At 32.6% G+C, this 72,089-nt stretch overlaps 6 protein-coding genes across 6 annotated transcripts; 4 read left to right on the top strand and 2 right to left on the bottom strand.

The window, feature by feature from the left end:
* Positions 1 to 7,569: 7,569 nt before the first annotated feature.
* On the top strand, positions 7,570 to 8,304 carry LOC112097311. The gene is made up of 2 exons (XM_024182495.1): positions 7,570 to 7,839; positions 8,251 to 8,304. The coding sequence occupies exons 1-2, from the start codon at positions 7,570 to 7,572 to the stop codon at positions 8,302 to 8,304; spliced, it is 324 nt and encodes a 107-aa protein (XP_024038263.1).
* Positions 8,305 to 21,967: 13,663 nt separating this feature from the next.
* On the top strand, positions 21,968 to 22,938 carry LOC112097310. The gene is made up of 3 exons (XM_024182494.1): positions 21,968 to 22,438; positions 22,520 to 22,778; positions 22,838 to 22,938. Exons 1-3 carry the CDS (start codon positions 21,968 to 21,970, stop codon positions 22,936 to 22,938), a joined length of 831 nt encoding a protein of 276 aa, XP_024038262.1.
* Positions 22,939 to 27,750: 4,812 nt separating this feature from the next.
* On the top strand, positions 27,751 to 33,161 carry LOC18038036 (carotene epsilon-monooxygenase, chloroplastic). The gene is made up of 9 exons (XM_006428462.2): positions 27,751 to 28,462; positions 29,010 to 29,306; positions 29,385 to 29,582; positions 30,009 to 30,110; positions 31,237 to 31,377; positions 31,521 to 31,628; positions 32,149 to 32,231; positions 32,399 to 32,561; positions 32,907 to 33,161. Exons 1-9 carry the CDS (start codon positions 27,980 to 27,982, stop codon positions 32,967 to 32,969), a joined length of 1,638 nt encoding a protein of 545 aa, XP_006428525.1. The 5' UTR covers positions 27,751 to 27,979; the 3' UTR covers positions 32,970 to 33,161.
* Positions 33,162 to 44,090: 10,929 nt separating this feature from the next.
* Positions 44,091 to 48,645, top strand: LOC18038758 (caffeic acid 3-O-methyltransferase). Its single transcript, XM_006428461.2, has 3 exons — positions 44,091 to 44,885; positions 45,233 to 45,297; positions 48,095 to 48,645. Exons 1-3 carry the CDS (start codon positions 44,180 to 44,182, stop codon positions 48,392 to 48,394), a joined length of 1,071 nt encoding a protein of 356 aa, XP_006428524.2. The 5' UTR covers positions 44,091 to 44,179; the 3' UTR covers positions 48,395 to 48,645.
* Positions 48,380 to 51,319, bottom strand: LOC18039625 (probable pectinesterase 15). Its single transcript, XM_006428459.2, has 5 exons — positions 50,942 to 51,319; positions 50,619 to 50,790; positions 50,108 to 50,314; positions 49,367 to 49,620; positions 48,380 to 49,105 (listed from the first exon to the last, which is right to left on the bottom strand). Exons 1-5 carry the CDS (start codon positions 51,208 to 51,210, stop codon positions 48,898 to 48,900), a joined length of 1,110 nt encoding a protein of 369 aa, XP_006428522.2. The 5' UTR covers positions 51,211 to 51,319; the 3' UTR covers positions 48,380 to 48,897.
* Positions 51,320 to 54,729: 3,410 nt separating this feature from the next.
* Positions 54,730 to 65,598, bottom strand: LOC18039521. The gene is given in 24 exon segments (XM_024181867.1): positions 54,730 to 55,140; positions 55,225 to 55,365; positions 55,914 to 56,007; positions 56,088 to 56,144; positions 56,236 to 56,300; positions 57,082 to 57,324; positions 57,445 to 57,501; positions 57,610 to 57,667; positions 57,863 to 58,073; positions 60,347 to 60,513; positions 60,617 to 60,669; positions 60,751 to 60,810; positions 60,887 to 60,968; positions 61,063 to 61,155; positions 61,344 to 61,436; positions 61,675 to 61,770; positions 61,918 to 62,013; positions 63,654 to 63,768; positions 63,866 to 63,956; positions 63,958 to 64,003; positions 64,005 to 64,069; positions 64,175 to 64,252; positions 64,382 to 65,154; positions 65,249 to 65,598. Coding segments are annotated over 23 exon segments (2,949 nt in total). The 5' UTR covers positions 65,129 to 65,154; positions 65,249 to 65,598; the 3' UTR covers positions 54,730 to 54,999.
* Positions 65,599 to 72,089: the final 6,491 nt, after the last annotated feature.

Genomic DNA, 72,089 nt, shown 5'->3' with positions numbered 1-72,089 from the left:
ACCTTCAACCCAAGCTTGAAAGAAAATTAGCTACTCATAATTGAACTAGGGGCAAAATTGAAATTTATTAAAATACGTAGAAAATATAAGATGGAGAAGGAATTACAGAAAATGAAGCCCAAAAATGGATTCAGGGATGCCAAATTAGGGGGAAGGTCCCCTTTTTATAGATACATTGAGTAAATCATGGCCATCAGATTAAAAACAGTTTAGACGCTCAGGATTGCGCCACGTCATCAGTCAACAGTACACGGTTTGACCACGCGGTTTGAACAGTGACACGGTTTAACCACGCGGTTTGAACAGTCAACTGGCTTGAATAGTGACGTGGTTTGAACAGTGAATAATCCCGTGTATATGCATGTACCGTACGCGCGATTTTTAGTCTATTAACATGCTGCCACATCACCGATCAATAGTACATAAGAATTTTAGTCCACCAGGATCGTGACACCTCATCAGTCAATGCCACATCATCGGTCAATGTCACATCATCGATTCGTCTATATGAACAGTGTCGTGAACAGTATCATTCACAGTACCGTATATGTGAATTGTACTGTACATGTGAACAGTACTGTACATGTGAACAGTGTCTTTTTTCATTTTATACTCCTCCTAAGGTTTTTTACTGTCCTGAGTTCAAAAGTGATATCTGTTTTGCCGTCTGATCTCTCGTTCATTGTGAAATGACCATGATGCCCCTAAAATACATAAAATACTTAATTAAAATAAAACACACATAATTAAATCACAAGAACCTTAAATACATAAAAGTAAGAATGTTAGTAAGATTTGAAATATAAAATGATAATTTTCTCCATTATAAATACACATTTTCTAACACTCAACACAACAAACTGGGCACTTGGGGTACCTTAACTATACCAATAAGCGCGGTACTTGAGGTACCCAACATGCACCAGAAAGTCTAGAGATTAAAATACGAGGGGTACCACAAATCAGATGAGAAGCGGTCAAGGAAAAGTATCTAAAAAGTCAATCACGAGAAACGTCTCCATTGCCTAAAAGATAATATTTGATTTTTTGAAAATCAAATATTAGAATATCATGCTGAAAAAGCGGCGACAGCCGATTGTCCCTTCTTCCAAAAAGTAAAGGACGCTGCACGAAGGACAGTGGTCCTCAGCTGCCCTGCCAGACAACCTCTGCTAAGGTATCTTGGACCACTTTCCAGCATACACGACGTGTCTAAAAAGATAAATTAGGCCATGAACTCCTTTTTGCTCCCCAAGCATGCGCTTAAAAGCCCAAAAATTCATAAAAAGGTAAAATGACATAAAAAGCCTAAAAAAAGGACAGCCAATAACCATTAAAAATACACCACGTGGCAGCAGGGGTACTCCTGATATAAAGGCGTCCAGGTTCTATTTTGATCATTCATTATCACACACACACTCCACACAAAAAAAGTACTAAGGTTCTCTTCAACCTTAAGCCACTATTTTCATAGGCCTGACAAGTTCTCATCTTTATAAAAAAGCTTAAATAGCTAATTTGAGCGTTGAAATGTGGACGCCAAGCCACCCAACTCCACCTCTAACCTTTTTTATATCGTTTTGCAGGTTAGAAACTCATATTAAAAAAGACCTCATTTTTAGATTTGACCGTTATTGTAATCACCATCCTCTCACTCTACTTACCTCATTCGGACCTTAAAAATATCGCACGCAACGACCTAGTGTGGTACCTTGGTTACCCAAAAAAAAAATTTAATGTTCTAGATATGTTTCTCTTTTTTCCTTTGCTCTAAAATCTGTCTAAAACAATTGATGCCGTCTGGGTGGGAAGCATACAAAAAGTCTCCACAACGGTTATCAAACAAGTTGTTGTGTGTGGTCTAAACCATGGCACCTAATGTACCTTTCGAAGCTTTAATGGCAGACCCTATAAGGATGGGAGATGACAATAGTGATGAAGGTAGTGATCCCACAAGAGAAATCGCACGGCTCAGCAAGGGCAAGTCCATCAAACAATCGATTGGTATTCATCAAGATGAAGAACCTATTTCTCATAACCATTTCAAGGATCTCACTCATGTAATTCTTAAGCAGTGGGATCTCGAGTACCCGAAAAGTCACTTCTACCAGCGACTACAGACGCTCCATCACAGTAAATAGACCAACAAATCATGCTAAGAGCTGAGGTACCTAAGATCAGTAAGCCAAAACATGGGCAATTGGGTGCCCGCGAGGATCTCCGTGACAAGTTAAATGCTAAAAGGGCTTCTTAAATGGCAGGGACATCATCAGGTGCCCTTAGGGTACCCCTCGAGTTCGTGGAAACAATGGAGCACCTGGAAGTCCAAGTGAAGCTCCTTTGGAAAAGGCAAAACGTTACAAGTACTCCAACACCAATGACCTACCATTCAACATTCACCATGGAGATTCAGACAACAGCTCTCCTGGAGGCTTTCACCATGCCTCAAATACCCTAACATTTGGGTACCACTGATCTCCCGGAGCATGCTGAGCTATACCGTGACCAAATGCTTATTAAAGGTGTTGATGAGATTGCCAAGTGTAGGATGTTTACACACACACTCACGGGCCCCACAAAATCGTGGTTTCAATCGTTGAAGGCATGTAGTATATTCTCCCTACATCAGCTATTATCTGAATTCACTAAAGAGTTTTCCTATGCTTCCACTCAAGATAGAGCAGCCTCCAAACTTGCCTTCATCAAGCAAGGGGAATCTGAGCCTTTCGTAAAGTGTGTAAGTTGTTTCCACCAAGAGGTGTTGCGAACCAGAGCGTTTAGACACAACACATGTTGACGCACTTTAAGAAAAATTTGCAGTTGGGCAAGTTATTGCATTCTTTTTAAAAGAAACGTCCATTTTCTTATGGGGAAGGTCATTCCCAAGCCTTACAGTAGGTGGAGATAGATGAGAAATGATATTTGAAGCAACAAGAAGATAAAGCTGAAGTCATGAAACCTTGATACGAATCTTACTATCCATTGAATTGTTCCCTGGAGCAAATCTTTTGCCAGATTCGAGATAATGGCCTACCCCGACCACCCAAGCCAATGAAGAGTACCCTAACATAAATCACAATCCAAAGTATTGTGAGTTCCACGAGAATTTCGGTCATAGCATAGCCGAGTGTTTCAGTTTGCACGAGGAAATTATATTCAGTTTTAATGAGAGTTCTTGATTTTAAATCCTCTTATAATATAGACATTTTACTATTATTTTGATTTATAGATATTTCAAGTTATTTTTTGCAAAAATAAAGTTTTAGTTTATTCACACGCTGATTTTAGTATGCTTTGATCTCACTAAGGTCTAAGGTGGACTAGTTAAAAATAAGTATGTTAAGATCATATTACATGAAATTTTTATACTACACATTCACATTATGATCTATGGCATTCAGTTGTATTGGTATAATGATCATTGATGGGTAGAGTTACAACAGTTGTAATAAAGACCATTTTGATCCTATGTTGGTATAATTGATAGACCGAATGAATTATAGATACATTTCAGCAATGATAGTAAGGTTAAGCTCATATGGTTATTTTTGCGAAGTATAATTATAAAGTTACACATATGACCTAAGTGGGAGATTGTTGGATCTTTAATCCAATATTATTGGATCTTTAATCCAATATTATTGGATCCTTAATCTAACGTTGGGCATATATGTAAATAACTATGTGTTGCGAACTACTATATACAGTTAAACTCAAGTAAAAGAGATCTATTAAGGTTTACGGTAATATGGACTTCAAATGTATCTAATAGGGTGTGGGGCCTTTAAGGGTAAATTTTATTGCTATGATAGGTTAAAATAGGAATACCTAAAGACAACAGGAAAAGTTGTGTATAAAAGTGGTTATGGCCCTTAGGTCATATGTATCATTCTATTCTTTCTGACATTCCATCATTAGAGAGAGAGTATAGAGAAACTTAAAATATTATCTAGGAGAACATGTTGATTTGAAAAGCCAACCACACAACTGTTGGGAAAATATGCTCATTAAAAGCATATATGTTTATATAATTGTAATAAACAATTTTTCTGATTAATAAAATAAATGAGGTATTTTATTCAAATATCTTAATTGCATTAATATTTGTATTAAAGTCCATTTAATCATATTATATGTATTTATGTGATCACCATGTGGATTCACAGAAGACATAAATACAAGTTATCTTATGATTAAATAAATTTAGTTCGCAGTTGATAAATAAAGTTGGGTACTTTATTTAGGTATAGACTGTAATAAATTCATTGAATGATTTGTCTTAATCATGTATGAATTTATTGATGTAGTACGACTACATTGAACAGGATCACATATGAGATTTAATTAACTTTGTAATAACTGTCAGACTTATTAACTCTCATAGGCGTTGATTTTACTGTAATCTTAATCTTGAGTTAATTATGATTTCATGATTGTGATTGTTATTTCATTTGAGTTACCAGTGGGCACGACACATCCTTGTGGTCAAGATTATCCGGTATCTTGGTGGGAGCAATTATGAGTATTGGAGTTATGGATTAACAATATAGAATTTGTACAACACATCTCTTGATAGGTTTTCGGTACTTGATCATAGAATTCTCTGGCCAGAGTGTGTCAACATATTTAGTATGTTGAAAATGATCATTAGAGAAAACCAGTAAGGATCAAGGAATAAGATGTTATTAAATTGATTAGACAGTTGAGATATCAATTTAATTAACGATGTGGTACAAAGGATTGTGCAGTAAAGAAATCAATGTGGCTTGGGACGAATTATTATTCGAGCATACAATTATGGAAGTCAGTTCCAATCTTTTAATGGAGTAGATTTGGAATTAAATAATTGGGCTAGTTTAATTACAGCCCTAATTATTGTAGCCACTATTGTATGTTCCCAAATGATCCCCGGGTTAGCTCATTTAATTGACTGCACCACTACTGGACTAATAAGTAAGATAACTAGCTATTTGGGTCAAAAGCCTAAATATATCATTTAGTGGGAGGCTCCATTTAATTAGCTTTTGTGCAAGGGGCCTTATGTTATTTTACAAGGTGGGTCCCTTATTGAAAAAGTAAATAACGTGGGTTTTGTTTTTTGAATTATTTGGAGCCTAGGGTTCTCACTAAAGGATGATATAAAAGGCTTATTTTCTCTAAAGAAAAGAAGGGAGAAGCCACTTTATACAGATCAGAGAATAAGATTTTTCTCTCCATTGTTGAGAGAAAAATTTTCTCATGCTAGTTGCTTTGGTAGTGATAAAGACGCTCACACGTCAAGTGCAGATCGAACCTGAGTCATAACCTGGAAGATCATTGGTGACAGTTCGTGATCTAACAAGCGTAGTAGTGACGGATCGTGATCTAACAGGAGTGTTGGTAGCAGATCGTGATCTAGGAGCCTAAATCACTTCAGTGGAAAAGCCAGCTCGGATTTTCAAGGTACAATTTCTAGAATACGAATTCTTATATATTATATGAGAGCGATCTTCAAAAGGTTTTATAAAAATTTTAAGAACCTAATTTTTCTCCAACAATTGGTATCAGAGCCATCTCATATTAATATATATGAATTTCGTATGAAATTAATCTTGAAATTTATGTATTAGAGTGGCATATTTTATTCAGATATATATTATTTGTTTAATATATGAATAAAGCATGTTGTGGTTTGTCTTGATTCATGGTTAGATTTTTCGATGTATTTTTTCGTTTGGATCTGTAACAAGAGGGGTGGCTTTTCATCACCACGTTTCCCTCTTGATTTAATTAACTGTTATAGAATTTTTGTAAGCAAAATATTGGCATTGGAAATTTGTAAAACGCTGGAAATTTCACCCGCTGCAATCGCATAACAGTAGCACGCACTGCAGACAGCAACGAGGCCGGTAGAGAACGCGCACACGAAGCCAGCTGATTGCGCGTGCGAGTCCAGCAGCTAGCGTGCGCGCACGGCCAGCAATGGCTAGCAGTGCACGCTGCGTTGCACACCGCAAAGCAGCGCGCGCTGCCAGCAATGGCCAGCAGCGCGCGCTGCACGCGCAGCTAGCTTCCCGCGCGGCTTTGGTGCGTTTCCAGCAAAGTGGCAGCTGTTGGTTCGGCGTCGGACATGGATAAACAGTGACTGGTTTTTGGAGATGGTGGCTGGGGAAGAAGAAAGAAAGAAAAATATGATTTTAGGGTTTTATGGTTTTTATCATGGAAGGTCCTATGGTTTCATAATTTTTTCTTTGGGCAGATACGTTTTAATTTTTTACATTTAAGTCCAAAAACACTTTTGGACTTAAAGAATCCTAGTTTTAGGCCCAATTGTAATTTGGGCTTAATGGATTAAAAAAATGCATAGACAAAATTAAATACATTAAATTTATTTTTGGTCCAAAAGTTTTATTTTAATAAAAAAATTAATTATTTGTTTATTTCTTTTCAAAATTAAAATTGGACCAATTATAAATTTAAAAGCCCAATTTTTCCTAGTCCATTAACAAAAACAAGCTTATGGAAGATGGACATTAACAAGAAGCCCAATGAAGGTTAGGCATAGGGTTAATGTATTTTTCATTATTAGGAAAGCCATGAATTAAGATTATTTAATTATTTTTATATATGTTATGTTTTGGATGATAACATGCCATGATAACATGTCATATAGAATAGGTAGTGCCACTCTATGCATAATGATACATGTCATTCATTAATTATGAATTTCATTATATTGTTTGAAATTTGCATATGCTTAATAATATTTGATATCATCTAGATAATATTATAGGAAGCATGCAATTAACAATATGTATGTTTTAAAAAGGAAAAACCAATTTTAAAATATTGAGTGGGAGAGGAAAAATTTAAGATAATTTTCCCACGGGCTCCATTGTTAGTTCAATAATAAAATTATATATATACCTCGACTTCATGATACGGTGATGCTCCCTTCGGAGGGTATATATATTAGATATTTTATTTAATGAACTTCTTCAAAGATAAAATTGAAATATTTTTCAATCGATTGTTCACCCCAATGGTGACTATTGATATGAAAAATACGTAGATTGAAACAATGGTTATACACTCAACTAAAGTTTGTTATTAACCTTCCCAACGAAGCTCTGTTAACAAATTTAGGCCCAAAGAGATAACGATAATTATTTATCATGTCTCTACATGAAAGTAAATAATCTAATGGATAATTGGATCTAGTAAGTGAAGACATGACTTCCCCAACGGATAGCTTGTCAAAGTGGTACTAGATTATCGTTACAATAAATTAAAATGCATTTATGGTTTTTTGCATTTTTGTCATTTATTGTGAATATTGTTTCAAAGTATTTATGCATGTTTATTTTATTTTTTTTTCAGAAAATGTCTTCCATCAACCCATTATTAATTATCCTTGTTAAAAATGAACTCACTGGCGAAAATTATTTAGATTGGAAACGCAATCTATTTAATATTCTCACTGCTAAGGGAAGCAAATATGTGTTGACCCAGCCTTGCCCTCCTGAACCATCGTTATACGATTATAGAAATCAGAGGGAGCCTTATGAGAAATGGTGCGAAGCTAACAAAATGGCTAAGCGCTATATATTGGCTTCGATTTCTGTGGAACTGCATAAGAAACATCGGAGCATGGAAACAGCCACTGAAATTATGGCTAGTCTTCATCAGATGTTTGGGCAAAATACCCATTTTGCCAGAGAAGCAGCATTAAAACGTATTACGGATACTAAGATGGAAGAGGGTACAAAAGTTCGTGATCATGTCCTCAAAATGATGGACTGTTTGAATGAGGTAGAGATTCATGGTGTTCAAATCAATGATAAATCAAAGATTAACATGGTGATTGAATCTTTACCTGATACATTCAAAGAGTTTAAGGTCAGTTATATCTTAAACAATAAAGATATGACCTTAATTGAATTAATGCACGAACTACATGCTATAGAAGAATTTTATAATAGCAGAAAACTTCCTGAAAAAGGATTCTCTACAAGGCTTAAGTCGAAAGACAAGAATGAGCAAGCAAGAGTTGGGATCGGCAAACTGTCCATTAAAAGAAGTGGCAAGCCAAAAGGCAAGTGTTACAAATGTGGACAGAAGGGTCACTGGAAGAAAGATTGTCCTAAGATTATTAAAATTAGGTGTAGGAAATCTTTAAGCTTCCTAATTAGTTCAAATTTCTATTGATTCATACAATAATGAATTCTGAGATAACTAATCTTATTTGTAATTCATTTATTTGGTTTTCAGGAAACCAAGAGATTAAGTGAAGAAAGCTTCAAACAGCAGTTGAGGACGTGCTAGTTTATATCAATTGAAAGACTAGATCAATTTTACAAGACTTTAGTTTTGATATTTGTCTTTATTTTTCCAAATATTGGAGGAATTTAATTTCGGTGGCTTGTTTTAATAAACAGGAGTACACTGTTATTTATGGATCCTCTGTTTATTACTTATTTTGGTTATTTATAAAGACAATTTATATCATAGAAGTACGTTGATCTATTCAAAGTAAGATATAATGATAAAAAGTATATGCATTTATCTAAGAAAATAAATGTTTCTTCTAACCAAAAATCACCTCTGATATTTATGCTTAAGTCATATAAACTATAATAAGATTTTAAGAAAATGATTAATGATAGACTTGTTGGCCTATTAAGATTGATCATTGTAACTCTATAAATCTTATTTAGAAAAGTAATATGACAAGGATGCTCTTTTTGAGCTAAAAGCATAACATTGTATTTGATGATTTAGCGCATACAAATGTATACGGACAAATCAGTTTACATGTTATAAGAGGTTATAAGTATTCTATCAATCTTGTTGATGAATATTCATTTTATTTATGTTTGTCTAAGTGCGTCATGATTCCATTGCTTTTGAAATTCAAAAGAGTACGTGGATAAGACAGAAGCAATTAGACAGGAACATAAAAGAACTTCGATATGATCGAAACAAAGAATATCTCTATGGAGAATTCAAGCACTATTTGGTTGTTAATGAACACTATGATACAAATAGTGTAATTAAATGGAGAAACAAGATTCTTTTGGATAAGACAAGATATATACTAAGTGGTTTATCATTTACCTTTTTGATTCCAGATATTAGTATTTGAAACTACAAAGTTTATTGAACTTAGTTTCATCTATCTCGGTGTCTATTACTCCAAGATATTATGAAAAAGTCACAAACATAGTTTGAGACACATTCGTATTTGGAGTTTACTAGAATCAGAGATAGAGAAGATGGATTCGTGTTCAGAAGCTTGCATGTTTTAGGTATCTTAAAGGAATAAGGGAAAGTCTGAATTATAGTCCTCAAGATAGGAATGTATTTATAGAAATATTCTTTACTTTCTTTGAGGAAAACTATATAATGACTTATAACCTAAGAGTAAGGTAAAACTAGAGAAATAAAAGAGATCAGGTTGATGCTCAGCTTTCAACACCTGTTATAGAACAGGAAGAACAGCAACAACCAACTTATCAGTACAGGATTATCCGTGAACAACCATCACTTTTAGAACCTCGTCGTAGTGGGAGGGTAACTAGGTTACCTGCGAGATACATGCTTTTGGGAGAAACCTATACGGTTATCTCAGATGAACATGTACAAGATCCCACTAGTTACAACGAAGCTCTAATAGATAGAGATGTTGAATTTTGAAAAAGGCCATGAATCAAGAAATGGAATCTATGTATTCCAATAAAGTCTGGGAACTTGTAGAGGCGCCAAATGGGGTAAAACCTATAGGGTGCAAGTGGATCTACAAGAGAAAAAGAGGAGTAGACGGAAAGGTGGAAACATTTAAAGCAAGATTAGTAGCCGAAGGGTTTACTCAGAAAGAAGGAATCAATTATAAGGAAACCTTTTCTCCGGTTGCTATGCTTAAATCCATCAGGATTCTGCTCTCCATTACTGCAGTGCTAGATTATGAAATTTGGCAAATGGATGTCAAGACTGCCTTTTTTAATGGGCATCTTGAAGAAAACATCTACATACAGCAACCAGATGGATTTATACAAAAAGGCCAAGAACACATGGTATGTAAGTTGCAGAGATCTATTAATGGATTGAAGCAAGCATCCCGGTCATGGAACATCAGATTTGATCAAGCGATTAAATCGCTTGGATTCATTCAGAACATTGATGAACCATGTGTGTACAAGAAAATTCAGGAAAAATTTATAGCCTTCCTAGTTCTTTGTGTAGACAATATTCTTCTAATTGGAAACGATATAGGAGTGTTGACTACAATAAAGAGTTGGTTAGCAAAACAATTTGATATGAAAGACCTGGGAGAGGCAAGTTATATTCTTGGTATCAAGTTACTACGAGACCGGAAGAATAAAACTTTAGCCTTGTCTCAAGCGGTCTATATGATAAGCTATTGGCTAGATTTAGCATGGAAAAATTTCAAGACTGGTTTATTACCATTCAGACATGGAATTACATTCTCTAAGGATCAATCACCTAAAACATCTTAAGAGATAGAGAGAATGAGACGAGTTCCCTATGCAACAGCTGTGGGAAGTCTCATGTATGTCATGCTTTGCACTAGGTCAGACATCTGTTTTGCGATAGGGATGGTTAGTCTAATCCTGGACCTGAACACTGGACTGCGGTCAAGCATATAATGAAGTATCTGAAAAGAACTTAAAATTATATGCTTGTGTATTCTGGTGATAAACGTATTCTAGTGGGTTATACTAATTCTGATTTTTTGTCAGATAAGGATTTTAGAAAATCAACTTCCGGCTATGTGTTTACATTGGGAAGTGGAGCTATTAGTTGGATGAGTGTGAAACAATCTTGTATCACAGACTCAATAACCAAAGCTGAATATGTGGCTACATCTGAAGTTGCAAAAGAAGCTATATGGCTCTGCAAGTTCCTACGAAATCTTGAGGTGGTACCTGTTGTAACTGCACCCCTTAAACTATTTTGTGATAATGGTGGTGCGGTAGCTCAATCTAAGGAACCAAGGAACCACAAGAAACAAAACATATTGAAAGGAAGTATCATCTTATAAGGGAATAGTGCAGAAAGGTTATATGAAAGTACCTCAAATGGCATTAGATGCTAAATGGCAGATCTTATTACAATGGCCATTAGTGGGAAACCTTTATAACCTCCACTTAGAGCCCTAGAGCATGTGCAATAAGCCAGATATGCTTTGAGAGCTAGTAGGAGATTGTTGGGAAAATATGCTCTTTAAAAGCATATGTGTTTATTTAATTGTAATAAACAATTTTTCTGATTAATAAAATAAATGAGGTATTTTATTCAAATATCTTAATTGCATTAATATTTGTATTAAAGTCCATTTAATCATATTATATGTATTTATGTGATCACCATGTGGATTCACAGAAGACATAAATACAAGTTATCTTATGATTAAATAAATTTAGTTCGCAGTTGATAAATAAAGTTGGGCACTTTATTTAGGTATAGACTGTAATAAATTTATTGAATGATTTGTCTTAATCATGTATGAATTTATTGATGTAGTACGACTACATTGAACAGGATCACATATGAGATTTAATTAACTTTGTAATAACTGTCAGACTTATTAAATCTCATAGGCGTTGATTTTACTGTAATCTTAATCTTGAGTTAATTATGATTTCATGATTGTGATTGTTATTTCATTTGAGTTACCAATGGGCACGACACATCCTTGTGGTCAAGATTACCCGGTATCTTGGTGGGAGCAATTATGAGTATTGGAGTTATGGATTAACAATATAGAATTTGTACAACACATCTCTTGATAGGTTTTCGGTACTTGATCATAGAATTCTCTGGCCAGAGTGTGTCAACATATTTAGTATGTTGAAAATGATCATTAGAGAAAACCAGTAAGGATCAAGGAATAAGATGTTATTAAATTGATTAGACAGTTGAGATATCAATTTAATTAACGATGTGGTACAAAGGATTGTGCAGTAAAGAAATCAATGTGGCTTGGGACGAATTATTATTCGAGCATACAATTATGGAAGTCAGTTCCAATCTTTTAGTGGAGTAGATTTGGAATTAAATAATTGGGCTAGTTTAATTACAGGCCTAATTATTGTAGCCACTATTGTATGTTCCCAAATGATCCCCGGGTTAGCTCATTTAATTGACTGCACCACTACTGGACTAATAAGTAAGATAACTAGCTATTTGGGTCAAAAGCCTAAATATATCATTTAGTGGGAGGCTCCATTTAATTAGCTTTTGTGCAAGGGGCCTTATGTTATTTTACAAGGTGGGTCCCTTATTGAAAAAGCAAATAACGTGGGTTTTGTTTTTTGAATTATTTGGAGCCTAGGGTTCTCACTAAAGGGTGATATAAAAGACTTATTTTCTCTAAAGAAAAGAAGGGAGAAGCCACTTTATACAGATTAGAGAATAAGATTTTTCTCTCCATTGTTGAGAGAAAAATTTTCTCGTGCTAGTTGCTTTGGTAGTGATAAAGGCGCCCACACGTCAAGTGCAGATCGAACCTGAGTCATAACCTGGAAGATCATTGGTGACAGTTCGTGATCTAACAAGCGTAGTGGTGATGGATCGTGATCTAACAGGAGTGGTGGTGGCAGATCGTGATCTAGGAGCCTAAATCACTTCAGTGGAAAAGCCAACTCGGATTTTTAAGGTACGATTTCTAGAATACGAATTCTTATATATTATATGAGAGCGATCTTCAAAAGGTTTTATAAAAATTTTAAAAACCTAATTTTTCTCCAACAACAACTCTATAGAGTAATTGCGCATTATGGATTCAAGTACACTTCTGCATATTCTGTTATTGATTATTGGCGATATAACATGAATTTTCTTAGATTATAGGTGATGGTTTTCACCAAAGGATTATTGTTCTAACATGTGAACGATATATACTTCTATTCAGGGTCATGGTGGTCAAGGCTGCCCGATTAGGAAAATAACAATATTTAAAAATCCTAATATTTGAGTCTTTCATGAGTCTTAATATTATTTAAGATAATGAACATAAAATTATTTATTATTTATTCTATTATTCAATAGATTGATGTTATATTAATTACGACTCAAATTGATAATCAAATTCTATGATTCCTAATAGTACTCATATAAGGTAAGGTATGATATGTATAACTTCAACTTTTCATTAATAAATTTGTATGCATAAAATGAAGGGAAATTTTGATAAATAAAATCAACTTTATCTATGATGGAAGGGGTTTAAAGTTTTTGCTGTGTACTAGGAGATTGCCTCAATCACATAGGCCTTGACCCGTAATTGATATTGGCACAATTTTATTCATAATTATTTTTTAGCTAAACTTCAATTTACCTCCTAAATAGAATTACAATCTTTAATTTACCTTCCAAAAGTATGAAAACTATCAATATTAGGATGATGGCAAATTGGGAGGGTGGAGGTGGAGCATTCATATGTCTGGAGGTAAATTGAATATTATCATTTTATTTGGTGAACTGAAGTTTAACCCTTTTTTTTTAAATAGAAGTCTATGGATATCATAAATATTTATGTTTTAAAAATAAGTTATCATTATTTTACTACCTAATATTTTTTTTATATATTACTTTATATCCTAAATTTTCTGATAATTACTTTTTCCCCACCTATTATTATAGTTTTTATTGTTTTACCACTAGGTTGTTGAAGCTAACAAAATTTTTAACAAAAATTATAATAAAAGTCTATTTTTTTTCCTAAATCATGTAGTTATAATTTAACTCTCTAAATTAAAATATATATATATATATAATTAATTATATACAAAGACATAATGCTTTTATCAATTGATATTTTATATATCTAAAATAATTAAATGATAAAGTTGTAAATATTATACCTTATAACATTCTTAAAATACTGAATAAACTAAAATTCTTAAAATACTCCTGTAAAATCAGTAATTCATTAATGGAGTTAATGACTTGGTGATAAAATGATAAAAACTGAAATATTAAATAAAAAAATTGTCAAAAAAAATTTGATAGTAAAATAATAGGTCAGAAAATATTAGATTGTAAAATAATAATGTCCCTTTAAAATTTATAGAATCACGATTATTACTTAAAAATTAGAATATGCTGATAATTTGTAATTCCACACATGAATGTTGTACTTGTTATCTACTCTCAACCAAATAAATTAAAGACCATAATAAGAGTCCCTACGGACCCTACCAACCCCCTTCTTCAGCCTTGTTGAAAGCCTGGCTTAACACAATAAGCTATAAGATAAGAGTATAAGTTGAGTACCGACACTATTATAATTAACTGAACATAAACATCTAAATATTAAAAAATTTAGTGACAAAGGCATAAAAATATTGTACAAATTAACGTGATATGTAGGAGTTGGTTGCTTAGAAGTAGAAAAGTAATTAATACAATTAATGAAAATAATTATATATTCAAACAATCCTTTCGCATCACAATGTACACAAAAGTTGGTACAATTTGCTTGTGATTCTATAGTACTTACTCTAAAAAACTAAAGGGGTAAATTTTATATATCGTCAATTCAGAATGATGATCTTAAATTAACTCTTTTAAGAGAAATATTAATTTATCTTCATTTTCGTTTAAAAGATGAGAGCAACTGTACGGTGCGTGATGAAATTTATTTCTAAATTCTTAATTAAGAAATGCAGAAAAATTAATGTCTTCAAAACTACGGGTGCGTGAATATCCCGACCAGAAAAATTTGAGCTTGGATCAGATGCGGATAAAATCTCCAACTCGATCAAGTGGGATTTTGACTAACCCAATTTGATTGTGATCAAATCGAGTTATGATTCGAAAGTTTGATCAAGTTGACACTGCACACTGAATTAAAAAAATGTTTTAGATATTTAGATATAGGCAAATAATTCAATATGATTCGATAGTAGTAGTTTTTTTTTTCATTTGATTTTATAGTAGCAGTTTTTTTTTTATTAGTAAAACGGACGAAAATGATGTAATTACATTAAAACAATCTTCTAATAACTAAAAAAATTTACAAAAAAAAAAACAAAAAATATAATTTGAACATTTTATGAATCCATCCTATTTGACTCAAATCCGATTTTAACTTGAAGTTGACCCCCATTCACATATAATCATAACCCAATCCAATCCGATTCGATCTTAACTCAATCCGAATTTGATCAAATTGGATCATACTACAAGTTCATATTGAGTTTGAATTATTTTATAAACCCGATTAGATAGATCCAAATCGGGTTAATCTGAATCTGAATTCGCCCACCGCTATTCAAAATTTTGGAGAATAAATTGAAGATTATCATTTTTAGTGAAGGTAAATCAAAACTTACGCAATCTAAAAATATATGTGGATTGTAGGTAGGCAATGATAATAGCATTACCTAATTTGGCTGTCTTATGAGTTATCAAAGAGGCAAATGCCAAAGAGCATTGCGTCATCAAAAAAAAGTATCACTTAATCTTATTCTATGTTTGGAAGAACAAATTAAAGAATGATACTGCTGGTGTCATCAAGAAATTAAAATATAATCTCACTCAGGGTAGGTAAACATTGATGATGTGGAGGTCGGATATTTTCACCAGCTCAGCTAAAAACAAATCCTATGATGTTAATCAAAAAAATTAAAATGCAAACCAGATCAGTTCGACCGCATGAGATCGACCATATATATATAAATGTTTTAATCTGGAATCTTAAAGCGCGGGAACATTCGAGAAAACGCATAAATCATGCGGTTTAAATGCTTTAAGTTTTAAGCCTTTAAAACACCGCAGTTTTAAAATTTTTCTAAATATTTCTCACACTTTAAAATTTTCCCGATTAGACAGATGCAAATCGGGTTAATCTGAATCCGAATTCGCCCACCACTATTCAAAACTTTGGAGAATAAATTAAAAATTGTCATTTTTAGTGAAGGTAAATCAAAACTTACGCAATCTAAAAATATATGTGGATTAATGTAGGTAGGCAATGATAATAGCATTACCTAATTTGGCTGTCTTATGAGGTTATCAAAGAGGCAAAGCTTCTGCCAAAGAGCATTGCGTCATCAAAAAAAGAGTATCACTTAATCTTTTTTTTTTTTTTGAAAGGGAGTATCACTTAATCTTATTCTATGTTTGGAAGAACAAATTAAAGAATGATACTGCTGGTGTCATCAAGACATTAAAATTTAATCTCACTCAGGGTAGGTACACATTGATGATGTGGAGGTCAGATATTTTCACCAGCTCAGCTAAAAACAAATCCTATGATGTCAATCAGAAAATTAAAACGCAAACCAGATCAGTTCGACCACGTGAGATCGACCTTATAAATATTTCCAATCCGGAATTTTAAAATTCAAAAATATATGGAAAAATACATCAACTGTGCGGTTTAAGCGTTTTAAATTTTAAACCTTTAAAACCCCACAGTTTTAAAATTTTCCTAAACGTTTTCTACACTTTATGATCTCATACCAAAAAATTATTATATATATATAGGTTAAAAAGGACATGTTTTATTTTTAAGGGATCTATTCAACCACTCGTAACTACTGGAAATGGCCTATCATCAGAGAATGGAGTGGGCTAAAATCAAGGAGAAATCACCCGCTAAGAATGGCCTATTTAAACCAAACAAAGGATCAGAGAAGCAGGGAGCAAATTCAACTAAAGAAATAAAGAATCCCCAAGAGATCAACTACACTGGTTTCTTACTAGATGATTTCCAATAGCAACATCGTAAGTTCCAGTTGAAAAAACTTTAATTTATATCTTGTTTCCCAGTTTTTTTTTTCCCTTTCTCTTGTACACAAAATATCTGACATAGACATATATATGCGGGGGTAATTTTTAAAAACTTCCCCTGAAGTTTGGACTTGTTGCAAGTAGATGGTGAGAATTTATTTATTTGTAAAAAATTCCCTACCGTCAGTTAACTTTAACATTGACCGTTAGTTGACTGTGCAAAGACAATATTACCCTTAACAACAGTTTGTAGACGAAAATAACTAAAAAAAAATTAAAATTGTTGGCGCGAAAAGCAAAATCCCTATTTTTTGACAATTTTATCCTTGTCAATTCCAAAGATTTACACTATCATAGGTAAAGATTATAACTATTTCATTTTTAAGTTTTTAATTTTATCTTTTTTGTAGGAACTTTAAGAAAATATCAATAATTTAAAGAGAATTTTTCAAATTTTTAATTTTATCTTTCTTGTAGGAACTTTAAGAAAATATCAATAATTTAAAGAGGGTAAAATAGCCAACAATTTTTTTTTTTTTTAGTTATTTCCATCTACAAACTGTTGTTAAGGGTAATATTATCTTTGCATAGTCAACTAACGGTCAATGTTAAAGTTAACTGACAGTAGGAGATTTTTTACAAATAAATAAATTCTCGCCATCTACTTGCAACAAGCCCAAACCTCAGGGGAGGTTTTTAAAAATTACCCATATATGCGGTAACCTTTATCGGCAAGTTCTTACTATTTTCTGTGATTGGCAGATAAAGGAATTTGAGCTTGGCTATGTAAATTAGAAGTCAGCTCGGCAAAACAGTGTCGGTCCTGCTTTCCTCAAAAAAATAAATTCAGTTATTGAGGTGATATTTCAACACCAACAGATTATACTTACATATTCGACAAACTTGTAACAAAAGAATATAGTCTAGCTATTAGGAATACCAAAAAGATATATAAAGCTAGGAGACAAAATAAAATAATGGATGAGGAGGTGTCATCACATGTTGAACAAAAGAGGTGGCAATGGCATATCCCATGGAAGATGCTATATTTTGCAACCTCTATTTCACTTTTCCATTATTTTTTTTCCTCCTATAACCAAAAAGTGAACACACACCTACTTAAATCACTTCACCTTCAAACTGCTACACGATCAAAATAACTAAGGGGGGGGGGGGGGGGGGGGGGGGGGGGGGGAAATATATATATATATATATATATATATATATAACAACCCATACAAGTTTCATTAGCAAACCCTCTTAAAAACTGCACCATACAGCATAGGGGCACCCCTGCCAGTGGCTCCAAACCAAAGCTGCAGGGGTGCCCAGCATCGTCTCAAATTTTGGTTAGAGTTGGTGTAGTAGCTATTTTAACTGAATCGCCTTAGTAATCATAAGGCCGGTTTTCTCCAGAAGGGCAACTTCGATCCTTTGGCATTTTCAGTGCTTATTCCTCCGGATCTCTCTTTGCTGCAGCCTGCTTCTGCATGTGATTTGAGGGCCAGGAATTTATCTCAAGGGTGAATCGTAATATGTTTAATTTTCTATTTGTTCCTTTTTACTTTTGAATTTGAGTATTATGTGTTTAGTATTCTGTCAGTTGTTTTACCAAATATGTAGGCCTTTGGGTTTTAGACACTAGTGTTCGAAATTGCCATCCAGTTTGTGTGTTATCTTTGAGCATGCGTTTTACTTCATTTGCTTGAATAAAGAAGGTCAGTCTTCATTGTCATGGATCAACAATCTCAGCTACCCTAGCATCATCTCCCAAGGAGACTGGCAAAATAGGTCTAAACAACATAGGCCTAAGAATCCAGTTATCCTGGTAACATCCTGCCCAAACCCCACACTTCATAAAATCTATACTGTAACAGCTCAGGCCTCCAAAGTATACTCCGCTAAACAAAAGATTGATTATTGCCCATGCCCGTATCAAGAAAGGAACAACGACAAAATTACCTAGCCCGTAACACTTGCAACAAGTGACTAAGTATAAGTAAGTAAATGCCACCCCTGTTTAGCCAACAACGCCTGATTACAAACCCCAGATCCCAAAAATCGAATCTTCCATCCGTTTTAGACCAACTCAAATTATGTCGTGGCTTTAGACCCCCACCAAAAAGCAGTGAAACGACACTTAATATCTCTATAAAAGCTCGATGGAAAACAAAAGACACTCATAGCGTAGGAAGGAATTGCTTAAGCAACAGCCTTTAGCAACACCTCTTTCCTACACATGAGAATATCTTCTCATGCCACTCATTGAGTTTATGTAGAACCCGAAACTTTAGCTCATGGAAAAAAAAAAGAAAAAACTTGCGTTGCCTAACTCCTAATGGCCGTAAACCCAAACGCTTATCATAAGTTAATACCATAAAAAACCAAACACCTGAATGATTACCCAATGCACCCCAGGCTTCACTTTTGGACTAGATAACAAAGAGGACTTATCATAATTAAATCATTGCCCAGAAGCTATTGTGTAAGAGTCAAAAATATATTTCAAATAAGTCAAATAGCCCAATATCGCCCGACAAAAGAAGAGGCTGTCATCTGCAAGTAACAAATGAGGAACCATTAGATCAGATGCAAATCGAACCCTACAAATGTGTTGAGAAACCTCAACTACAGATAACATAGCAAAAAAACCTCAAAACAAAGAATGAATAAATAAAGAGAAAGCGGACAGCCTTGTCTAATACCGCGTTTAGGATAAACCCAACCGTGAACAGTATCGTTAGTTAAAAAAGAGAGAGAGTTGGAGTTGTAACACAAGCCAAAACAAGTTTCACCCATCTGGCAGAAAAATCCAATTTCAAAGCCAGTAGTCTAGACTTTGACCCTTTGCAAAAATTCAGCCTATGTAAACATTCATGCCTGACAATAACATTGTCAATAATTAGACAATCTGAAATGAAAGCAGTTTGGTTAATAGAAATAATAGCATCAAAGATTCAACTTCAATCTATTTGCCAGCACCTTCGCAATAACCCGATAAACAACATTACACAAACTAATAAGGCGAATTTCAGATATTTTCTTCGGATTTTTCACCCTTAGAAAACAAAGTTACCATGGTATGATTTAAATTAGAAATGCTAATTCCCTTATTTAAAACTGCTAAACAAGTATTTACAAGTTATGTACCAACAACATACCAATGATCCTGAAAGAAAGTAGGAGAGAGATCATCCGGCACACGAGCGTTAGTGGGATACATCTATATAAGGGCGCATTTCACCTCATCAATTGTAAATTCAGCCACTAGGTCCATATTCATCTCGGCAGTCACTTTATGTTGCAAATAAGACAGAACATCCTCGAATTGCACAGAACTTAGACAAAAAGAAGAAAATAATTCTAAGAAGTAATCACCAACATTTTTTATAATACTGTTGGTAGAAACTATCCAATTTCTCAACATCCAACAAACCCATGAACCTATTCTTTCCCTAATAAACAAAAGCATAAGAAAGGAAAAAACATGTGTTTTTATCACCCTCCACTAGCCATGAAACATAGGCATATTATTCCTAATATTAATCTTTCTCATGCAGAAGCCCATCAATTTCAGCCTCTAAGCAATTGTTAGAGTGCAATTTATGCACTAGTTTAGCGTTGTTTACTTCATTTAATATCGATGTTTTGTACTTAATAATAGTGATTTACTTGTATTTTATTTTTGTATATGCAATTTTATTAATTGGTGCTAAAATTGAGCTACAAAATTATGTTTGAGAATGATTGTTTTCTTAGAAAAATTATGAGTGTCAGAAGAACTTTATTGATAAGGCGTGGGCGCCTGCTGTCAATTACGGACCTGCAGTTTTTAGTTTAACATGTTTTGTATTTTTTGTTATTTTTGTAATTACGAATTTAATATTTTAGATATTAGTATTTAATTTTAAAAAGAACTCTAGAGGAGAAGAGAGAGAAGAGTATTTAAGGGAGAAATCTATTGTGAAAAGGTGGGATTTTTGAAGAAGAAAGAAACCCTATATCTAAATTTTTCTCTTCTCTCTATGAATAACTAAACCTATTATTCTGGTTGAAGGTTAATGAAGCTTTGATTCATCAGTACTGTGAGATCTTTCTTATACTTTAATTGTTTTATTGCTTTTTGGGTATTTGTTTATTCTCTGAATTATTGTCATGATTATGTTTGTTAATTAGATAATTGGCCACTATTAAATTATCAACTTAATCTATTGTCAATTAAAAAATTCATCGTATGAAGATTTTAATGTTTGTGACAAATAGCATAGCAGTGCGTTGTGTTATGAGAATAAACAATCTAATTTAAATGAACCATCATATGCGTTTGTTGATTAGGATTTGGGTCTCTCTGATTTTTCAGGCTGTCAATTGATTAAATCCTATGATCGTATTTAGGGTTTTCTATTGATTAGGAAAATAACCAACGGTCGTACCTTGGTTATCGACTAGTTAAGGAGAGATTGGCGATTAGAGGGTCTCAGTAGCTACAATCGGTCTATTCATAAGTAGTAATGATTTATATTTGAATCAATGATCAGTAGTCGAATCAAGCTAAGTTAATTCCTTCAACGAGAGCTTTCCCCAATTTGAATTACAATTTTAATTTGCATTCTTGTTATTTTAATTTGATTTTTATTATTGTCAACAACCCCATTTTGTATTTTACATTTTAAAAGGATTTAAATAATTACCGATCTCTGTGGACATGACCCTGCTCAATCACTATACACAATTTATTTAGAGTATGTGTTTATTTTTGCTGGCTTCGACAACCAACAAATTTTGGCGCCGTTGCCGGGGATTGGTGTCGTTTATTTAATTATTTTTACGTTTTACTTGGTGTATAGTTCATTCTTCTCGTACATGTACACTTTCGTTTGATCCTGAAATTGAGAAGACAACTCGCTAGCTGAGACAGCAGACGAAGCGAGCTAAGCAACGATCCTCGTCGCCTTTGCTTTCTGAAACAGATACGGTGCCTGATTTGGTTGAATCATCTAGCGATTCAGAAGAACAAGTGATGGATAGAGCTGCACCTGTAGAAAGAACTCTTAGAGAGTTAGCTGAACCAGACTTGAATCAGCAACCACTCTGCATTCAATATGTAGACTTGGAGGTAAATTTTGAATTAAAGTCTGGTCTTATTCATTTGTTACCCAAGTTTCATAGTTTTACAGGTGAAGATCCTCATAAATATCTCAAGGAGTTTCATGTTGTATGTTCAAGTATGAGGCCACAAGGCATGACTGAAGAGCAGATTAAGTTGCGTGCTTTTCCTTTCTCTTTAGATGGACTAGCTAAAGACTGGGTGTACTACTTGCCTACTGGATCGATTACAACGTGGAATAGTTTGAAGAAGCAGTTCCTTGAGAAGTACTTTCCTGCTTCAAGAGCTGCCAACATCAGAAAAGACATTTGTGGGATCAGACAACTTCATGGGGAGACTTTGTATAAGTATTGGGAGCGATTCAAACAATTATATGCCAGTTGTCCTCAGCATCAGATTTATGATCAACTTCTTATTCAATATTTTTATGAGGGATTGTCATTGATGGATATGAGTATGATAGATACTACTAGTGGAGGTGTGTTGGTGAACAAGACCCCTACTCAAGCAAGGGAGTTGATCTCAAATATGGCTGTCAATGCACAACAATTTGGCAGCAGGCAAGATCCCACTTCAAGGAAGGTGAATGAGGTAAATATTTCTTCTGTTGAACAACGTTTAGATAAACTTACTTCTCTTGTGGAAAAGTTTGTTGTAAGTAATATGCAACAGGTAAAGACTTGTGGCATTTGTTCCAATATGGGTCATTCAACTGATATGTGTCCTACACTTCAAGAAAAACGCGTTGAACAAGCCAATGCAGTTGGAGGATTTCCAGGCATGCCTCAAAGGAGGTATAATTCTTATGAGCAAACATACAATTTGGGATGGAAGGATCATCCCAACTTCAACTATGGAGTTAGGCCATCAGGATTACCACAACAATACCAACCAAGACAACCAGCACCTCCACAGTCAAACTCCAAGTCAGGTATATCTCTTGAAGAAATTGTTAAATCACTTACGACTAATACTCAACAATTTCAGTAGGCAACTACAACAAGCATTCAGAATTTAGAGAGCCAAATGAGTCAATTGGGGACTACAATGAGCCGTCTAGAGTCTCAAGTATCAGGGAGATTGTTGGTTGACCAACAAATTTTGAGACAGAAGCCCATCAATTTCAGCCTCTAAGCAATACACACGGTTACCATCTGTATAATGCTCTCCCCCAATCTGCAAATCCCGCAACTCAAATATTTTGCATCCTCCTACTTATGCCAACCCTTAAACTCACGACTATTCCACTGAGAGAGAGTTGCAACTGTTGAACGAACCCTCTGCTGAAAAATATCAACCTGATCCACCTCTTCGAAACCATGGTCTCGTCAAAAATGAAAAAATAATCTCGCAGCATTGGTCATACTCCTTCTAAAAAGCTTTATATTGAAAATGGCACTTACACGAAAAAAAAAAAAAAAAAACATCATTAGCATAACCTACCGAATTTTTAAAGGATATCAAAACAGAACTATGATTAGAATCCCAACCAATGAAATGAGTGACTACATTGAAAAAACCCAAGGCTTATCAACGAAAATTGCATAGAAGACGGTCCAAACATTCCTTCACCAAATGCCTACCTATCTATTGATTGTTCCAAGTATACGGAAATCCAAAAAAAACCAATATCCAGCAGTTCATAATCCCAAAAAACAAACTGGAAATTGGTCATCATTTCCAAATTCCTAGGCAACCCATCAAGTTTTTCTAATGGTTTCAAAGTCTCATTAAAATCACCCCTAATCATCCACAACAAAGAAAACGAATAATGCAATCTATATAATAGGTCCCACATATGAATTTTCATGAGAGCTTCTGTGTGCCCATAAATTCCAATAAAACGTCACAAGAAATCATCATTCATCCGAATAGCGGCATCAATATGGTGCAAATTGTATATATGCACAAAAACATTAATCTCTCACTACCAGAGCAAAGATAAACACCCTGACGTCTGTGATGATCAACAGGCAAATAATTATCAAACCCTAAACATGAACACCTGTGTTTGCATCTCAGATATAGCCAATTTTGTTTCACACAAGAATATAATTTGTGGCATACCTCATACAAAATTTTTTTAAAGTACACAAAATGTCTCAACCAGACCTTGAATATTCCAGTATAAGACATTCATTGCAACCGACGGGGCTGAGACTCAACACCTACTGATAATTGTGAAGAAACATTAGCAAAAGCCAATGAATCACCATTAATTACCCCATGGGCATAATCCTCATATGCCAATCGTACCCATTTTCCATAGCCATTCCCATCCTCAACCTCCTCGTCAATGAGCCTTTTTGATGCCACAGCCAAGGGAATATAAACTAGGGTAGAACTCCCCCCCCCCCTCCTCTCCAAACACTTACATTGCTTCTATTTAGCTTTATCATCCACAGACTTGCTGAGTTTTTCCACCATCTCTAAATATTCATGTTGATCTTTATTAGTACTGCCTAATGTCACAAACCACTCAAATTTGCCACCAATGAAGGTTAAATTTGTGCGCACAAGTACACTCAGTAAAAGTCCATCTAGAAGTGGAGTGCATTTAGTAACATAGTGTGCTCAACACTAAAGGAAGGATGCATTTAGAAATGAGATATGCTCAACATTGGGTCGCCTCACATAACTAACCAATCGTGGTAGCTTAGCGATCAACCAAGCCAAGCCCGAATTTTAGACTTTTCTACAATTGTAAATAACTTAAAAGTTTCTACATTTTTGCATTTAATTCCTAGCTAGATATTTAGGCAACTTGCATTCACTTGATAGGAAGCTTCATGAGCTAGCACCAATACTATAAATAGAGGCGAGCACCCCTCGTTTACTCACCACACCAAGCACATTTCATTACACATACACAACACACACAAGCTCTCAAGCTCTCTTGTATTTTCTCATTTGTGAGTAATAAAATTATATTTGGCCATATTGCTCTCTCTTCTCTCTAGCATTGTCACAAGCAGCCTTGCTTGGCTAGCTTGAGAAGAGCGAAAGGCTTACTTAGCAACTTTTGTACTAGAAGTTATTTAAGCGCCGCACGGGTTGCTACACAACAAAACTCATCCCGTGACACCAAGCTAGGTTTAAAATCACGAGAAACGCCGCCTTGACATCCTTACAGTTGGCATTAGTTTCTAGAGAAGCATCCAATGCCACATCACCATCCAGAGAAATGATATCACATTTGGAGTAGAGTCACGTGCATGGTCTCAGCTATCATTAAAATGAGAAGTCACATGTGTATCAGTGAGAGAATGAGGCAGCAAACATGTTGTGCGAGAAGTTTGTTTCCTTACAGTCCGTTGCACGATGAAAAACCATTATCACCCCGTTAACCCTTGACTTGTAGCCCCACAAAGATGCTTCTACTTTCCCCACTGTTATAACTAACTTTATCACCACTAAAGCGATTCAAAATTTCCTCCACAATATCAAGAGAATGTCCCTCACCATTTTTGTCATGTTTATCCCTTTGAGAAGCCAACTTTGGACTAGAGGTTTCTGATACTAAATCATCATGCTCCGAAGAAGCATTACGGCCCACCATCTTATTGTGATCAATAGCCACACGAATCCAAGGGGCATAATCAATCCTAACACTCGCACCCTTTTCAACTTTAGCAAGTTCAAAAGCAGCACAATCTGTAATACCCCAAATCTCCTAAGGGTATTTAAGTCTTTTTAATTTTTAGTGATCCTTTTTACCCTAATATAAATAGGACAAGTTGTATTTTCCATTATGAGAGAGGAAGAAGGAGAAATCGGCTAAGACAAAAAAAAATGACAGAAGAGAGAGAAAGAAAGAGAGAGAGAGAGAGAGAGAGATGGAGAGAAAAGAGAGAAAAAGAAAAGAAAAAGAGAAGAAGAAAATCTTCTTCTTCTTCTTTGTTCTGCCATGACAACACATGAGATCAAATTGCATAATATGAATTGGGTATTGTTGAGAGAAGATTTGGATTTGGAGGTAAGTTTTAATTCTTGGTTTTTATTAATTCGTTATGGAGAAGTATGATTGCAATAGAACTAGAACCTAAGATTTTGCATAAATATGCTGACAGTGAATTATTACGAAAATTATAGTAATTTGCACAAATTGATTTTGATTCTGATTTTTGGGGTGTTACACAATCCCAAATTAGATGTTCAAAATGACCACAAAAATAACAGAAATTCGACAAGCGTTCATACATAATAGGGAGCACATCGGATCCTCTTTAGTATGAAAACGAACCAACAAGCTTGACTAAATAGGTTTGGAGATATTACTTGAGACTCGAATACCAAGACACTGCCCAATATAATCACCATAAGTCCATAAGGTCCAACATCCACTTGCTGCAACACCAAGCATGCCCCTAATAAATTTTTCCATCTCCATTGACATATACTTCAGAGGCACATTAAGAATACGCACCCAAAATGCAATCGAAGAGAAGCGAAAAAAAAAAAATATCTATCCAGTATGCTGCGCTCGAATGCCCCGTGTAAATTTTCAAATTATAGGAATACTTTTCACAAAAACATCAATGTTGAACGATTTTGACATTAAGATCTTGCCAGGCAGACACGTAGCAGTCCTTGCATCCCCTCATCATTGCACTTTATCAAATACCACTACTCTTGCAGTCCTTTCCTTCAACGAAAGCACACTACAAAGACGGACGAGTTACAAAGTGTCCATAAGCACCAAAAAGAAAAAAAAAACTAGAGAAAATCAAACAAAGAAACCAAAAAAGAGGCTCACTCGAGCACTCTCATACTACTATCCTCTGGTAAAGATAGAGGGTTCATAAGGAGACCTGATATATATAAGTAATAATTTTTTAAAATTAAATAAGCTTTTTTATTTCTATTAATAAGAGTTTAAATTTTAAACTTTTGAGAGTAAAAGTTAAAATTTTTTTAAAAAATATTTAAAATATCTTTTATTCATTATACAGTCATTTATTTCGTAATTTTAAAAACTTACATATTAAATTAATTTTATAATTTTTAATAAAAATTTCCATTAACAACTAAACAATTAAAAAAAATTTAATATAAATTCTGTTTATAAAATTTTATAATAAAAACTTTACTTAATAAATTAATGAAAAATATATATAAAATGAAGCCTTAGGTCATCTCCAATGTAACACTAAAACTAACACCAAACCACCTTTTACACTATTTTTAGTGTAAAATGCTTCTCCAATGTAACATCAAAACCAACACCAAAATAGTGTTATGAATAGTATTACACCAAATATGGTTCAACACTATTCATTTAGTGTTAGGAAAAAAAAATTTCAAATATTCTTATTACTTTTTCTTATTTACATATATGTCATATTTTATATAATATTTTAAGTTATTATAATTATTTTTGTTATTATTTTTATTTCATTTTTTTAATTTTTGAATATTAACAAATATTTTAAATAAAAATATTCAACACAAAATTAATAATAAAAATAAAATACCAAGAACATTAATTACTAGATTACATATTACAAAATTAAAAATACAAAATTAAATTAACACAAATTAAAAAAGCTACTACTACTAGTATAAATTAGAACAATTATTTAATAATCTGAGAGATCATTAATTTTCATAATGTACTTCAATTAACACAATAAATATTACTATTAATATAGATAATTAAGTAATAAATAATTTTCATAATGTACTAATTTAGTTAATTAAATACAAATTTAATAATTTTCTATATTTTTTTGTTAATCGATATAATATTATTTATTACTTAATTATCTATATTAATAATAATATTTATTGTGTTAATTGAATTAATTCTTGATAATTAAAAGAATAAAAAGAAGAATATTTTTTTGGTGTAAATGGGTTGGAGATGAAATAGTAATGATGTGAAAAAGGTGTATTTTTTGTGTCGGTGTTACACCATAATAGTGTTAAGCACCGGAGATGCTCTTACTGCAATTTATGGGATTGGTTTATGGGTTGCAACTTGGGAATGATTAGTTGGTGTTTAGCGAAAGGCAAAGTAAGCAAACCCCATCCATTCCTCACTCCGGCGTAGCTCTATATATGGCGCCAAGTACAGCAGCAGGCTAACTGAATCAGTAAGTCATAGTGACGACGTCGTTTCAAATTGGAAGCATGCAATCATTACATTCTTTCTCATCGTTATCCGTCCTCGCACCGCCAGTACGTCTCCAGAAACCCACCAAAACACCCAATTTTGTCACCATCAAATCCTGCATTAACAGAAACCCAAAAGAAGAGTCGGGCAGCAAAGCACGCTCATGGGTCAGCCCAGATTGGCTCACTTCGTTGACCAAGTCTCTGACCATAACCCAAAGCGATGAGTCGAATATACCTGTAGCGAGTGCTAAGCTTGACGACGTGACTGATCTTCTTGGTGGAGCTCTGTTTCTTCCCTTGTTTAAATGGATGAACGTGTATGGACCCATTTACAGGCTGGCTGCTGGACCTAGAAATTTCGTTGTGGTTAGTGACCCGGCAATTGCTAAGCATGTTCTAAGGAACTACGGCACCAAGTATGCTAAAGGTCTTGTATCGGAGGTCTCCGAGTTTCTCTTTGGCTCGGGTTTTGCCATTGCTGAAGGCCCTCTTTGGATGGTAACTCTTCTTTTTTTCACTCAATCGCATTTTTCTTTTTTCTTTTTTGGTTGTCTCTTGTGTGCTTGTTTCTTGATTTGGACCTTCCATCTTAGCTTTTCTCAAATAGGTACCACATTTTCCTCTAGATTTTACTGATTGAGGCTATTTTTCGGCTCTTACCTTGTTAGCCGTTGTCCTAACTTGCGATTGGGTTTTAGATTCTCTTGTGGCTTATGATGTATTGTTGGCCGCAATTTACAAAGAAAATTAGTTGAAAAAAAAAGGTCAAAAGAATTACATATTAGTTTTTGAACATGTTACTTTTTGAATATAAAATGAGGATTCTACGTGTTACAAAATGTACATTTACATTTTGAAAATTGTTGCATATTATATAAAAAATGGTTTCAATATCAGTAACCCTAACTTTCCATAGCATGTTCTTTTGAAATGTGACTGGTTAATAATAAAAAGATAGTGATATAATGAGCTGTTTGATATTACCATTATTATGATCCTATTTTTTCTATTCATATTAATACTAAAAAAAATGGTTTCTTGACAGGGAAGGCGCAGGGCTGTGGCTCCATCTCTTCACAAGAAATACTTATCTGTGATAGTTGACCGTGTATTTTGTAAATGTGCTGAGAGATTGGTAGAGAGGCTGCAAACTGACGCTCTAAATGGAACTGCTGTTAATATGGAAGAAAAGTTTTCGCAGTTGACCCTTGATGTTATTGGTCTTTCGGTATTCAACTATAATTTTGATTCACTTACTGCTGACAGCCCGGTTATTGATGCAGTTTATACTGCTTTGAAAGAGGCTGAGCTTCGTTCAACTGATATTCTACCATATTGGAAGGCAGGTTCTTTTGTTTGATTTGATTTCTCTTTGTTCTACCCAGTTGGATTATTAAACCTTTAATGTTTTCTGTTACAGGTTAAAGCTTTGTGTAAGATTGTTCCTAGACAAATAAAAGCTGAAAAAGCAGTTACAGTGATTAGAAAAACAGTTGAAGAGCTTATTATAAAGTGCAAAGAAATTGTGGAAACTGAAGGTGAAAGAATTGATGACGAGGAATATGTGAATGACAGTGATCCAAGTATCCTCCGTTTTTTGCTTGCCAGTAGAGAAGAGGTTTTCCTGTGCTACTGACTAAACTCTATTATGTTTTAGCCTGATCAATGTGCTTCTATTTCAATATTTAGAATGCATTCATATGGTGTTAGAATAGAATAGAATAGAAGATCAATTTGTTTTAGCATTTGCCCATTGAAGGCTGCATTAGATTTTAATTGGGACAAAAATCAATGAGGGTAATAGTGTTTTAGATTATTTCAGCCTGGTTAATCAGTTTGCAAAGCATCACACAGCACCCATGTTCCTAATGTCTGGTTGGCTCGGATAATAGAAATAGTTAGAAAAGTCAAGTTTCTCCTCAGATATATTAAAGTGGTTTGAAATGACCATTTTGACTGCTAGATGGTAACTAGAAAAGTTTTTTTATAACACTTCGCCTACAGAGATTCTTAATTTTGACCTGAATGTTTTTGTAAATATCAGGTATCAAGTGTACAATTAAGAGATGACCTTTTATCTATGTTAGTTGCGGGCCATGAGACCACTGGTTCAGTTTTGACCTGGACACTATATCTTCTAAGCAAGGTACCCATCCTCTATGCATGTATCTATTTACAGAAAGTTTTTCTTTTTCTACATTCCCTTTCTTCTATAAACCTGTGATTTTTATTTTGACTTTAATATTGGAATTCAAAGACAACATCTTTAAGTTGTGGATTGAGATAGATCTTGGAATTGAAAAAGCCATTGTTTTACTCAATATTCTTTACACTTTGTCCACGGTGACTTCATCATCTCATTTGCTTACAGCCTCTATCAATTATTTTATACCTGAACAATTTGCTTCTTGCCAGGAAATGGAGAGTTTAATCAGGTTTACCCTCAGAAATAGACTTTTGGAGGTTACTAAATTAAGAAGCGTGGAGTCTATTTCTCCATGTGGTATTTTCTATTTTTTTGTCCCCACATGTTTTAATGTCCATATGAATCCCACTCTCTACCGAGGCCAAGTCTAATTTCAGTTTTTAATATCCTGCGCTAAATGGCTTGATGGCTGCTCACTCACTAAGGATTTTTTTTACATTTTGGCTCTTGGGTCACCTTATTTATCCAGATATGTAAAATCAGGAGGTAGTGTCAATTTTCCCGAGGAAAAGTTATGCACTTTCTTTTTCTAGTTAAGATCCAAATTTGGCTTATTTCTTGTCGACAACTTGTACTTAATGCGAACGAAGTGAAGGTCGTGATAACATGTGCGTAGGTGCAGAATTCATGGAACCTATGCCTTGATTTATTTGTTGTTGTGGTCCAGATTTGGCTTGTTTTTGGCAGGTAGCTTGTTTACAATGTACATCTAGTGAAAGACCGTGATAACTTATGTTTGTTAGGAAGTAAGATACATTACAGATATAGTGGTCTATGTTGATTATGTTTTATGGTAGCATCAGTTACCAACATATGTTCATTAGTGTAGTATCTGTGCTTCGTCTAAGTTATAAATTGATAACTAAATCCTTTCTGTCTTTTTAGTGTATCTCAGCAGAAAGGTTTATTTAGCATTTATATTCTGCTTTTATTCTTAGTGAGTTAGTGCCCTTGTGGCCATCTGTTGGAAGACTAAATAAACAGTAGATTTCCAAATTAACAATTGACGTCTGCTTTTGTATGTGCATTCTCAATGGCTCAGAATGTTTCTAAATATGTTCTTCAGGATTGTAACTCATTGATGAAAGCACAAGAAGAGATTGATAGAGTATTGCAGGGAAGATCTGCATCCTTTGAAGACATAAAAGATCTGAAATTCCTAACACGTTGCATAAATGAGTCAATGCGTCTCTACCCACATCCTCCTGTAGGCAGTCCTTGCCTTTCCACTTGATTGATTTTTATTTTAATGGAAACCTCTAATAGAGAATAAGAAGAAGAAAGAAAACCCATAATCTTGTAAAGTTAGTCTTTTTCTCGATATAATATCCCTGTTCAAAATTTTTGTAGGTCTTGATAAGAAGAGCTCAAGTAGATGATGTGCTCCCTGGAAATTACAAGGTTAATGCTGGTCAAGATATAATGATTTCAGTTTACAATATCCACCATTCCTCACAGGTATCTTAACTTCTGTGTTTGTTGGTTGAATGTGCCTTCTTTATTTACTGCATCTCAAAAGTATGTTTATTTAGGTTATACGTATGACTTAAATTTGAAAATGTCAAGAAACCACCCACTTTTACTTCGCAGCTGATCTACTCACCCCATTTATACTTGTCATTTTTTGATTAAATTTCACATTGGCTGTTGATTAAACACCAAAGCACCTCAATCCCAAACACCCCCCCCCCCCTCCCCCAAAACTGTTGCTTAAACCTGAGTTATCTTACTTTCTACTGTGATTCTGGAGAGACGTCATGAGAATTTTGTGAAAAGTAGGTAAAAAGAAAAAAAAAAGGACTGAAATGGTGGTCAAAGGTGTATTGGTCAATAATTATAATGTAGACTGAAATGATAAAATGGTCCGTGTATACGAAATGGGCTCAGCATGCTTGAAATATATTTTTTTTCTCCATTATCTTAAACCAGTTATGTTGTATTCCGTATCTTGATTATTATTTTGCTGTTATAAAACAAGGTCTGGGAGAGAGCAGAAGAGTTTTTACCAGAAAGGTTTGACTTGGAAGGCCCCATGCCCAATGAAACAAATACAGATTTTAGGTATTGTACTTCTGACTTTCAACAGATTAATCAACCTCGTTGTGATGCTCAATTCATGAAAATATGAGCTCTGTTTTGACAAAAATAATAGAAAGTAGAAACAACTCTTTTCATTTTCAGCTTATAATCAGTTTAACACTGTTAATTTGTCAAAACATTTGGTACAGATTCATTCCTTTCAGCGGAGGGCCTCGGAAGTGTGTTGGAGATCAGTTTGCTCTGCTAGAGGCTATTGTTGCTCTAGCAATACTCTTGCAGAATATGAACTTTGAACTAGTTCCTGATCAGAATATCAACATGACTACTGGAGCAACCATACACACAACGAATGTAAGACCTGGAATTTCTCTAACTCAAGAATTGAGATGATATGCTAATAGAATACGAGTTTTGATCCCTAACATTATCGTATTTAGTTGCTCTGTCAATGACATCATGTGAACAAGGATAGTTATGTACAATTTAGCAAATTTGCTTTGGACAATGATCTCAGTGTCATTTAAATCAGAATCAAAAAAACCATATGTCAGTAGTTTCCGCAATAATACGCATCATGCTGTTCTTAAGGACATGCGAGATAGAATAAATTCAGTTTTCAATTAACAAGCTGTAGCTGGTGCTTAACTTCTATCTTTCTAAACACGAGTGGGTCCTAATATATTGCTATTTTTGCAGGGTTTATACATGAAACTCAGACAACGACAACATTTAAATTCCTTTGTATCTACTTCAAGGTAAGTGGTCAAGTCGTTATAGCTGCTCGGATATATGGAGACAACCCGCCCCCCAAAAAAGAAAAGGAGGTAAAAATTAAAGTATTCTGTTTAGAGGTGACCCATTGATGATTATGGCAATTTAAATGAGAGCAACAGTTTACATTGAGCAGTCGCAATGCAGTTGCTTTAATATTTGTTGATTCTTTGGAGATCATTCACTTATGGTGCTGCTTTAAAATTAGTTGATTCTTTGGAGATCATTCATTCGGCTATGCTCCGCATATCATTAAGATTATGTTGTCTTAAAATTCTGTATGAATGTACTGTCATGATGATATTGTTTAGTGATCAGAAAGAATAAAAGACAGATTAGGACCAAATTTTGTCAATTTTGTTCAGTGTTGGTTACTGGGATTAGAGGTAATTTAGAGAGAGAGAGAGAGAGGGAAACAAAAAATTAAAAATAAAAATAAAATGTCATATTCAATGAACATCCAAAAACTTTGGTGTTCTCGTTCTGTAAGCGTAGCTGCATGGATTTCGGGATTTACCACCCAATCCTGTTGCGCCACCCTGTTAAAAAGATATAAAATCACTGATATCCAAATAATTAAAGGGAAAATAAGTTTTTCAACCCTGAAAAAAGGAGGGGCACTCTATAAAGGCAAAATCAAAGAACGGGCTGGACAAATTAGATTTTAGACAAATTTAATGTTAACTCGAGCATCCGAGTGTTTATTATCAAATCAAAACTGATGCTCAAGGCTGTAAGAGCTTGAGAATAGAGGATCTCATCATTTTCGAATGAAGATTTAGCTTCCTTAGATTATAACACATTTGCTTATTATTTATTTTAAAAATTCAATCTTGCAGACGATACTTTATTTTAAAAAAGAATAATTTTCCACGTGCAACTTATGCACTCGAAAGGTTTTGGGTCCATGGGGTTGAGTTTAAGACATTGATGGGATTTGAGGTTGGGACTCGAAAGCGCTGCCCAATTGAATTGGAGAGGAATAAAATTATTCTCTTGTTAATATATATAATTAAAACTTCAATAGTATAAATATATAATATTGTAGTAGATATATATATTTTATAATATTGATAAATTTTATTAAATAATTTATTTGTTTTTCGTGTCCGGCTAGAATTTTAATAATTTGATACGATTATTAAATAGATCATGTTTCAAGTCAACTTAAATTTGACGCTATACGAAACTGACATAATACAAACACGATCTGGTGATTTATTTTACTAACTCTACAATACGGATATAGAAAGCACCTGCATGATAGAACTTAGAAGGGCAACCAAATTAACTTTTTTAAAGCTGAATAATTTTTTGCCACTTCGGCCTTGGTCGAAGTGGTGGGCTGCTGCCCTCACAAGCGGTTCTAGCCCCCACAAAAGCATTGTGGGGGCTAAATGTTCTTTATATTTAAAAATTCTTCTCCCGCAAAATGCGAGTGAAGTATGGGCATCCCTCTCCTGTGAGGGGTTATTTGTCTGGGCATGTACTTCTTAGAATTTAATGTAATAATGTAAGTCCCAATTATGTATATCTGATTGTAAATATCAGTGTAATATCTCTGCTACAATAGCAATTGTTGTAAATATTTGTGTAATGCAGTAATCTAATGATTAATCAGTATTCAAAAAAAAAATTATCCTTTTCCTTTTTCTTTTTTTTTTCTTCTTTTTTTAACGATGTTCTTTTGGGAGCCCATATTGTTTGGACTAATATTTTGACTTATACCAACCTTGTTTTCGCAACCGGTTGCTATAGTTAATTTATACAATCAAGTTAATTTAATTAAAATAAATAAATTATTGATCATATTAATTTTTAAAAATAGTAATAACAATAAAAAGAGATAAATAAATTAAAAATGAAACAAACAAATTTTTTGTATGAACACTAAGAGAAGAAAATTATAAAATATGTAAGGAAAAGACAAAAGTTTATTTCATATTTTCTATGTTTTGTTTTATGTTTGAGTTTAAGAATTTTGTATTTCGTCGTATGTCTTATGTAATATATTCTAAATACTCTAAAAATTTTCTTTTTTCCCTATTTCATGTTGGCTTTCGTGTTTCATATCTAACATTTACAGTTCTAGTGTTAGCATCTTATGTTTAACAGTGCTCATATTTGATGTTCATTGTTGTATATTCTACATTAAGTGTTACATATATTCTACTCTTTGTTTCATGTATAAATGTCATGTTTCATGTTATAGATTGAGTTGCATCATCGAAGTTCAATATTTCATATTCTAAATACTCCTCCGATATTTACTTTTTTTCCCCCTTAATTTCATGTTTAATGTTGTTGTTTCAGATATAACATCCATTGTTACAGGTATGGAGTTAACCGTTTCATATTCTAAATGTCCCACAAAGATTTACCTTTTTCACATGTTTCATTTTAATGTTTTGTGTTTCACATTCTTATTTCATATATAACATTCACTACAAGAAAAAAGAGAAAAGTCAACAGGAATATGGTAATGTGTGTGTTATGTGTGTTGTAAAATGTGATATTTAACAACATTCGAAGATCACACGTTGGTAAAAGTAGCCAAAAGTTTAGTTTTAACAACACACTTCATGGCATGTTGCAAAACATATAATCGCAACAGTTTTGTGATAGTGGTAGATTTTATAGGCCAAATGACAACATGCAAACTCAGCACGTTGTTAAAGCTTTATCTTTAGTAACGTTTTTAGAACGTTGTTAATCAGAACGTACCACAACATTCTTTTGCTCCTTGTTATTTGTATTCAACAACGTGCTTCTTGTTATGTTGTGAAATATCATATCAAAACCTGTAAATGCATATTATTGATTATTATTATTATTATTTTGTACAACAATAACAAATCAAATAATTTCAAAAAATAATTCTTTTTCTTTTCTTTTTTTAGCCAATCATTAACTCTTCATTTTATTTAAAATTTAGAATTTTATTACTAGGATAAGATAAGGTCTTAGAAAGTTCATTCCATCAAAGATATGTATCTATTATAGATACCTAAAAATCAATTTGATTTTTGTAGTTATAGCCTAACAAATGACATTAATTCACTCTCAAGAATCGACTCATGTAAGCGAGGTTCGAATATCAAATGTTTTGTTTATACTCAAGAGATTTTACCAATAGAACTAGCTAATGAATTTTTATATTTTTTTATCTTATTGATATTTTTATTTACTAATTCAACTATTAATTTAAATTAATTAACAAATTACTAACCATATACAGTAAAAATCACTAACCATATTTGCTGCAAATATCACGTCACATTATAATAACGTAATTGACTCGCTATTTTATGATAATTCAAAAGGTAGCTTTTAATGGTAAATTTAGTTTATAAATACTATTTTAGTTTTTATCTTACGAAGAGAGATTTTGAAAATTTCAAAAAAATTAAAAATGCCGCAAAGCCCAACCCGCCACCCTCGTTGTAAGTTTTCAAAGTAATTTAAATAATAAATAAATAAATAAATCCGCTTCCTTAGTCGCTCTAAGAGCCACTCAACTCCCCTAATGACGAAGACAACGAAGGAACTAAGGAGATCTCACCATCATGTCTTCAACCTGTAAGTCAATTTCTATCAATTTCTTATGCCTTCTTCATGTTTGAAAAATCGTCTCTCACCAAAATAATAATAATAATAATAATAATAATAATAATAAATTATGGCAAAAGTGTATTGAAAAGTCCTACTTTTTCTCCTTTTCTTTTTTAATTTATTAAATTTTACATTCATGGGATTTTTGCTTTTGGAAATTAATAACTACGTTTTGAGAAATTCTAGAATACATCTGTTGTATTACAACTAATTAATACATATATGATATGTATAATTAAGTTTAATACAATCACCATTTACATAATAATTTACAAAATAAATACACACATATCATGATATTATTTATTATTATATGACTGACATGTTACAATAGATGTATTTTAAAATTTTTCCTAAGTTTCATGCTATACTCCTATTTTGTCCAGCGAGAATCTCGGAAATAGTAAAAAAAAAATAATAATAATAATAATGTCTAGCAGCGCCACTTGGGTTGAACGTTGGGGATCTATTCAAAGGTCTATCTTCTTTTTTTTCCCACCAACTCTAATTTTTTGGTTTTTTTTTAATGCTAATTAAGATGTACGTAAATTAAATGCTTATCTTTTTTTTGTCTTTTTAACTTAGTTTATAATGTAATTGTGTTATTATAATTATTTTGATTAATCTTGACTTTGTTTGTCTAGGAGATTTGATTTGATTGCTAATGAGATGATGGAGCTTGACCCAAGAAGAGGGTTTGGATGGAGCTGCTGAATGCTGATAACATTGTATGTGATGAAGAGATCACGTGAGAGTATTGAATTTTGTAATATAAATTGTTTTTAATTGTAGTGATTGTCAAATAAATTTATTGCTATTTTTTTAATGAAATATAATATTTTTATTCAATTATTAGTTTGTTTGTAGCTGTAAGTTTTTAATATTTATAAAAAAATATTGGAAAAATAAATAAAAGGATTTTGCAAGCAAAATGTGCATACAAAATAAATAAAATAAAGTAATCATATTGCATGTTGTTCAAAGAAATTTACATATAAAGGTTTTGACAACATTAATTTTGTGTTGTTTAAAGTATTTTTAACCACGAGCGCAAGACTTTTAGCAACGTGTCTTACATATTGTTAAAAGTAACATATCCTAAGACAACATCTTGATCCGCACGTTGTTAAAGGCTTTTAGCAATGTAAAATACTCATTGCTATATTTAGTTTTTCTTGCAGTGATTCATCATTACTTGTGAGGAGTTCATTGTTTCATGTTCGAAATGCCCCTAGAAGATCATTTTCTTTTTTTTTTTCCCTATTTCATTTCTTGACTTCATGTTTGACATTCATTTTCATACGTAGCATTTATAGTTACATGTACAAAGTTCAATGTTTCATGTTTACCGGTATTCATATTCGATATTCATAGTTGCATATTTGACATTAATTGTTACATATTTTGCGTTATGTATTTTATGTATGTAGAGTTGTTAAAATTTGACAGGACTCGATTACCTAGTACAAACACGAGACGAATAAATGGTTACGGGTCATCAAATTTAACAAGATTATTAAATGGGTCAGGTCCGAATTGACCCAATTTTTTTCCGTGTCGAGTTAGGGTTAAAGTTATTAGCTCATTTACCCGATTAATGACATGATTATATTTTTTTTGTTCTAAATTAATTTATAGGTTCTTGTCATCAAAGTTTAAATATTAGACATGATTCTCTCTATTTATTTTTTTGGTAAGGACGAACATATACACATTGTTTCATTTATAAAATTTTATATAGATTTAGAACTTCAATAGTATAAATTTACAAAATATTAGTAAATATGTGTATTTTATAATATCGATATAGAATATTATTTACATATAAATAATTAAAACTTCAATAGTGTAAATATGTAATATTTTGGTAGATATGTATGTTTTATAAGATCAAAAAGTTTTCTATATATAGTATGCAAATGTTTGATATAAATTTTGTTAAATATATAAATATTAAGTTCGTTATTAGATAACCCGTTTATTTTATGTGTCGGGTTCGAGTCTCAATATTTTGATACGATTATTAAATGAGTCGTGTTTGGATCAACCAGAATTTGATATAACAGGAAATTAACACGACACGAACACAACCCAGTGACCCATTTTTTCAGCTCTACATGTATGAATGGAATGTTTCATATTAACGTCACAAATAACATATTCAAGGTTTAATAGTTCATGTTATAATTGCTTTCCAAATGTTTACCTTTTTTTCCAGTCCATGTTTGACGTACATGTTTCATATATGATGTTTAGAGTTACATTTATAGAATTTATTGTTGTATATTTAGAGGTTGAGTGAAATTTTATTCCCCTCATCAGTTATCAAGAATCTTCAGTAAATCTCCAAATAAATTTTAGTTAACACTCTACTCCGAAATCATTGCTCCATTATTAAAATTAAGATCAATAGAGTATGAGGTCAAAATAAATTTTTAGATTACTAATTTAATTAATCAATTAATAATTTTTATCATCAATTAATAAAAATATATTATTTTTTTAGTTAATGGATTTTTCATTTTTCGAAGGTAACAATTTTTTTTTAACACAAAAAAAATTATCCCACAAAAAATTACTGATAATTTGTGAAAAATTAAAATGTAATTTTCTTGTTCTAAACATAATATAAAACAATTATGGACACTTTGTGAAACAAATAATAAGACTCTATCAAACATAAGTTGAAAATATTTTATTGATGTAATAACTAAAATCTCATTTAATTATTGATATGGGAAGAAAAAAATTATAAATTTGCAATATTATTTTTTATATTTAACGATAAAAGAATTAATTTCATTTTCTAAACAACAAAATAGTGCAATATATGTATGAATATATATGTTACTTATATATGTCATAAATAAATTTGTTATTTAAATTTAAATGTTTATTATAATAATAAAGATAAATTTTACAAGGATACAATAGTCATTACACAGCTGCATTATCCAATGCAAATTAAGGATATTAAACTAACGTCACGGGCATTTTAGGCTAATATGGAAAACTAAGGGACAAATTAATTTTAATACAAACCACAAGGACCCAGATGAAATTTCACAGATAAAATTATCATATTCCTACTAGTAACAACTAATTTAAAATTATTCTATTATTTATTAATATCAAGTGTTAGATACTATTACAAGTGGCTCCTGCAGCATATAAAGGCACTTTTTATATTTTAAAAAATATAAAATCCTTTTGCGTCATCGTGTTCAAAAAAATATAAAAATCACTGACATATAAATAATTAAACGGAATTTAACTTTTTTAACTCTAAAAGAGCAGGGGTAATATAAAAAAAAATACTTTAAAAAAAGGGAAAATAAAATAACGGGTTGGATAAATTTTCCAAGTATTCATTCGGAATAATTTGTTTAGATTTTTGTCAAATTTATTGTTAATTTGAGTATCGGAACGTTTTCTAACAAAATTGATGCTTCAGGCTTTAAAAGCATGAGAACGAAGGATGATCTCGTCATTTTTAAATGAAGATTTTGCTCCCTTCGATTATAATACATTTGCTTATTTTTTTAATTTGAAAATTCAATCTTGAAAACTAGAGTTGGTAAAATGGATCATCGGATTGTGTTCATATCGTGTCAGTTTCTTGTCGTATCAGTTTCATGTCGTGTTAAATTTAAGTCGACCCAAACTCGTCCCATTTAATAATCGTGTTAAAATATTGAGACCTAAACTCGACACGAAAAAATAATAGGATTACCTAATAACCCACTTAATATCTATATATTAAACAAAATTTACATAAAATATTTACACATTGTCATACATACATAAGTACATACATAATTTATCGATATTATAAAATGTAATATCTATCAAAATATTACACATTTACACTATTGAAGTTTTAATTATATATATGCAAATAATAATATATATTGATATTATAAAATATACATGTTTACTAATATTTTACATATTTGTATAATTGAAACTTTAAATGTATATAAAATTTTATAAATAAAACACTGTGTTTATATTCATCTTTTCAAAAAATAAAAAATAAAAGAGAAAATCATCTCTAATATTTGAGTTTTGATGACAAAAACATACAAATTAATTTAAAATATAAAATGTAATCGTGTCATTGATCTGGTAAATGGGTGAAGAACTTTAATTCTAACCCGATACGAAAAAAAATTATGTTAATTCCAATCTGACCCATTTAATAATCGTGTCAAATTCAATAATTTATATCTATTTATTTGTATCGTGTTCGTACCAGTAATCAGATCGTATCAAAATTTATCAACTCTATTGAAAACAATGCTTTAATTTAAAAAAAGAATAGTCTTGAAAAGCATAATTGAAGTACGTAACCGACCACATCAGCATGAAAAGAAGGGGTAAGGGGATGATGTTGGCCGCTTCTATGCAGGGACCCCAAAATCCCCGTACGATAAAAGGGCGCCCTTTTGAGAGCGCACACGGCAGCTAAACGAACTTTTTACGTATAGCATCCGGTTTTTGCAGCCAGTTGCTATATTAATTTATACAATAAAATTAATTTATTAAAATAAAAAATTATTGATCGTATTAATTAATTAATTAATTAATAATAATAATAATAAGAAAAAAATAAATACATTAAAAATGAAATAAGAAATTCTTTTTGTATAAATATTAAGAGAAAAAAATATAAAGTATAAGAGAAAAAAGACAAAAGTTTGTTTCATATTTTGTATGCTTTGTCTCATGTTCGAGTTTAAGAGTTCCATGCATTTTCTTTTATGTCTTATGGAATATATTCTAAATACTCCCACAATTTTCCTTTTTCTTTTGTTTCATGTTGGTGTCCATGTTTCATAGCTAAACATTTATAGTTTTATGATGTGTTTACTAAATTGGAATCTGAATGAATTAGAATCAAAATGGGTAGGAATAGAAATTAGCGGGAATGAGGATAGGGAATAGAAATCAGAATAAATTGTTTATGTGAACTATAGGAATTGGAATCGGAATGACCTGGATCGCCATTGATGTGTTTACTTTGTCTTAGAATCGGAATCAGAATCGGAATGATTTGGATTGCGACAAGTTACTAAAATATACTTAATAAACTATTATCATATTTATTATTTTATATTTCTATTATTGCGATTATTTATAAAAAAATTATTATTATTAATAATATATTAATTGTAAAAATTTTTATCATTAATAATAATAATAATAATAATAATAACAACAACAACAACAACAACAACTAACATTAATAAATTAAGTAATTAGAATAATTATATTAATTCATTGCAATATATTAATTAATTAATAATTATTATTATTCAATATATATTAATTAATTATTTCATTATTTAATATTGATAATAATAATAATAATAAATTCAAAATATATAAATTAATTAGAATAATTATATTAATGAATTAATTATAATAATATATTAATTAATTATAATAGTTTTTTATTGAGGATAAAATGGACATTTTTTATTTTATGGAGCAAAACGGTCATTCATGGTAACGGAAGATTGATTCCCACCATCACCATCCCGCTTGGGAATCAATCTCCCATTCCCCCTTTTTGAATTTGCGAATCCGATCTCAATTCCTGCTTTCATTTTGCGAAGCAAATGCTGTCAATAATTTTGATTTTGAATTCCTCAATTCGGGAAGTAAACACACCATTAGTGTTAGCATTCTATGTTTTATGTTTAATAGTACTCATGTTTGATGTCCATCGTTGCATATTTTGTTGAAATTTTGTGAAAAATAAAATCTAATTTTTTTTTTGGTTCAAAACATAACCAAAAATAGATCATAATATCCCACAAACAATTATAGATATTTTGTGAAATAAATAATAAGACTATTAAGTTTAAGTTGAAAAATATTTTATTGACGTACTAATTAAAATCTCATTTAATAATTGATATGGGAGAAAAAAATAAATTTGTATTATTATTTTTTATATTTAATGATAACAAGATATTACTCTTACATTTTTTTTAAAAATAAACTAATATAATATATGAATGAATATAAATATTGTTTGTATATTTTAAAAATAAATTTATTATTTAAATTGAGATTTGTTATTACTGTATAATAATAAAGATAAATTTTATAAGGGTACAATAGTCATTACACAATTATATATCCAATGCAAAGTTTTAAACTAATATCAGGGGCATTAGAGAGTAATTTTGAAAACTAAGGGATAAATCTAATTTTAATGTAAACGATAAGGGTGTGTAAAATTTCACTGATAAAGTTCTCCATTCGTTAGGTAATAACTAATTTAAAATTGTTATCAATTAATATCAACCGTTGGATTCCAATTACAAGTGGCTGCTTTAAACGAATGAATTGTCTTGAACCGGGCAGCTCACCGACACTGGCACTGGCACCGACACCGACACCAAGAGACCAGTTGTGATTCACATTTCGAAATTGGCAGTTTGGCACCACACGATTGCGTAACTTTTATAACCGCTCAAGTTTCAACAAATTATTTTTAAATTAATTAAAAAAAGGAAAAGGAAAAGGAAAAGGAAAAGGAAAAGAAAAATACAGAGATTGGAAATTTTGTTTTTGAAATTAAAAAAAAAAAAAAGAGAAAAGAAATGAAAAAGTTAGTGTTAAAAAAAGAAAAGGACAATTCAAAAAGCCTTTAAAAAAAAAGAAGAAAAGGACAATTCAAAAAGCTTTTAACGCATATAAGCTTTATCATTCGTATAAAATAGGTCTTATCCTTTTGCTTGGCTGGCATGGTGCTGCGAAATCAAAGGTCAGTAAGCAGTAATGGAAGATAACGAGCGCAGAGATGGCGGGAAGAAGGCGAGACTGGCCATAACGGAGCGGGCCAACATGATTAGTGTTCCCATGTCTCTAAACGCTGCCATCCGTCTCCACGTGCCGTATGCCATCTGGCAAGGTAGGGCCAGCACCCCTTTCTCCGCCTCCTGAATTGATTACTATAAATAATATTAAATAAAATAAAAATAATTAATATTAAAAATTATATTTTTATTTTTTAATACTCACTATTAATTATTTTATTTTACTTAATTTTTTTTTAAAATTAAATATAACAATAAACCTACAACTAAAAAATATTAAATGAAATGAAAATAAATAATATTAAATAATATTTTTATATAAAAAATAATATTAAAAATTAATTTTTAAATAAAATATATAATATTAAAATAAATTTTATGTTTCAAGACTCATTCTACTAATTAAATAAAATAAAATTTTAAACAATTTAAATTTATGTGTTAAAAATTTTAATTTTTAATATTTTTATGTTTTTAATAAGTATCAGAAAATATAATATTAAATATTTAAATAAACGAATCATTACTCTTAAATTTATCTTTTTCATTGAATCGCATGATCAAGAATTGAAACCATAAAAAAACACGTGGTACTTACAACTGTTGCAAAGTCGTTGAGTCCTTTAAAAAAAAAAAGAAAAGGACAAGTCAAAAAGCCTTTAACGCATATGAGCTTTATCCTGCGTATAAAATAGGTCTTATCTTTTCGCTTGGCCGGCATGGTGCTGCGAAATCAAAGGTCAGTAAGCAGTAATGGAAGATAACGAGTGCAGAGATGGCGGGAAGAAGGTAAGACTGGCCATAATGGAGCTGGCCAACATGATAAGTGTTCCCATGTCTCTAACCGCTGCCATCCGTCTCCACGTACCGGATGCCATCTGGCAAGGTGGGGCCAATACCCCTCTCTCCGCCTCCCAGATCTTGACACGTATCCTCCCATCCGGCGGTGGGGACGCCGAGAACTTGCAACGTATCCTCCGCTTGCTCACCAGCTACGGCGTGTTCTCGGAGCATCGCGAGTTTGGAGGCGAAAGGAAGTACAGCCTCACCGAGATCGGGAAATCCCTCGTTACTGATGCCGAGGGTCTATCGTACGCGCCCTACGTGCTCCAGCATCACCAGGACGCGCTTATGAGCGCGTGGCCTTTGGTGCACGAGGCCGTTCTGGACCCAACTATTGAGCCATTTGTGAAAGTCCATGGCGAGCCGGCATATAGTTATTATGGGAAGAAGCCTGAAATGAACGGCTTGATGCGAAAAGCCATGTCGGGAGTGTCCGTGCCGTTCATGACGTCCGTTTTGGACGGTTACGATGGGTTCAAAGGTGTGAAGCGATTGGTTGATGTGGGTGGGAGTGCAGGTGATTGCCTGAGGATGATATTACAGAAACATCCTTTTATATGTGAAGGGATCAATTTTGATTTGCCTGAGGTTGTTGCCGAAGCTCCAAGTATCCCTGGTGAGAAATCAGCTCAACGCCACTATCATCATTTTCTTTTTCTATTATTATTATTATTATTATTATTACTACTACTACTACTAATTGGATTAATTTCAAATTAACTCCTGAATTGATTATTTTTAAGTAATCTCTTTATTTTTGGAAATTTTAATTTAACTTTATTTTTGTTAATCATACTAAAAAATTTCATCAACCCATTTTCATTTTTTTTATATTTTGAATAAAAATGAGATAGTTTAAATTTTTTTAAAATAAGAGATTTATTTTTTTAAAAAAAAATAATTTACGAGGAATAATATGAAATTTACCCTAAGTTATTCTTAATCAATCAAATAATTCTGTAGGAGTGACCCATATTGGTGGGGACATGTTTAAGTCCATTCCTGCCGCTGATGCTATCTTTATGAAGGTACATCATTTCTAATTTCTGCTTTTTGATTTGTAATATTATTCTTTTATATTGCATCTTAAACATTCCTGTTAGTTATGTTATAGTTTTTGGAGAACTGTTTAAGCCACCCTTATCAAAACCTAAAATTAGTAAAAGCTCTCGGTTCATGAGGACTGATTTGAACTTATCAACCTGGCAATTGAAACTAAGGCCTGATTGCTAATGTTGTAAATTTTTAAATAATTGTTATTAGTTGCCGTAGAAATAATCAGCTGTAAAGAAAATCAATTAAACATTTGGTAAAATTTATTTTTAAAAGCTTAAAAACAGCTCAGTGTGTTTAGTAAATTTAACTGCCTTAAGAATATAAATAACTGAATTAGACATAATGTTAAATAAAATTTTATTTGTACATTTACAAACATGTATATAAAATTCTTTTATTGTGTATGTATAATAATTGATAACTAAAATAAATATTTTATATTATTAAGTTTATTTGTTTTTATTTTGTTACCTCAATATAATTGGTAATAAATATAATCTCTTTAAAATTAATAATTTTTATTTTCTAATTAATAAGGATAATTTTGAATTTTTATAATATATATTTGTACTAGGGTATATATGAAATCGTATTAAATTAAAAACTGATTCTTAAAATTAGATTTTGAAAAATTACTCTCTCGCCGCTTTTCAAATCTACCGTGAGATGAGGTGATTTTGTCAAAAATGTTTTTTAAAAAATTCATTAAATATCAAAATTTGCTTTTAACTTTTTAAATCACTTTTGAACTTCTCAAAGCAATCCTAAACAGGCCCTATGAATGTTACTAACTACGCGTAACTTCCAAGCTTCTATCTAATCCGGCTTTTGGCAACTTAAAATAATAATTATGTATACAATATAGAGTACTCTATGAACTGGCAGTGGTAAGTGCCTACTGATGGTTAATGAGTAAGCAAGATATCATTGTACCGTTTTTTCCATCCTTTGTACCTTTTGATTTTGATTTTTAATTTTTTTTAAACCTTAGCAACTATCTAGGATAGTTTCTGATTTTTCACTTAAATTCTTTTGTCAACATAAAGCCGAAAGACTTTAAGTAAGCAAACGTCAACATGAAAGTTGGGAGGGATTTTATTTTGGGTGGTCATACAAGCTAGTAGCCCTTTGCTTTTTTGGTATTGTTTTCTACCTACCAATGACTTGGATTGGTTTGTGAGACGGTGAAAATTGTTTTAATGGAACTTACAATACAGAGTACTCTATGAACTGGCAGTGGTAAGTGCCTACTGATGGTTAATGAGTAAGCAAGATATCATTGTACCGTTTTTTCCATCCTTTGTACATCTTGATTTTGATTTTCTATTTTTTTAAGCCTTAGCAACTATCTAGGATAGTTTCTGATTTTTCACTTAAATTCTTTTGTAAACATTAAGCCGAAAGACTTTAGGTAAGCACGCGTCAACATGAAAGTTGGGAGGGATTTTATTTTTGGGTGGTCATACAAGCTAGTAGCCCTTTGCGTTTTTGGTATTTTTTTCTTCCTACCAATGACTTGGATTGGTTCGTGAGACGGTGAAAATTGTTTTAATGGAACTTACAATACAGAGTACTCTATGAACTGGCAGTGGTAAGTGCCTACTGATGGTTAATGACTAAGCAAGATATCATTGTACCGTTTTTTCCATTCTTTGTACATTTTGATTTTGATTTTCAATTTTTTTAAGCCTTAGCAACTATCTAGGATAGTTTCTGATTTTTCACTTAAATTCTTTTGTAAACATTAAGCCGAAAGACTTTAGGTAAGCACGCGTCAACATGAAAGTTGGGAGGGATTTTATTTTGGGTGGTCATACAAGCTAGTAGCCCTTTGCTTTTTTGGTATTTTTTTCTTCCTACCAATGACTTGGATTGGTTCATGAGACGGTGAAAATTGTTTTAGTGGAACTTACAATACAGAGTACTCCATGAACTGGCAGTGGTAAGTGCCTACTGATGGTTAATGAGTAAGCAAGATATCATTGTACCGTTTTTTCCATCCTTTGTACCTTTTGATTTTGATTTTTAATTTTTTTTAAACCTTAGCAACTATCTGGGATAGTTTCTGATTTTTCACTTAAATTCTTTTGTCAACATTAAGCCGAAAGACCTTAGGTAAGCACATGTCAACATGAAAGTTGGGAGTGATTTTATTTTGGGTGGTCGTACAAGCTAGTAGCCCTTTGCTTTTTTGGTATTTTTTTCTACCTACCAATGACTTGGATTGGTTCGTAAGACGGTGAAAATTGTTTTAATGGAACTTACAATACAGATTACTCTACGAACTGGCAGTGGTAAGTGCCTACTGATAGTTAATTAGTAAGCAAGATATCATTGTACTGTTTTTTCCATCCTTTGTTCCTTTTGATTTTGATTTTTAATTTTTTTTAACCTTTGCAACCATCTAGGATAGTTTCTGATTTTTCACTTAAATTCTTTTGTCAACATAAAGCTGAAAGACTTTATATAAGCAGACGTCAACATGAAAGTTGGGAGGGATTTTATTTTGGGTGGTCATGCTTTTTTGGTATTTTTTTTCTACCTACCAATGACTTGGATTGGTTCGGTGAAAATTGTTTTAGTGGAACTTAAAATGAGCCCAAGTCACAAACTTTGGAATGATATATGCTGGCTGTAATTCCTTGTAAACTGTATATGTAAAGAGACAGGTGAATAGGTAGTTATCAGTTATGTTGTCAAATAGCTCTCGAAATACTCTTCTTTTGATCTTTCTATTTTCTTTTTCTGTTGTACTATGACATGTTGCAGTGGGTTTTAACTACATGGACTGACGATGAATGCAAGCTGATAATGGAGAACTGTTACAAGGCTCTTCCGGCAGGAGGAAAACTGATTGCTTGTGAGCCCGTGCTGCCTGATGATTCAAACGAGAGTCAGAGGACGCGTGCTCTCTTAGAAGGGGACATTTTTGTAATGACCATCTACAGGGCCAAAGGTAAACACAGGACTGAACAAGAGTTTAAGCAACTTGGTCTCTCTGCTGGTTTTCCACACTTGAGAGCTTTTTATGTCGATTATTTTCACACTCTTCTTGAGTTCCAAAAGTAATTTTAGTTTCTGGATCCTTAAAAGACTTGGGGAATATTTGTGATGGACTGTGGTTGCCTAGGATGGAATAACTTGCTATGAATTATAAATGTTGAGTAGGCGGTTAGCGCTAGCTGCCTACCAAAAAAAAAAAAGAAACGATTTATCATTAACATAAATTATTGAGCTCATATTTCATAGACATGTATTTTGTATATTGAGCTCACTCCATTGAACTCATATCTCATAGATATGTATTTCTTTTTCCTTTGTCGTTTGCTTTCTTTCTTTTTAGTAAATTTAATTTCCTACTACAGTAACTTACAGCATCAAAGTCATTATTTTTATTATGAGAAAAAGCGGAAAAAACCTGCCATAGGCCGTAACGTAATTTCATTTCTTGAATTGTAATTGATAATAGCTGTAATTTCGTTTCTTGGACGGTAAATGATAATAGCTAGCCGCCATTTGTACAAGAATTGAGCTAATATTGCCTAAGTCTCATGTGTATGTAAATTACAATGTCAGTAAGTGCGAGTGAATGTCCTGTCCCCATTTTCGGAAAAACCAAACAAAATGTCTTGATGGTGATGAAGCCATTCATCTCCATCAATGTACGAAATGTTCATGTATGGAGCTGCTTCATATTGCATTAGCTGCTTTCCAAATGAGGCTCTGTAACTGTAATTGGCTCCAGGTCCCAGACAATCGTACTCTCCAAAGAACACTGTCCTATAAAATCAAAGTAATTAAGCATACACGTGTATCAATTAATTGTTCCTAAGCATCGACGTTCGCACTTTATAAAGTGTAAAAATGATAAAAAGTTCTTTTAAAATATTATACAATGAGTAAAAATGATAAAAAGTTCTTTTAAAATATTATACAATGAGGAGTAAAAAGCGAACATCCGCACTACCTAAAAATGACTCGTGTATCAATATTCAAGATTTTCGTAACTCAGAGAAAAGATAAATTAAGCAAATTACATACAAGTCTCTGGAGGGATCTTGCCAGTCATTCCATCCATCTGAAGAAACAACATCAGCCATGTATGTTTTAGAGAACACAACAGCTGCACAAACACCCCAGGCTCTCCCAAGCCAAACTCTTCCGGTTCCATCAATTTGACAGTTTACGAACGAAAATCCTGTTTCCTCGCTCATTGATTGCCTCCCTTGAGCTGTTATTGACCCACTTACCATCCCATCTGGGACTTGCTCTGCAATCGAATTTATGGTACAGTCCTGCATGCAGGCCATTCAAAATTTAATTATTCATTTCGTTCAAGAGCCTTTGGTTCTGTCCAATCATTGCTCTTTATTCATCCACTACTAGTCACGTGCATATGAATATTAACTCGATTGATTGAGATAGCACGTTGAATGTGCATAGATTTGCTACTTGTCTATGATTTTCTTTAAAGGGTGGAAACATCACAAAAAAAAAAAAAAAAATGGGGCTAGACATTCTCTCATCTGGAGGGAGATGGATGTCAGGAGGAGCAAGATTTTTTAGTTCCTAATTTTCTATGATTTTCTTTATTAACTAAATGCTAACTTGAGTATCGGAGTTTCTTTGACAAAAATAGAAGGTCAGTTCTTGTAATTCTAAGAACTTGAAAATGAAGGATTATAAACTTAACATTTTCTAGAGATGGAAGGATTTGACTGCCTTCAGTTTGAATAAAGAGAACGTGACTCTACCATTACGCTCGACAAATGATAATGGTACCTCATAGAGCGATCTAGCATTTCCGAAAATGAAATCGATAGACCCTTGTATGAAACAATCTTTGAAGTAGTGCCTTCCATGATCATCATAAAGCGTGTCTTGAGCTCCATAAAATCCACAGTTGTAAAATGCAGCTTGATCACCACCTATTCTTAGTGCAACGGCCTGTCCTCCAACGTCACCGGGGGATGGCCTTGGAGCTGTATTCTTAATTAATTCAAAAAAGTTAAAAAAAAAATTATTATAATCATGAATAATATAGAAATGTTCTAATCAAGGCGCCTTGACTATGTCAAAGTCAGGATCAAGTTAAAAAAAAAAAAAAAAACATACAGGTTTCAATGCAGTGTATTTTGTCATATAGTGTATTGAAGTATGTATTTTTTTATCTTTTAACTCATCCCTAATTAAGTTCCTGATTTAAAATCGAGTTAAAATAATTGTGGGAATAATCATGCTAAGCCAACCTCACCTCAGATAATAATAGAAATTAGATTACAATAATATTTACCATGAAGCTTATATTATAAGCTGTGAAGTTAGAAGCAAAGACGGCAACAGAAGAGCTATAAGCAGTGCCTCCAGTGGAATTTGCGGTGTCATTCCATTCTATTATAGTGTTGAGGTAACCTCGACCTAGAAATATTAAATTTGTCTTATTTGCATTGACCACCACCTTCTCCCTGCCATGAAACTAAGCATGTTTCAGTTGGTGCAGATTTTCGAGCTATTCATATAAAATCTATTCGTATATATGTATATTGTAACAGCTTCATTTATTAAAATAATAATAATAATATCAATAATATTTATATACACACACACACATATGACCTGTAAGTAGCAGAATCAATTATGATGAGGGTTTTAGAAGGACTAAAACTTGGAACAGCATCGACAGCCTTTTGTACACTACTAAAATTGGCACAACCATGCAAGTCGACGGTCAAAATGAGAGAGACTCTGTAATGGTACACAAGCCATTTGTAATGGGATATTATCCTCAACCTCCAATTATTCTTATCACATTTAACTCGGTGGTGATGATGATGATGATGATGTCTTGTTACGAGAGATAGCAAGTCCTCCACAATCACCCTCATTATCAAAATTGGAATTTGAGTAAGGCTAATAATGGTTGTAGTTGTAGAGGAATGAGGAGGGATGGTAATAAAGAGAGAAAATATTATGGACAATAGGGAAACGGCAAATGCGAAAACCCAAAAGGAATTGCTTCTCATGGTTAGCAATGCCTCTCTCTCTCTCTCTCTCTGTAGGTACCATTCTATTAATTGTTGTTATGTTGTGTTATATTAATTATTTTCTTTTTTGGGTAGTAATAAAATCTGAGCGATGATTGTCGTGGGAGGTAAGAAATGTATGGGGGGTGTTAGTGTGATGTCTGTGCGTGCGTTGATGCTTTAGAAGTAATGCTAAAGACACTCAATAAGAGAAATATGATAGGGCAGCATGATGATGGAACATTATAATTATAAGGATTGCAAGATACACACGCAAAGCCAGTGCTAAGTGAGAGATGAGAGAAAGAGACTGATAACAAACATATCATGATTCATGAATTCATGGATTCATGATGAAAGCAGTCAAGTACAGTCCATAATTGAATATCTCAAAAGAAGAGATTTTGTTGATGATGAAAAGCCTCGAGATTATGGTTGTACATATGTCATCCTAACCTAATTTTAATCTGTTTTGTAGGCAAAAGTCGTAGGCGGTGGTGGTGGGGTGGTGGGGGGGGGGGGTGGGGGTTGGTTGTTATAGGCTTTTGCTTATTAAAGAACCAACAAAGCAACTCGGCTTTCTTTACCTGAACTTGGTGGATGCCCAAGGTCTTATTCATTTGCTTAGATTTGCAGTATAAACCTTTCTTTAGGTGATGTTGGGTTTGAAGAAATGGGAAGAAAGGTGAGGAGTGAAATGAAGCCGAGGGGAGGATAAAGAAACGGAAGAAAGGTGAATTGTGAAATTAAATTTTATTATTTGGTTTGATATGAAATTTTATCGAAAAAAATTATAAATTTTTTATTTGGATGAATTTACCCTTTGCTTTGAATACTAAACTATCAATATTAGTAATTAAATATAATTTAAGACGTGCATGTTTAAAACAATTCCGCTGACATAACCATTGCAAAAAAATAAAGTATTTTAAACATCATAATTTCATTAAATTTAAAATTTTCACATACCCGTTCAACTTTTGGTAATAGCTTCAGCCACAAAGTTACTAATTTTAGAATCACTAGGCTGTAGTTCAATAAACAGACGAGAAAAAAAATAACTCAGCCATAATTTTCTTGGCAACCAAACAAAAACATAACTCAACAAATCAAACAAAATCAACGTATCAACAACTCAATATTGCAATTCTAAAAAAAAATACAAAATTTACCTTTGTTTTTATCTTACTCTTCTTATCTTAAGATGAATTGACGGTAGCGACACTGAAAATGGGAGAGAAAATCGAAGATGGACCATTGGTTAGAGAGAAACTATGAGATAATGAAATATTAAGGTTTCTACTTTTAAATTTTAGGTAATGATTAAAATGAAAATTTTAAAATTTTATGAAATTACACTCGACAATTTAGACATTTTTAAGTTATGGAATCAGAATCTCTACCTTTTCAAAAAAGAAAATGAATTTCTTACTACGGCAAATTTTGAATTCCAATAAAGATTAATTTCCGGTTAATTTATTTCAACCAAACCAAAAAAATAAGTAAATAAAATTAATAAGGATTTTAAATTCACCTCCTTTTCCTCCCTCCTCCCTTATCAACCAAACATGGCCTTAGCGCATTTGCTTTTTTTGCCTGCTAAAATCCTATGTCATTTATAATGGTTTGGGCATCTCAAATTTTATTTTCTTAAAACGAGCCACATTGTTTACTTGTGGCTTCACTTGGGTTGATAGATGTTCTCTTGATAACAATTTCCTGGCAACATTTATATTCGACTGATTGAAAATCCCAACGTATTTAGAACAAACTACGTAGGTCAAAATACTTTTATATTTTTTCTGTGAAATAAGTTCAAAAATCAAAATATTCAGGTTTAGATATCATCAATCATTTTCCTTCTTGAACGGTAACAAAATGAAATATATCTTTTAAAAATTAAGAGTAAAGTAAGACTTTTGACCCCTTCAAAATTCTTCATTAAATTTAAAAGTGCTAAAATTTTTACCTTCACAATTATTTGTAGTTGTGGAAAACTTGATAGTATGGATCAATTTTAGAGCCGGCATGGGTACCTAAAAAGGCACTCTAATGCCCAAGTTAATGTTTATCTAAGACTAAAGAAGAAAAAATTGGAAAAAGATGAATTTTTTTCATTGAATGGACAGTGTCCTCATAATGGCCAAAGACCTTTTCTTTCTTAAAGATCGACTTCTATTTATACATGATAGGTGACGTGAATTTAGGATTTTGCCTTAAATCCTATCCCTAATGACATGTATCACCCGTTGTTGCTTTACACGTAGACGTGAGTTTGACTGTGGAAAAACATACAAATTTATTACATATTTGTTTGTTTCCCTATTCTTATGACTTTGAGCGTGTTTTCTACAAGCCGTAAATTTTGGAATAAGTATGAGTCCAATTCTTCCTTGTCATTTTTTATAAGTTCCTTAGAATTTTATGTTTGGTATTATTTTGTCCGGAATAATTCCTTTTATATCTAGAAGAATGGACACATGGTGTCATACAGTCACGCTCCTCCACTCTTTGACAAAATGCCATTGCAGGTACTACCATTGACGTCAAGGATCTTCTCAAAGACGAAAAGCCGAGAGCAAGGAAGCAAACTCGCTCACTCACCGTTTGAGGTAAAATGAACCTACACAAATAAAAAAAAATTTTAATAGACACTAAATGATATCTGGATAATAATGTTTTTTACAATTATGATTTCAAAGAAGAGTGCAAATGTCTACCAGCAAGCTAGCGTTGCTTACTATCAGTTTAGCAGCACGTGTGGTTAGGGGTGGGCATTTTGGGTTTCAGCTCGACTATTTTAGGTTTCGGTTGGAGTTGCAACCTGTTTGGGTTCGAGAATTCAACTCAAATTAATTCAATTAAGTTCTGGTTAATTTCAAGTCACAATTCAATCTGGATAGAGATTTGGAGGAAATTGATTTTTTTTTATTAGATTTAGATTTCTTTAATTTTTTATATTTAAATGTATCTCATATTGGATTTTATTTTAACTCAAAATTGAATCTAAATATTCACAATCCAATTAATTTTTAAGATCAAACTGAACGAAACCAAAAATGGTTCAATTAAATTTCAGGTTCGGTTACGCGAACCAAACGCCCACCGCCTACATGCGAATTTAAAAGGAGGGGTACAAAATTTAAGTCCTGATCCGCAGCTCATCTAAGAATTACAGCATGACTTTACTTCAAGGGGAAAAGAAATTATCTAAGATCCACCAATCGGCGTACAGGCTCTCTTCAACTAGAAATATATCCACAAGATCAACTGAACCATGAATTAGCTTCCGTAAAAGGCACTTGAAAGCAACTGGACTTTCTTAAAGTAATCCGTTTGGTTGAGTGCCAAAAATAAATAATTTGACCAGAAATGACATCATTATTGGACCATCTAGAACTACATATAAATTCCGGTTATAAATACGAGGAAAAAGGGGTTTCAACATACAATCTTTATGCGATGCCTGTCGGAATTCCTAGAAAAATTACCAAGGAGATTTAAAAGCAACGACTGATTTTTCTAAATTGACACTCCAAAGAAAATGAACTTTTACATTTATGCAGAGCTACAATATCTAAAATCATATACATGCAATTAAATAACTACAGTGCAATTTGGTTTCCTGAACCCCAAAACCGCAGCAATCCTTCATCCCACTTCCACCCCACTAACGCATTCCGTTGAGTCAGTACTACTACTCCCAATTCGACAGGCAGGGACCCTTTTCTGTAGCATAGATGTTCCCTTGAAGGTGACCAACTGAGAACACCGCTTTCTGTATATGCTAAGCTGAATAGATGTGATCTCAGTGTCAGAGAACAGATGCACAGCCCGAAATACGTAAGCATACATAAAAATTCATCAACGACATACCAGTTCTGGATCTATCTTCTTGAAACCAAATTTATCTGTCCATATCGATTCTGCTTCTTCGGCTGCTGGGAGTACAATGCTCTTTACACGCAAGAACGACAGCAGCTTCTCGATGCAGGCGAACAGTAATTGAAAGTAGCCCTGATATATCAAATTGGTTAATATATTGCGCTGATGAAACAAATAGGTTGCAAAAGTGTTGTATGTCTGAGAATTATTTTAATAATTTCCTAAAGAAGAGTAAACCCAACATTATACAGAACTTTTTCCAGATGACCAAAGCCTCAACAAACAAATTGAAAAAAAAAAATTAAAACGTATGCAATCCAGAAGAGCATTAATACTCAAATAATATACATACATTTTTAAAATCTTTTCATTAATTTTAATCTATTCCTCAAGACCATAATTAAAAGACATTCTATTTGTCAAAACTCAAAATGTTCGATAGTATATGTAAACATCGTGAAGTCTTGTACATCCAGTGATGGTGAGAAATAGCATGATGCCCAAATGCTCATCAGTCCAATAGTTTTGAGGACAAGATTGCATAAAACATACAAAAATAATGTTAGAATACCGTACAACAGCCAGCTCAGTAGAAACATTAAAAATTATAGCAACTAGGAGAATACAAATCCTGCACTCTTTTCCTAACGCAACGGTCAATAGATGAGCAGTTATCTCACCTTGCCATGGTTGATTTTACTTGTTGCAACTAAAGGGAGTTCTGCAACTTCTTGTCCAAATACACGTAGTATTCCAGCTGATACAACAGATGAGCTGTAAAATTGGTGAAATAAGATGTCAACATTTATACAGATGCCTTATGCCTAGTTTAGTCATTAGAAACTATTTCTTACTTGACAGTCAATATCGCACAGTACATTCCCCCAAATTCTTGGCCCCTTAAATTCCTTCTGGGTGTGTGACAGAGATACATGAGTATAATTAACCAGACAAGAAATAGAAACAGAAAATGGGAAGAAAACAAAGTGATATTATGCTTACCCATAGACCATGGATGGAATAAGATCGCGTCCGCTTATTGAATCAACTATAGGGTCGAAGCAATCCTGTGGCACATATTCAGAAATTTCGGTCAAGTAACATACTATTGATCCTTTTATGCATAGTTCAAAACTATCTAGCAGAACTACATACTGGAGCTTATTCATGATGAACACCAAGTTACGAAGGCATATGGTCATTAATCTCATCGTTCTTAAAAGATGTAAAGGTTCTATGTAAGGAGTGATCGGTGTAGTCAGCAGGTGCCATGTCATTCATTGCGGTGCTACAGCTCTAAAAAGAAATCAAGACCAGCAACTCTCCTTTCCTTCTAAGTGAAATAACACCAAAACTATTTAGGGCAGACAGTTCAAACTGGTCTCACAGAAGACCAATTGTCAACAGGGTGTTCTACCACACACAGATATTTAGAATTGGTAAACAAATACATAAAAATCACCTGATGGTGCTTTAGAAATCTTGAAGACATAAATACACCTGATGTAGGTTCACAAATCTTAGAAGCTAGGACTGCACCGATATAATCGTAACCGCAGTACCTATGTTTCATGTTAAAGGGAAAACTAGTACTCCATTTGTCTAAAAATTAATTTCATCTTGGGATAAAAAGAAAAGTACAAAAACTAGACCCAATTACAAAAGGGACTCTTGAGTGTATATATATAATTAAAATCAACCAAGTTAGTACATTAGACTCAAATGTTATGAATAAAGACATCCTGATTGCAGATGGGTAAAACAATTGGCATTATCACCTTTATAAAAGTTGCAGCCATCAATCGCCACAAATTTTAAGTGCCTAGGTAAAGTACAACAAGTACTTACATGGAAGATTGCAACAGCTTGTGAAAGCAACAGCCGAGTTTCAGGAGTAGCTGCTTTTCCACTAAGAAGCCGCCATCTCACATCAATATCACTAACAGTCTCCAGACTGTTTCCAGCATACTTCTTGATAGCATTCAAATGAAACTCTGGGAGCTTCTCGGCTTCCTGAACCAGCAAATTCTGCAAAACAGAATTGATCCTACTGCAATCCATGCAGCAAAACCACTTCCCTTTGGGTAGTTCCTGTAAAGTCGGCGGCATAAGTATTACTAATTGGAGATTCATGTCCATTGTTTAGGACGCAGACATGAACACAATGCATTCCACATAAAAAGAAAAGACAAGAATCGCATATGCACACACCCTCAGATCTGCCATTTTATGCTTCTTCAAACACCCAACGTGAAATTCTCTCTCACACTGGCAGAACATTGGAAATATAAGAAGCATACAATTAGTCACAAGATTCTCAAAGCACCTGAGATCTCAAATGATATACAGAATGAAATGAGAGACATATAAGACTACCTGATCACAAAGTAGAATTGTGCGCGGACCAAATCCTGATTTGCTAAAATCACAACCTCTGGATAAATCGAAAAAAAAAAAAAATTTTAAGCAACAGCTAACTCAAAACAGACTTGTGGAGAAAAACGAGCATCATTACAAGGCAGCACAGACCAGCAAATATATTATGGTAACAAGGTAAAAACTGAATAATAAAGGTCATTACTCAATCAAATAGCTTCAGCAGAGTTCAGATTAGAACTGCAATAATCACCTGCATAACAAACATCCACTAAGTTCGGCTTCTAAGTTTTTGACAATTCGAATGCATCTCTTGGTTATCTGTTCTACAGAATCAACTCCAGAAACCCTTCCAGCTTCTACAGCATTAGCATCATGTTGCAGAAACCTTTTTCTCTCAAACATATTCTGGCAATATTTGCAGTACCAATCACCTTGTGGAATACTAGATAGAGATGCACATTCTGCATAAACCAGTATCTCATGCAATCAAGAACAGGTACGTCATAATCTAGAGAGGCAACTAAATATTCTGAGATAACACCACAGATCATTCAGATGGATTATTCAAAATACAAAACCTAAGTATAAATAAGAAAATAAGTGCGCAACTTGAGTAATATCAGAATTTAATCTTAAAAATTCAGAAAAATATGTAGAAGTACACGACTGCATGTGGGGAAACTATCAGGGCTAATTCACTCGACCCCCATTGTTTACAAACAAACATAAAAAAAGTCCACAAATTCTTATAAGGGATCAATCCCTCCCCAAACATTATACTTGGCCATTAAAATGAACATCTCACCATCATTGAACAGGGTAAGTACACTCTTGCCCAAATTTGAAATCCCTTAATAAAACGAAGGTTTTATATTATATCATATGACTTTCTTTAAAATATTTTAAAAGTAAAACCAGTCACCAACTCTAATCGCTTACACCGTTTTCTGTTATCAGTTGGGGTTCCCACCAATGTCATTTAAATCCTCAACAACCAATCTACTTAATTGCAGTAATGGCCTTCAAGATTCTGTTGTGCAGCAAAGGAAACCAGCGACAATATAACATACGCGTTAAACATCAGCGAGTTTTGGAACGTTGCTGCCATTAATCTATGCAACTGTTGTGGAAGTGCACCACCATCACTGCCGACATTATATGGTGGTCAGTTCTTTTTACTTTGTAAGCAAATGGGAATTTGAACACCAAAAACGTTTGCTAGGTTGAGTCGATTGACCGTAAGGATTTCAATGGTGTCAGTGGCAACCTTAACATACGACACAATGGCTGGCGGCAATAGATGATGGTGGTTGGTGGTGAGACGTATAATTTTTGCAATGATAAATAGAAAGCAATTAGAAATTACATAAATAAGAATTATAAAAAATTACATCTGCCCTTACCCCTAAAACAATTAATTTTTACAAATGGGACTAGCTGTTGAAGTGCAAGAGGATGCCATAACAAAAAGCAGGCAAAATTTTGATGCTTGAGGATAGATGACTGGGACAGGATGACAAAAACACTAAGTATCTAAACACAACCCATAGATAAGTAACAGCATACTTCAGCCCTCCCTTGCCCCTCCAGTGGTGGATCAAAAAAAAAGATTTACCAGGAACTAAATTACACAACAAGAAGATGTAAAAACTGAAATTTCATGGGTTTATGAGTTTATGGAGGTTATTTTAATAGATTTAACAGGGACTAAATTAAATAATAGTAAAACCACCCATGAGTTACCGTGGGCTTTTATAATTTTTGAAGTTTAAATTTTATGAGTCATAGGGGCTATTTTTATAAATTTACCAAGGGCTGTTTTAATAGATTTAACAGGAACTAATTAGAAACTTCAATAATTTTCTCTTTAATTATAAGAATTTATTTTCTCAAGGCCCCACTGGTCATGAGCTGGATCTGGCTCTGTTGCTACCATACAAATAGGGAGAGAGTACCAATTGCACAAATCTTTGAATTCAAAAAACAGCAGATCAGATGCAAGAAATGAAGATCACAGAACTGTAACCCACGCTGTACTGTTGATTAAAGTGAACAAGAATTCCTAAACTAGATATTTTACATAGATTTAACAACACAACGGAAACAATTACCAACCAGTTAGATAATTGGGCCACAAGTAACAAAATTGAGAGATAGTGGGACAAAGAGGGGAAAGAAGCTAAAACCAAATGATTACAACTACTCAAAACAATTTGTATGGTAGACAAATATCCTATTGTTCATTGATGGTTTCTTTCTGAATAAGAAGTGTGGTAACATGTTTAGAATCACTCGTTCGTTCTCAAAATCCCAGTATAACATAACTCTCTGACTGGACTAGATGATGAGCTGGTGCTCCATCTATAACATAAGGGACCATTTTCAGGGAAAATATATGCAGCATAAACATGTGCAGATTGTAGCCTAAGCAATAGTATGTAGAAATAAACAAAGCAACAAACTTATTAAATTACAAAACCTACATTGACAAAAAGTAAACTAAATGAAGTTTCAGCTAAAGGATTTGCTTTTAAACATGAATGAAATAACCAAAACCTAAATTTATTGAAAAGGAAAGTCCCTGTATTCGAGTACAAGGCTAGTTGGAAAAGGATCTGGGCCTACCCCAAGCATAACTAATCAGTTTAAAATATACCGTATAAACTTTAATATTATATAGATGTAAAGCAAACATCATAAATTTACTTCATAATCAATAGACTTCAGATTTCACCTTTGTGGAAGGCCCTTGGGCATCCATCACAAGGCAAAAGATTCCCACCATCTGCACAAATGGTGCACAAGTCATCATTATCTTTGCCAGGATACTGACGACCTTTAGAGAGAGATATAGCCAATTCATGGAGTGAGACTCCATTAGAAGTATAAATATGTGCATAACTGCCAAAGAGAACAAAGAAACAAACATCACTAAATTGAAAAATTTATCCCCAAAAAAAAAAATATTATTAAGAGAGCTGAAAATTTTTCAACAAACACTTACGGTTTTCTGCGAGAAGACCAACCTGCATGAGCTTCAAATTGTGAGGGGCTGACCTACATGTTATATCTAAAAAAGTCAACATCTCTAATAGTAAGGATAAAGAACAACGAAATTCAGGCAGCAACAGAAAGTACCTCACTATTGCAGCAATGGCAAATTATGCCCAAGCCATTCTTGTAACCCTCAAGCAATTTCTGCCCACAAAAAGTAAATCAATTAAACAAAACAAGAAATGAAAACACAAAAGTTTTTTATGATCTTTAGCTCAACCTGTCCACATGCATAATACCCTACTTCAGTTCCATCAGGCAATCCACTCTCATCAAAAACCAATTTATGCAACCTCTGATCTCTGAAGACAATAGAAATCCAACAAACAAGAGATTTTTTACCACAAATGGAAAGCAAAATACTTGAACCAAGAGATACAATAAAATGGTACCAACTTCGGGGTTATATTCCATCGACTCTTATTTGGGAAGGAGAGAGGCGGTGAAGCATTTTCGAATGGTTTTGAGATTAAAACTGTTTTCTTTGACCTGAAAAAGTACAGATTCACATCAAGAAAAAAGGGAATGCATATATCAACAAATACTCTATATTAACTGACATCTATTAAAATATATTCAACTAAAGAGATTTTTTTTTTTTTTTGGGCGTGCGTTGGGGGGGGGGGGGCGGCGGGGGCGGGAAGAACTTGAGCCAACAGCAAAAAAAGGCTACCCACTTTTTAGTTATTTTACATTGTCTCTGACTCTGGGAAGATTTATACACTGAAGTAACTGGGGTAGAATTTGCGATCAAACCCGGTCTTGATGAGCTGAAATCAATGCAGATAGAAGGGCATAAGAGACAAGATGAAATCCACCTACCAGATACATAACGAACTAAAAAACAAACAGAATATTGTAGTTGGGATTATGTCGTATAATCTTCCATAGTCTATCAACAAGAGAATGAAAGAGATTGGTGATTACTTGTGAGAAATGGAAACCGAATATTAAGCAAGACACATGTCACACCAAAAACAAACCAACAAGACATCAAAGGGTACTAACTTTCTCGTTAATTCCCATGGACTCCTAGTTTTTAAAAGATTACGAAGCGAAACACTTTTGGAGGACGACTTTGAAACTAGATCTGCTTCTAACAACCTGGAATAGCACAGAAACAAATAAAAATTACGTCAGGTATAAAAATGTTGATGTTTTCATAGACAAAACAACTAATTGAACCCTTTAAATGGAAAGCAAAAATCTTAAGAGCTATGAATGAACCAACAAGAACTCAAGAACACCAACTTTCTTGTTTTCTTCCTTTCGCGCTTATTATTCTGATAAGAAATACACATTGAATCATTTTCGGAGGACCTTGAAACCAACTTTGGTCCTGACGCCCTGAAAAACAAAAAAGTAGATTGAAGGTTTAAAGATGGTACCCGTATTAAAATATGATACATTAAAAACCCAGCTTCACTGCTCCAAAGCAGAAAGGTGTAACACCACAAGGCTTCAGATTATTGCAAGGAATCGAATCATAAGCGTACCACTTAGATCAGTATATTACTCAAATTCATTGTCACTTGATTGGTCTATACGTCTCTTTAAAAAAAAAAGTAAACAATATAAAAGTTCAAGGGAAGATGATGTTCAGAGTGAACTATGGCTAAAGGAACATTTAACACTATCCACATCAACATTGCACATGGACCAGATATGTAATCTAGTTCTCCCACAGTAATAGATCATGACAAGTACTCAACTGCTTCAATGACATTAGACATAATACTGTTTAAATATTATGGTTTGTAGAAAAAAGTCTGTCACAAATTTATTGCTTCAACGACTACGCATTTTCTCATCTTTTATTAACGAAATTGTGTCCAATTTCTTAGCATAAAGATCGAGTTGAAAGATTTTGGCAAAGCTTGTTTTGGAAGTTCCTTGCAGTTCATGAACTATTTCAGGGAATGTTTTATCAACTAGAAATAAACTGATTTTATTAACTTTGTAATTTCTCTTCTTTTATTATTAAAATTGATTCCAATTTCTTGTCAAAAAGATAGAAATAAAAGTATGTTGTACTTCAAGAGCTAATTTATGCATCTTCTATCAGCTGCATATGTTATTTCCACACAGTTCAACAAGTTTTCCCCTATTTCCCTCAGAGATTACCAAATTGCCCAAAAATTATTGATCAGTGACCAAAAAGAAACTCATCTAAAATCAACCAAGGCTCCACTTGCTAATTTCTATTATGGTGATGTGGCTTCTAAGCCACAGCTACTGCAAAATAATTTTGCCAAAAATACTAAAGGTGCAATAGATTTTTCATCAAATAACTACTGGATAAATCACCACAACACCTCAACAGCTAAACCAGGTGGATCCTCACTCTTTAATCTGTAATGCTGCAAAAGTAAACATGGCCTGAAATTCTTAATCAACAGCCCACTAGACACCACACCTCACTTCTTAACAATGAAGTATCATCACAACTTTCCAACGGAAGTTTTAGAAGTCATATATATAGATATATAAGCTAAAGAACACTTCAGACCTTTAGGCAAAGGAAGATTTTAGCACTAGTATTTTAAAAAACAAAATCTCAGTAAAAAAAAAAGGTACTTGAGATATCATTTCAGAGAGGGTACTTGAGATACAAATTTAAATGTGCAGTATTATTACTCATATTAAGATAATTAAAATCTAATTAATTATAATGTATCGTCAAAATATTATCAAAGTTCCTCAAATATTTGTTCATCCTGTAAGACAACAAAACAAATAATAAAATAGTAAGTCATGAAAGTATCTTAATGATATAATACAAAGCACCTCCTATTTCTACATATTTTCTAAATAACATTAAAAGATATCCTTCCTTGTCATGACCATACATTCACCAGTCAGACATGGACGAATATAACCATGTCCACAAGTGTGTAACTTGCCTTCTCAATATAAGTGACCTCCAAATCATAACAGAAGAGAAATCAACTACAATGCTGCACAAGTGACTATTAAAGTTTTCATACCTGATTCTTATACCAGTTGTATAAGTCATGGTGCCTTGTGGTTTTTTTGACTTTACACATGAATTGCATAGAGGCCCAGGCCCTGTCTTTCCAACACAGGTTATCGGGAAGGTCCCTAGTCATTGAAAATGAAAGCCATCAAGAAGGTCAATGTTTAATATTATCACGGCTCGAACTCACTTGCAATGAGTAAATAAATAACGCCTGCTCACCCTTGCATCTCACACAGGCAAATGATTTTTCCTCAGGCAAAGAACTAAGAGCACTTTGAAGAGTTGCTTTCCATATAGGCAGAGGAACACTTTCTGCTCGCCCTCATAACTTCCAGTAAGCTCTTCTCATTCTTCAACAATGTATTGTGATGCACGTCTATATTGCTTACAAGCATGAATCTCAAATTTGGATGGTGGAATAACCTACAGTAAGAAGGAAGAAGGCAGTTAACTAAGGCATTAATCAGTTCAAGAAAAAATTTTGGAAACTAAATAATGCTACCAAATATATAAATAAATAATACTCACTCTGCATCCATTGCACAAAGAACATGAACACAGAATTCCACCATCTCTAATTATGCCTCGGAGACCAGAAGCCTGAAACTACGGTGCAGCCAACGTTAAGCCTTAAACCATAAATTATGCAGCAAAACATCACTACATCTTGCAGAAAGAAAGAAAAACAATCAATTATAAGAATAAGAAATCAAAGAATAGGTATAAAGAATCAACCTTAATGCCACCCATGTAAACAACTGTTACCCCATCAAGCAAACCAGTCTCGAAAAGCTCAGTGACAGTCATTGGCTTCTTATTCAGAGAGATCTTTTTGGACATTTTCAATTCCAAGTTCTTTTTGGGACTTGTCAATGCACTTCCTTCAGCTATTGCCTCCACTTCTATTAGTGACATTGATTCATTTCCAAAACCTTCTGATTGGGTAACCAAAACCTCTACCGGCTCCACCTTGGGCTTCATCGCCGATGGTCGCTTAAGACATTTCTTATTCAAACCATTGCTCACCTCACTGCCTCCTTCCTTACGAGGAAAACACTCTACTTCACTAATAGGTTCCTCTTTACAAATTGGAGCTTTCTTACCCTTTACGGTTTCCTCAATCACATTTTCAACAGCTATTTGGACTAGTTGGTTCTCCTCTTCAACAACAGATTCCACGATCCCATTCTCATTAAGTACATTTTTTACCACCTTATTAATACGGCCCTCGTGGATTTTGCTATTAATTCTCTTATCAATAACATCATCCTCCAACAAATCATCAGAATTACTGAAGCGAGACCTTTTCACACGGCTATAAACAATAAAACCGTTCACCTTCGTAACTTTAAATCTCTTACATCTAACATTCTCACAAGCAGCTTTCACACAATCACTCGCCTGAATCCCAGCTTGGGGCAGAGACTGAGTCGAAGTCTCATCGAGTGAACCCGCCAGCTCATAATCTAGCTCTCGCTTCATGCCTCCGCAATCAAATCAGCAAAAACCTAAAAAAATTGAACAAACAAATATTTAATTACTCAGTCAAATTTGAGATTAAAGACCGACATTTTCTGAAATGAAAAATGAAAGCAAACGGACCGTCCACGGATAAAATGATATCAGATTAGGGACATTGCGAATTGTGAAGGAAACTGATTTGGGGGAAATGATAGACGGGGATCGGATTTGAAGACACTATGGTTAATTAGGGTTTGTTTAATTTGGGGAATTTTGAAAATTAAGTGAAAGAGGAAGAGAGTATTGGGAGGCGAAACGAAAGTGACCAAACTCTGAGAGAGAGAGAGAGTGTGTGTGTGATGGCTTAACTCTTAGCTGGAAGAGGGGCTAGTGGCAGAATCCGTAATTAACTGACTAAACCGAAATACGCTCATTCGAGCAAAGAACGGTGCAGGCGTTTCTGGGCCGACGTTGGTTTCACTGATGTGTTCATCCTTCGACACCCCAATAATTTCTCATAAAACCTCTCTTTAATTGAAAATTTCTAAATAACTAAAAACTAAGTTAATTCGTTTTTTTATTTTCATTGGAATTCAATTATACATTTAATAAATTATCATTTTAGCAATTTTTTTTATACCCAACTCATTTCATCATTTTATTTATATTTTAAATTTTAATTAAAGAATTTTTTGGAAAAAAATATGAAAATAAAAATTACATAATAAAAAAATAATTTAAGAATTTAGGATTTATATGTATTTATAAATAAAAACTTAGAATAATTGCTTTTTTTAGAGTAAAATATGAGAAGATTGTTAATTTATAAAATGGGTTTGTATTTTATAAATTAAATTGTAGGCATTTTAAGAAATAAATTTTAAAGGGGTGTTAAAAACTCCAGTCTTCACTGATGGCATAGCACTTCCTTCGGAATTTTCATTCTTTTGTTTTTTTTTTTCAAGAGGAGCATGGAATTCTACCTTACACCTATATATTAGCAAATTTCGTCCACTTTAGTGGATTATTTTTAGGTGAAATAACATACGCACACTTATTTAGAAATGACAAAATTATCAGTAAATCTGCCTAAATTCACATGTTGTGAATTTATTAATTTTGTAAAATTTTAATAAAAAATTACACTAAAAAATATTTTAAACGAAAGTTATTGGCAACCTAAGTACCTAATATAGATAATGTTGGGAATTGAGATACTGCAGCTTTTAAATTATAGTTTTGTAGAAAAAAAAAAGTTATAACTACAAAGCAAAAATTAATAATATATAATAAACATAAATTTTAAATAATAATTTTAATAAAATTATTAAAAACATAATAAATTTTCTCTCGTATAAATGAAAAATTATATCAATATATTTTTAAGTTACAGCAGTTAATATTTACTAAATAATTTAATACTATAATTTTTAAATTATAATTATTTATTCTCAATTTCAAACGCACTCGTCAACTTCTAAACGCTCTACAGCCCCACACCCGCACACCCACGATAGCCAAATAGCCAATGCTAGCCAACACCCTTTTCCGCTGACAACAACATGTTGTGTTGCCGCTGCCGCCGCCACTGATTTTGCGGCTGTTGATGTTGCTGTTGCCACCGCTGCTATCGCTACCTTTAATATTTGTCTAGTTCATCACTTTCGTCTCCCTTACTCATTGTCTCATCTCCTATTAAAATAGGTGTTCTCTTTACAGTTTCTATAAATTTAAGAAATTCATGGTTAATTTATTGCTATGGTCCACTATTATTAACTATTTGATTCTTTTTTAGTCAAACGACATATAAAATTTGACTATTGTAATAGAATAGAGCAATTTGTCGCGGCTGTTTAAATTAGTCATAAGTAATGCATGCACCGTAATTTCCGCATTAAAATATGGATATGAGTTTCAAGCAAAACAGCTTGCTCATTTAACTTAAAAACTCTTATATAAACCAATTAATCATGATAGCATACTTTTGGAACGAGATCGAATGAAATCAGTGAGCCGCAGTAAACAAATAAATATAGTAACAAATTTTTTTAGGAAACCCAAAATATATATATATATTGGGTACCATTGTGGGTTTAGTGATTATCAAAACCCACACCAAGTCCCTTTTAAAAAAAAAATCCACAACGAATTATAGGTGAATTTGATAATTTAAATTTTTTTACGGGTACAGATTTGATAATGACAAATCTGCAATAGATATTATCCATTATCATCTCTAAGTAACCCAAAAGTAAATTTAAAATTTTGACTTAATTTTGACAAACAAGTCAAAATTTTATTCATCTTTCATTTAATGCTTTGTGAAGTGAAAATAGTAAAAAATACGTCACATTTTCATCAATATGATAATGAATTATTAATATTAAGACAAATTCTGCGAGGAAAATAATGAAATCATATTTAAGAGATACAAAAGCCCAACTACCCAAAAAAATGAAAAAGGATAAATTTATAAAACAAGAGACACAAAGCTTGTACTTGTAAATTCACCACTCAATAAAATCTAGGCAATATAAGGTTCAAATTCATAACTCAAATTATACTATAAAATTACCCTCAAGTTGTCTAAACAGAAATCTTGGAAAATTCCTATGAGTGGGGGTGAGCACATGCGGGTTGGATCAGACTAACACTCAATTCAACCCAATACGATTTAAGATGAGTAGAAAGTATTCAATTTAATCTAATCGGTAAGAACTCAATTGTGAAATAGTTTTAGGTTAAGAACTCAATTGTGAAATAGTTTTAGGTTAAGTCGGGGTTATGTTATTAGTAGGTTTAAGCTTAATTGAAAAAAAAAATTACTTTTGCAAGAGGAGCACTTTTATAAGCTCTCATTTTATCACATCATATCCCAAATTAAAATAAAAATTTGGTGTTATTTAGTTGTTTAAATACAATCCATTTCATCCAAAGTTACCCACAACCTGTTTTTTCGTCATCTTCAATAGAACATCACTTTCTTAATACAAGAATAAATTCAATGGTGCCCCATAAACCCAAAATTCTCTTTGATAGATTATTGCAAATGAATCAATTCAATGGTGATTACTCTTGCTTTTGTGCCCCCTATTATTTAGAATGTGCACAAACCCAACTCATTAAGAGCTTTTTTATCCCAACGTGCTGTTTGGATTAGTTGTATACTTACTAAAAAAAGTGCTTTAATAATGTCAAAAGCTCATCTTTTTTTTTTTTTAACTTGAATAGCTTTTGAAGTTTACAACTAATTAAAAAAATTATTTTTATCGATTTCGAGCTTTTTAATAAGTTAAATATCCAAAAGGTTCATTATTTATTTCACAATTTTATTTAATTACTTTCATAATATAAATTTTAAAAAATTATATAATAAGTTAATTTTATGATTGCTCATAAAAGCTCACGATCACAACCAAACTATTAAAAACTTTATTATAAAAACTCTACTTGGAGATGGCACTAGCTAGTCTTATAAAAAAAAATTACATTGAATAATTGTTGTTCTTAAAGAAAACAATTACACGGATACAAGTGATATATTTATAATTTTAGTTTTTAAAATGAATTTTTTCAATGATTTGATCCCAGCGAGTTTAATAAATTAATAGTTTAGGTAAATAGTTAAATAAATTTTTAATTTTTTAACCCATAAAAAATTATTTTTGTAAGATTTTTACTCCTCCAAAATTTTAATCCTGGCTCCGCCCCTACTTTAGAAAAGTGATACCAAATGAAGCCAAATATTTTTCTTCCATCCTTAAATCACAACTAGTTTACATAAGAATTTTGCTAGCCTTACAAAAAACTTTAGGTTGAGAAGGGAAGATAACTTTGATAGCCTTAAAAAAAATAAAAAAATAAAAAGAATGAAAGGTTTGAAAAGTTTGAATTTTGGAGGTTAAATTCCTTTCTCAATTATAATAAATAATTAAATAGAGATAATGTTCTCCCTTACAAAATATGAATGGAGTAAATGTCCCTCGAATATTAATAAAGGTAAAAATCTAGATAGTACTTCATAAAAACTAATGATACTAGTTCTAGTAATACTTTGATTATAAATATCAATAATATTCTCATATAATATCAGTTATAATCTAGTTGTAATATCAATGTAATAAAAAAAAAATTATCTAAATCGACCTATTAATTGAAGGAAAATACAGTCTTAAGTATTATGAACTAAAATATAAGATAGGGATATTGGTCAAAATCAATTCATATATTAATAAAGTAAACCATATTTCATGGACATGTGATACACTAGTCTAAGGTCATATGAAAGATATCACATGATATTTCATACAGTAGTCCAATTTTCAATACATCAATGAAATATAAACATGTTGAAATAAAATGCGTATTATTTATATTTTACTATAGGACAAATATATATATCTTCCAATCTTCTATTGGCATATGTTAGAATAAGAAAATCTCACAATAGTGAACATATCCATTGGCATGCTTTCAAAGTAGATTTTGAAATTAGTTTGATTATAGGTAGGGGTGGGCAAAAAACCCGTGCACTAGAGAAAACCGAACCGAACTTATCCGAACCATTTCGTTGGGACCGGTTTTAATTTTAAAAAATAACTGAAATATACGGTTTGTAAAAAAACCGAAATGCAGGTTCGGTATTCGGTTCACTCAGCTAAACCGAAAAACCGGGTTATTCTTGAAATTTTATTTAAATAGACACGTGTTAAATTTTAATTAGTTGCGTACGATAACTAAAATAGGCATACACACACACGATTACGGGTATATATATATATTTAAAAATTATTGTTGATGTTTGTTTTCAAATTTTCTTTTTATTTTGTGTTGTAAGTTTTAATTGTTATTATTGTTATTTGTCTTTACAACATTATGTTTATGTAGATTGAATATTGGAGTTTGATTATGTATTTTGAAATCTTAATATCTCATATTTTGTAAGTACATTATTAGTAATTAATAAGATATTAGTGATAAAATGTGTTTTGAATACTTTGTATTTATTGTTAATATTTGTAATGAAATTAGGATAAATTAATTATTGAAAAAAATTGTTATAGTCATGAGGCCTAATGGGCTAAAAATTTAGAAATTCAAAATAGGCCCAAAACCGAAAAATCTAAATCGAACCGAACTGATCCGAAAAGATCTGTTTATGTTTGGTTTTTATTGAGTTCGGTTCTTATTTGGTTCTTTTTTTAAAATAACCGATTTAAATCGATTCTACTTAATTTCGATCAGAACCGGACCGAACCGTGCTCACCCCTAATTATAGGGTTAATTTTGATTTATCATATTCATAAATTGACTATCTTCAAATCATCTATTACTTCTAATAACCTCAATTTACCTCTTATTTTTATAAAGAATACCCAAAAAAAAAAAATCAACCCACCTCAATTGTTTTTCCTTATCTTTTAAATAAAAATGGGAGTAACTTGAAGTTTTAAAAAATAAGGAGGGTGATTGAAGATAGTCAATTTAGAAGAGCCAATTTACCCCTTTAACCTTAATTATATGATAATCAAATCATATTATCGAATTAAGATTTGATCTAAGTACTATTTCAACAATTTTGAGTTTAGCAATATTGAGTCTTCACATTAATTATATATTGCCACTTTTTGGTGCTTGGCTTGATATTACAACTTATTAAAGTTATGAAACACTAATAATAAATGATGTTTATTGGTGTTTCATAATTATAAGATGAATAGGGTAAAATAAATTATAAAGTCTAATTAAACAACCTTATCAATGTTGGTTTTGTATATGAGTTCATATATTTTATTGAGTTTCATGTTATTAAATAGAATATGTTATTCAAGTGAAAATGTGAGAATGTTTCAAACTGTATGGGTGGCCACCGAAGGCTTCAGCCAATTCCAAGATCCAGATAGTAATTCCAAGAATTCTAACCATTTAAACTCATTTTTTTTTCTATAGAGTAATGATAGTGATATCTCATAAAAGATTAAATTTGAGTGGAGTTTTTTCTTCAATTAATCAAATTGTTAGTTTTGAAACAATTTCTGTTCAAAGTAAATATCTAAGCTATCACTACAAGAAAGCTATTGACATTTATCAACAAGGTTAATACTATATACAAATCTTTATAATTTGGTATTTGGAATTTTTATGTTTATTTTGTTCTTAAGTAGAGATAGGATTGTGTGGAGATTTGGGCTATGCAATCATTTATTGGCCGCTATTTTAAAATCACACACATGTTTGATTGTTTGTAAACAAAAAAGAAAAAAGAAACTATAAAATCATAGGAATATTGAGCATATAATTTCAGGCGGACGTGATCTTTGAGGAAAGAGGCTAAACTAAAGAACTAAAACAAACTATGCTTCTAAGTTAGTTACTTCAATACTTCTAAGTAGTTGATATTCTTTACATATATGTTTATATGGAGAACTCTAAATTGAACACTGTAAAATTATTCAAACTCTTGATAAGTACAACTTTTTAGGGATATATAATTTCTAATTTGAATCCTAATGAATGGATATAGTTAATTCAAAAACTTTTGGTTTTGTGTAGTTTCAAGACAACTATAAGCATTGTTTATTAAATCCTGAATATCATTAAAAAGAGAAGTCCAAGTTTGATTTTGAAAGCTCTCCTATAACTAAAGACACTTACCTATCAAACCATATATGGTATGCAATGTAACATTTTCTAGATCAATACATTAAATCATACAAGTTAGCTAATAATCAAGGATTTGGTTGCCTTAGTGATTTTGAGCAGTATGTACTCTTTAAGCTATATTTTGATGTCGAAAAGTTCAAATTGAACACTCTAAAATTATTTGAACTCTTGACAAAAATAGTTTCTAGGGATATATAGCTTGTAATTTTTATTCCTGATTAATTGATACCAATTAAATCAAAACATCTGGCCTTGTGTTATTTCAGGATAGTAGATTTGATTATGTAAAATTTCTCCATATATAGATACATTCATGTAT

Source organism: Citrus clementina, unplaced genomic scaffold, assembly GCF_000493195.1.
Source record: "Citrus clementina cultivar Clemenules unplaced genomic scaffold, Citrus_clementina_v1.0 scaffold_6, whole genome shotgun sequence".
In the NCBI taxonomy this organism is placed as follows: Eukaryota; Viridiplantae; Streptophyta; class Magnoliopsida; order Sapindales; family Rutaceae; genus Citrus; species Citrus x clementina.
This window is presented reverse-complemented; position numbering and strand designations above follow the sequence as displayed.

Bases quoted from the DNA above. Each gene is read 5' to 3' on its own strand.
- LOC112097311 (XM_024182495.1), top strand. From the start codon at position 7,570: ATGGCTAAGCGCTATATATTGGCTTCGATTTCTGTGGAACTGCATAAG. The intron at 7,840-8,250 runs GTGATTGAATCT...TTTGGTTTTCAG, and splicing joins ATAAATCAAAGATTAACATG to GAAACCAAGAGATTAAGTGA.
- LOC112097310 (XM_024182494.1), top strand. From the start codon at position 21,968: ATGAGGCCACAAGGCATGACTGAAGAGCAGATTAAGTTGCGTGCTTTT. The intron at 22,439-22,519 runs GTAAATATTTCT...AATATGCAACAG, and splicing joins CTTCAAGGAAGGTGAATGAG to GTAAAGACTTGTGGCATTTG. The intron at 22,779-22,837 runs GTATATCTCTTG...CAATTTCAGTAG, and splicing joins ACAGTCAAACTCCAAGTCAG to GCAACTACAACAAGCATTCA.
- LOC18038036 (XM_006428462.2), top strand. From the start codon at position 27,980: ATGCAATCATTACATTCTTTCTCATCGTTATCCGTCCTCGCACCGCCA. The intron at 28,463-29,009 runs GTAACTCTTCTT...GTTTCTTGACAG, and splicing joins CTGAAGGCCCTCTTTGGATG to GGAAGGCGCAGGGCTGTGGC. The intron at 32,232-32,398 runs GTATTGTACTTC...CATTTGGTACAG, and splicing joins GAAACAAATACAGATTTTAG to ATTCATTCCTTTCAGCGGAG.
- LOC18038758 (XM_006428461.2), top strand. From the start codon at position 44,180: ATGGAAGATAACGAGTGCAGAGATGGCGGGAAGAAGGTAAGACTGGCC. The intron at 44,886-45,232 runs GTGAGAAATCAG...ATAATTCTGTAG, and splicing joins CGAAGCTCCAAGTATCCCTG to GAGTGACCCATATTGGTGGG. The intron at 45,298-48,094 runs GTACATCATTTC...GACATGTTGCAG, and splicing joins CTGATGCTATCTTTATGAAG to TGGGTTTTAACTACATGGAC.
- LOC18039625 (XM_006428459.2), bottom strand. From the start codon at position 51,210: ATGAGGGTGATTGTGGAGGACTTGCTATCTCTCGTAACAAGACATCAT. The intron at 50,315-50,618 runs GTAAATATTATT...GAATTAATTAAG, and splicing joins CTTATAATATAAGCTTCATG to AATACAGCTCCAAGGCCATC. The intron at 49,621-50,107 runs GTACCATTATCA...GCCTGCATGCAG, and splicing joins ATGCTAGATCGCTCTATGAG to GACTGTACCATAAATTCGAT.